The sequence below is a fragment of the Papaver somniferum genome, chromosome 2 (assembly GCF_003573695.1).
Source record: "Papaver somniferum cultivar HN1 chromosome 2, ASM357369v1, whole genome shotgun sequence".
Classification (NCBI taxonomy): Eukaryota; Viridiplantae; Streptophyta; class Magnoliopsida; order Ranunculales; family Papaveraceae; genus Papaver; species Papaver somniferum.
This window is the reverse complement of record NC_039359.1, coordinates 175,530,303-175,602,391: the sequence shown is the minus strand read 5'-3', so window position 1 is coordinate 175,602,391 and position 72,089 is coordinate 175,530,303. Positions and strand designations below refer to the sequence as shown.

General features: G+C 39.5%; 2 protein-coding genes and 1 long non-coding RNA gene across 9 annotated transcripts; all 3 read left to right on the top strand.

Moving 5' to 3' along the window:
- Window positions 1–28,048: 28,048 nt before the first annotated feature.
- Window positions 28,049–32,786, top strand: LOC113349834. Of its 3 annotated transcripts, none has more exons than XR_003360404.1 (5): window positions 28,049–28,195; window positions 28,317–28,643; window positions 29,536–29,737; window positions 30,172–30,296; window positions 32,153–32,786. It is a non-coding gene; the product is annotated as an uncharacterized LOC113349834 (long non-coding RNA). The 3 variants fall into 3 exon arrangements; XR_003360405.1 differs by having other exon boundaries at window positions 30,172–31,896; window positions 32,212–32,786; XR_003360403.1 differs by having other exon boundaries at window positions 30,172–31,896.
- Window positions 32,787–33,488: 702 nt separating this feature from the next.
- On the top strand, window positions 33,489–36,732 carry LOC113349833 (histone H3-like centromeric protein A). Of its 5 annotated transcripts, none has more exons than XR_003360401.1 (6): window positions 33,489–33,644; window positions 33,774–33,820; window positions 33,908–34,021; window positions 34,235–34,884; window positions 36,344–36,446; window positions 36,603–36,732. XR_003360401.1 is itself a non-coding variant. In XM_026593876.1 (6 exons), exons 1-4 carry the CDS (start codon window positions 33,602–33,604, stop codon window positions 34,289–34,291), a joined length of 261 nt encoding a protein of 86 aa, XP_026449661.1. In that variant the 5' UTR covers window positions 33,489–33,601; the 3' UTR covers window positions 34,292–34,305; window positions 34,531–34,884; window positions 36,344–36,598. The 5 variants fall into 5 exon arrangements, 3 of the variants coding, with proteins under 3 accessions (XP_026449661.1, XP_026449660.1, XP_026449659.1); XR_003360402.1 differs by having other exon boundaries at window positions 36,600–36,689; XM_026593876.1 differs by lacking the exon at window positions 36,603–36,732 and having other exon boundaries at window positions 34,235–34,305; window positions 34,531–34,884; window positions 36,344–36,598.
- Window positions 36,733–39,085: 2,353 nt separating this feature from the next.
- On the top strand, window positions 39,086–42,581 carry LOC113349832 (transcription factor HBI1-like). Its single transcript, XM_026593873.1, has 7 exons — window positions 39,086–40,104; window positions 40,306–40,551; window positions 40,646–40,780; window positions 41,274–41,345; window positions 41,473–41,700; window positions 41,803–41,917; window positions 42,312–42,581. Exons 1-7 carry the CDS (start codon window positions 39,469–39,471, stop codon window positions 42,347–42,349), a joined length of 1,470 nt encoding a protein of 489 aa, XP_026449658.1. The 5' UTR covers window positions 39,086–39,468; the 3' UTR covers window positions 42,350–42,581.
- Window positions 42,582–72,089: the final 29,508 nt, after the last annotated feature.

Below are 72,089 nucleotides of genomic sequence, written 5' to 3'. Positions count from 1 at the left end.
AAAACCACCATCAACATTAAGTCCCCTGCTTAGCTCGGAACAGGAGCATTGTTGCGAGGTAAGCATAAGATGGTGACAGGCGAGGACAAAAATCGAAATGACAGGTCGTGAAAAGATGGTCAAGAAGACCCGACTAACCTTTTTCGAGAGGTAAGGAGAGTTAGTGATTCTCGTGTTGGCGGCCTTGCATAGATTCTACTTGTGGTGTTGCTGTCTAGACTGTGAAGTGGTGAGATGTAGATTGTCGGCTTGGAATAGGAGCCTCAGGCGTCGGTCGGCTTGGAATGGGAGCCGCAGGAGTTGGTCGGCTTGGGATGGGAGCCGCAGGCATTGGTCGGATTGGAATGGGAGCCTCAGGCGTTGGTCGGCTTGGAATGGGAGACGCAGGCGTTGGTCGGGTTGGAATGGGAGCCGCAGGCATTGGTCGGCTTGGAATGGAGGAAACTGGCTTCGGTCAGCGGAATGGTGGAAACTGTCTTCAGTCCGCATAATGGTGTAAACTGGTTTCAGAACTTCGGCTACCAAACGATGGTGATGACGCTGGAACTTCGGTTATCAAATGGTAGTGATGGCGTCTGGCAACTTTGTCGAAATCAGGGTTTGGGATGCCGAAACCCTAATTAACGCTCCTTACTAAAATCGTTGTATAATTCTCGAACGAACTCAAATTTTGACGGTCCTCCCCTCCATCTGACCGGAAAAGAATTTCCTATCTCCTTACGCAAGAATATTTAGGTTTTGAGCTTGTTTAGGAGGTGAAAACGGCCCGACAGTGAAACTCAGGAAGAATTCAGGAGGGATGTTGCGGGCCCGGGGTAGCATAGTCGCGCCGAGTCATCTGTTCCCGTTCATGGAGCAAGATTGAAACTTTATTCTGTGCAAAACTCTAGAAACTCCGTCCGTATGAAAATAGGTATTGACCTTCTTTTGTTTTTTGTTGCTCGTTTGTATCCGCGCTTTCGTCTGCAGTGTGTTTCCGGTGGATTCCAAAATTTACCAAACTCCATTGCATTCTTGGGACGGATGGATGGAATATATTCTCGGCAACGATCATGTCAGGGTTAATCTTGGAGATTGTGGTTGCGGTGTCGGTCCATCCTCGGCTTTAGGTTGTTCAGTGCCCGAACCTTCTGATCGTGATGATTATGTGTTGTGAATGCTTGTGTGGTCGAAAACTTCTGGCGCCCCCGGATGAAATTGGGAGACGTTTTGTTGCCGATGTGTTACTATCAAGTCTTCCAGGACTTTGTTCCAAGCGACATCCTTTTAACCATCTTATGAATCTTGGACTATCGTATGGAATGAGATGTGGTAAGAAGTCCCCAGTTATACTTCGGTTTAATCAGATGGCATGGATGAATATGTGAATTTATCTTTGTAGCGTGCTCTTGAAGTCTTCGGTGTACATGTACGGCTTCGTGTTGAGAAATTCCCGCGGCTCGTGAAACTTCGACAGTGATGATGTTGAAATCAGAAATAACCTGGTTGAGGGGAGTGAAAGCGTCTCATTTTGGTAGTCCCAATGTGTATCCTATTTTCATTGCATCGCCTTGAATCCACGTCCACGTGATTTGATACAATCTTATCGTACTCTTCTAGATGTGATGCAGGGATGCTCAGGATATCGCATGGACGAAATAGTCTGGATAGCGAAGATGTAGGAATGAGAGAGTTATGTTGTTTATCATGGCTCCCTCTGTTTCTTCAAGAAAATGTTTCAGCCGCGTCTCTGGAGTTATCTCATGAGTCTTTGATGGTCGTCGATGGACTGCGAAGAGAAGTCCCCAGTCGCATTTTTCTTCAGTTTCTGAAGTTGTTTTCCTATGAGCAGGCTTGGGATCCTCCGCGGCCTCGTAAAGTGTTGAAGGCGTATTCTAGACAGAGAGGTGTTGATATTCTTGCGCTGCACCTTGAAGAGTAGATGACCTTGTTGCGGCTATGGCATTTTGGTTGACTATGTCTTCTGAGCTTTGACAGTAAAGGGATTCCGTGTATATCCTAAGTCCTCAAGTTTGGTTTACATGTTTCCATCTTTGTAGTGATTGCTTCTGTGGTGAAGCTCTAGCAGGTATCAACAAATGAGTGGCAACAATTCTTGGTAGCAGATGTAATCAGAAAAGACTACATTTTCGTGGTAACAAAGTAGGTTGGATGAAATTGTATGGGCATCCGTGGAAGTAAAAGGATTAGCTGGAGTTGTGCGGGTATCCGTGGAAGTAAAAGGATTGGCTGGATGCGTAAGCGAGCAAACTGTCCATGACTATGAAGATTGGTTGGTTGTGATCATGATCCTTGACATGGGGAGCGTGGTGGTACGACCCTTTGCAGGAAGAAGCGTCGTTGAAGCAGCTTTGTCTCTTGGAGAAGATGTTGAAACTTAATAATCCGAACGTTGAATCCTCATCTTCGGATCTTGGAGCATCTTATGGAGAGAACCCTGAAACGGAGCGGCTGTCGGAGTGATCGTTGAAGCGGAGTCGCTGCTGGAGGATGTTGAAGCGGAGCGGCTGCGTTAATCAGTGTGTTGTCAAACTGGACACCCTTCAAGCGAACAATGGTTAGGAGTCCCAGTTTCATCTATCAATCGTGCTTTCCAGGAGAGGTTGGGGTTTGGGAACGACTTATCTGGTTGGAAACAACTGCTTCCTTGATGCAGTGCGGTTGAAGGATGCAAATATGCCCTGACGTTGTGCCTTGGGGAAATAAAGAATCTCACATAAATGTTTCATCATAGACTGCACGATTTTGCGGGCGAAGTCCCTAGAAATCATGTATCCCCTGACATGGAAAAGAGTCTTTGTGAACTCAAGGGGGTTGCTGATTTTTCTTTGCTTCGATTTTGGAGAAGTCGTTCCTGATCTTTTCGTGTAATGAAATTAGATTGTTGATTCCCTTCTACTGGGTTTTCAAGAGAAACGCTAGAAGGATGCAAGCTCCTGGCGCAGGGAAGATGCAATCTGGTGTAAAGATGCAAGCTGTTAGCATTGGAAAGATGTAAGCTGCTGGCGCTGGAAAGATGCAAGCTGTTGTAAAGATGCAAGATGTTAGCGCTAGAAGGATGCAAGATGCTGGCGCTGGAAAGATGCAAGTTGTTAGCGCTGGATCGGCTTGGCGTGGACGCTGGCTTGGCATGGACGCTGGCTTGGATTCGGTATGGCGCGGACTGTCGGCTGGGCATGGCGCGGACTGTTGGCTTGGCACGGCACTGGCTTGGCGTGGTGCGGACTTGTTATTGCGAGCCCAGTTTCCTCTTTCCATACGTAGCTCAAATAGGAAATCATTTCCTTATTCAAATTCCAAAAGTGTTATGCGTATGAAATGGTTGGCTCTCCTTTTTATCTCGTATCTTTGTTCTCACGTCCTGGTGTTAGCGGTAGCGCGGTAGCAATAAAGTGTGCAAGCATATTCCAGCTATGTACTCCAGCGTTTCTCTTTCAATTTATTTTCTTGTTATCTTGTGTTGGTGCAAACCATAGCCATAGGTATGCATTCCATAAATCTGTAGAAATATTGTTCTTCTGAACTGGTGTAAACCTTAGCCGTGGGTATGCCTTTCATAAACTTGTAGAAACACTTCTTCATAAACAATTCCTCTTCGAATATCACCGTAGTAACGTTGGCTACCTCATGAATAGTGACAGGTAATTATTATTATGCAAAGTAGGCACGTACGGGTAGGTGACAGTTTTTTTTTTTGAAAGGCAAACAAAGCGCTTGGTTTATGGTCTTGATTTTCTGGATTTTTGGGTTGATAGACAAGTATTACCCTGAGGGTTTTGGATTATTATTTGGAATGAACTGTTTTAGAATATTGATGTTTTTGGCTATGAATATAAGTGGCATGAGTACCCCAGGGAAGTCATGGAATTGTGAATGTTGTGCGATAGTAGAAAGCATGAAACACGGGAAAAATATGGCTATCGGTTTTTTATCTCCCCTGTAAAAATTTGAAGTAGTAGACCATGTATTTTGTCTAGCAAGACTTACTCGATTTTTCGGATCTCCTGATGAAAAGGAATCTTCCTGGTGTAAGACCGAGTTTTGTGGGAAGCACCGCCGTGACTATGGAAAGTCCCCAGTCATCCCTTGTCGTGTCATGAATGGTAACCGGGCCGTCTGGTAACTGAGCCGTCCCCTGGGCGGGTCGTTTGGATTCTACCGTCCTGACGTCTAGGTCTAAATATGAGATCGAGGATTGAAAGTTGGCATTGTAACTGAAATAGCAATCTCTCACTGTGGTCGCCAATTGTTTGAGGGTGAAAACGGTTTCTGCTGATTTCGATAATTTCGGGTGTGTGGGTGAGAAACGAGTCTAAACCCTAAACAATGTACTTCAAGGGAGTACTTTAGATTCAAGATATCAATCTATACAATTCCGTCCTAAACCAAGAAATGGCCGTTCCATACTTGCTTCGGTCACAAAGAGGAGGAGAAGGGTTGGTTTTGGGGAGGAAAGCGAAGAGAGTATTGAGACCAGAATAGTTGATCTTAGAAGAGTAGTGGTTTTGTGACTTGCATCAGAAAGTGGGAAGTTAACAGATGGGAAAGCTAGCAAACGTTTTCTGAATGTTGTATGCTCCTGACAGAACTTGTTGTTCGGTGGAAATAGGTAAGAACTATTTATACAAGTAGAAGTGAAACGTACTCTGGTTTCGTAAGAATGGAAAAAGGATGAGTAAATGGTAGGAGGTGGTAAACGGTAACGCCTGGAATTGATGTTCCATAATAGAAAGCATTTTACCATTACTCGTTTTATTTACTAACTGCCTCATCCTTATGATACTGTCTTGTAACGGGCGTAGTGTACGTTGCACGTTGTAAACCGCCAAACCAATACCCAATGAGAATCCCCCAATTTGTGACATGTGTTGATGTTTCGAGTGTTTTCGTGGAAAAAATGTAGCATGTTGTTGTTGTTTGGCAAGTTGAGCTTGGGAGACTTGCCGGCTCGGTGGTGACCTTCGACGGTCGAGATTTTGCATCTTGAGAGGAAGGGTAGTCTTTGATTATTGCAACCCTTCGTTTGGTAGCTAGTGGCATGAAAGCAAAGCCGGCATGGCTTTAATATGGCCTAGTTTAGGCGTGGCCAAAAGCTAGGGTTTTGGCATTGTTTGGGTGCGACCAAAACTAGGGCTTGGCGTCGAGCCAAAAGGTTGCCCTGCGTTAGCTGGTAACCTTGGACGGCTAAGATCTGCGAAAATGTGGTTGTCGATTGTTGCAAGCCTTCGTTTTGGAAGCCGTGAAGGGAAGGTCGGCATAGTATGGTTTAGGCGCAGCAAGGTGGCTGGAACGGCATGCCATTGGCACATGTGGCATGCCTTGGCACGGTTTAGGCATGGCCAAACTAGGGTTTTGGCGTTGGGCCAAAGGTTACCATGCATTGGTTGGTGACCTTGGACGGCTAAGATTTGCATCTAAGATGGAAGGGTGGTCGTTGATTGTCGCACGCCTTCGTTTTGGCAGCCGTGAGGGGAAGGCCGGCATGGTATGGTTTAGGCACGACAAGGTGGCTGGCACGGCATGCCATTGGCACATGTGGCATGGTCGGCATGCCTTGGCAGGGTTCAGGCGTGGGCGTTGGGCCAAAGGTTACCATGCGTTGGTTGGTGACCTTGGACAGCTAAGATTTGCATCTAATATGGAAGGGTGTTCGTTGATTATCGCACGTCTTCGTTTTGGCAGTCGTAAAGGGAAGGCCGGCATGGCATGGTTTAGGCGCGGCAAGGTGGTTGGCACGACATGCCATTGGCATATGCGGCATGGTCGGAATGCCTTGGCGTGGTTTAGGCGTGGCCAAAACAAGGGTTTTGGCGTTGGGCCAAAGGTTACCATGCGTTGGCTGACGACCTTGGACGGCTAAGATTTGCATCTAAGATGGAAGGGTGGTCGTTGATTGTCGCACGCCTTCGTTTTGTCAGCAGTGAGGGGAAGGCCGGCATGGTATGGTTTAGGCGCGGCAAGGTGGATGGCACGGCATGCCATTGGCACATGTGGCATGGTCAGCATGACTTGGCACGATTTAGGCGTGGGCGTTGGGACAAAGGTTACCATGCATTGGTTGGTGACCTTGTACGGCTAAGATTTGCGTCTAAGATGGAAGGGTGGTCGTTGATTGTCGCATGCCTTCGTTTGGCAGCCGTAAAGGGAAGGCCGGCACGGCATGGCTTAGGTGCGGCAAGGTGGATGGCGTGGCATGCCATTGGCACATGTGGCATGGTCGGAATGCCTTGGAGTGTTTTACGAGCGGCCAAACTATGGTTTTGGCGTTGGGCCAAAGGTTACCATGCATTTTTTGGCTACCTTGGACGGCTAAGATTTGCATCTAAGATGGAAAGGTAGTCGTTGATCATCACACGCCTTCGTTTTGGTATCCGTGAATGGAAGTCCGGCATGGCATGGCTTAGGCGCGACAAGGTGAATGGAGCGGCATTCCACTGGCACATGTGGCATGGTCGGCATGCCTTGGCGTGGTTTAGGCGCGGCAAAAATAGGGTTTTGGCGTTAGGCCAAAGGTTACCATGCGTTGTTTGGCGAACTTGGACGGATAAGATTTGCATCTAATATGGAAGAGTGGTCGTTGATCATCGCACGCCTTCGTTTTGGCATCCGCATAGGGAAAGACGGCATGGTATGGCGCAGCAAGGTGGTTGGCATGCCATTGGAACATGTGGTGCAGCTGGCATGATTAGCATGCCTTGGCGCGGAGGTGCGGCTGTCATAGCATGCCATTGGCGCAGTGGTGCGGATGGAATGTTTGGCATGCCTTGGCACGGAGGTGCGGCTGGCATGGCATGCCATTGGCGCAGTGGTGCGGCTGGCATGGTTGGCATGCCTTAGCACAGAGATGTGGCTGGCATGGTATGCCATTGGCACAATGGTGTGGCTGGCATGGTTGGCATGCCTTGGCGCGGTGACGTGGCTGGCATGGTCTGCCATTCGCAAAGTGGTGTGGATGGCATGGTTGGCATGCCTTGGCGCGGTAGCATGAGAATTAGGGTTTGGCATAGATGATGTCAGTCAGTGTTAAGGGTTCTGTCGTGGAACATGACCCACGTAAAAAAAAGGGTACCACGGTAATTCTTACGTAGGCATGCTGATTGATTCAATAAATGTGCTAATGGTCATAGTGATGTCATGTCAAATGTACAATTTTATGATTTTGACCCTAAGCTAAAAACCACCATCAACAGCAGGGCAACCTTTTGGCTCTATGCCAAGCCCTAATTTTGGTCGCGCCCAAACAATGCCAAAACCCTAGATTTTGGCCACGCCTAAACTAGGCCATATTAAAGCCATGTCGGCCATGCTTTCATGCCACTGGCTACCAAACGAAGGGTTGCAATAATCAACGGCTACCCTTCCTCTCAAGATGCAAAATCTCGACCGTCGAAGGTCACCTCCGAGCCGTAAAGTCTCCCAAGCTCAACTTGCCAAACAACAGCAACATGCTACATGTTTTCCACGAAAACACTCGAGACATCAACACATGTCACAAACTGGGGTATGCTCATTGGGTATTGGTTTGGAGGTTTACAGCGTGCGGTGTACACTACGCCCGTTACAAGACAGTGTCATAAGGATTAGGCGGTTAGTAAATACAGGGAGTAATGGTAAAACGCTTTCTTTTATGGAACATCAATTCCAGGCGTTACCGGCTACCACCTCCTCCCATTTACTCATCCGTTTTCCATTTCTTACGAGACCAGAGTACGTTTCACTTCTACTTGTATAAATAGGTCTTACCTATTTCCACCGAACAACAAGTTCAGGTCAGGAGCATACAACACTCAGAAAACGTTTTCTAGCTTTCCCATCTGCTAGCTTCTCACTTTCTGATGCAAGTCACAAAGCAACTACTCTTCCAGGATCAACTATTCTGGTATCAACACTCTCTTCGCTTCCTTCCCCGAAACCAACCCTTCTCCTCCTCTTTGTGACCGAAGCAAGTCTGAAACGGCCATTTCTTAGTTTAGGCAGGATTTGTACAGATTGATCTCTTGAATCTAAAGTACTCCCTTGTAGTACATTGTTTAGGGTTTAGACTCGTTTCTCACCCACACACTCGAAATTACCGAAATCAGCAGAACCGTTTTCACCCTCAAACACCTATGCATAAAAATTGCTGCCATGGTTCCAGCTAAGTTATAATTACACTTTATTCTAATAAATTTTTAAGGGTTAGTGTTTCCATTACTAAACCTGCAACAACCAATTCCATCCTTCGCACCTTAGGTAAAAGTAACACAATAGATAGATGTTGCTGGAGATTAACAAGGGTATCACAAGAAGAGCTATGAATTACAGTGACCAGATTTACTCTCACCTCTTCAAACTTGTATATACCAACCTTGATGATGTGATATTTAACTGAATTGGGGGAAGAACTTGTTATGTGTATCGGACTGAATAGCTCCAACTGAATCTCACCTGTATGGTCATCTTTGTTCACTTTCAAATTGTCATCAGACTGCCATGAATCCATATTTATGACCTTAGTGTTCCCAAACACAACATTCTTTTGTTTTTCTACTATTCTGGCCATAGCTTCATCGTACCACTCGTTGAGCCTTTCATCAATTATGTCTTTTCCGCATAAAGTACTATCAACAACTCCTTTAACTTCTCCAGACCTGTTTTGCATTCTAACCCTCCTTAACCCAGGTTCCTGTGTTATGCTCTCACCAGCAACACATGAGTAGTCTGAACTGAATACGAATAATACCCACCAAGTCTTTAATGTGACTTCTTGCTTATTCACCTCAACACCCCCATCAAACAGCAATGAAAAATTATGAAAGATTACCATATTCCCCAACACGGTATCCTTAAGCTCCCATTCAAACTTATCAAGCACTTCGTTATACTTTTGGTCTAATAACTTGTATTTCCTATTTTCACCAACAAGTATCTTCCAGATTCCCACAGTCCTTACGAAGAATTCCTTCCAACCAACAATCCAGCCATCACACTTGTCCCCACTTTTAACAAACAAAAATATATTTGACCTTGCAATTAACAGTTCTAAACCATAACTAAGTTCTAGAATCAGCATATGAACAACATTTGCATCGTATTTTTGCATTAACTTTGATCCATGAAGAACAATCAAACCAGATGTAAGTATACTAAGAATGGATCTAAAGTTGTTTCTTGTGTAATACGCATACTTGTGATCAATTTTAGCAACCTTCCACGGTCAAATACCCTTCCAGAAATATCCCGGCTACCACTGAGACATTTTGCACTTCTCAAAATGTACACTACACTATCAGACATTTCAATAAAACCATATCTCAGCTTCACAGTAACCGCTGAGATGAGTGCATTATGCCAGCAATCAGTGTTTCGCAATCTTCACTATCTCCTTGAGATGTTTTCACAAGTACTGCAGCCGTACTGATTTCATAACTACTTCCATTCAAAATTGCACCAACATCACCAGCTCTATCGAATTTTGAAAAATTAGGTATGAACCAAGAAAAACATTCATCCCTTGCTAGAGCATTAGAAGAATTTCGAGTGACCCCTTTTAACGAGTTATAATCTCCTACATCACTATCTGTAACTCTTCTGACTTGAAGACTCACAACGTTAGTACAAGACTTATTAGTAGAATTGAAGGGTTTACCTTCTTGGTAGTCTAGAAACATGGAATTCTCATTGTATATCAAGCATGTTTATCAACACTGGATCCATAAACACTACAGAAAGCAATTATTGATGTAGATCGAAAATTGCCTTCATCTGCTGGACTAGGAGTTGAAGAATTTTGAAGAAATTGACTTACCGGACGTGAATCACCTAAATTGATATCAACTTCTTCCTTAATCATCTTCGAATGAATTAAATCATCTCCAACTAAACCGATGCCTTCAGATCCCGATTTCAATTTGCCAGCATCTTTTATCAATTGTGAATCGATTCCAGTACTATCAATTCCATCATTGAAACTTAATTTGTTGTCAAATCCCTTATTCAAGTCAGCTTGTGAATTAGAACCTGATGGTGCTTCCAGTAAATCATCATCGGATCCCACTATCTTCTTCAACAAACGTTCTTCGAAAGACTTAAATTTTTTAGCAAACATTGTCTTCAAGAAAGAGAGGAGTGCAGTTTCAAACTCATTCATGGTAGCGCAGTCTCAGAATCGACTGCTCTGATACCAATTGTAGTGATTTACACTACAAATTAGCACAGAAACAAGTCATGATCTCATTTAATCTACCACAAAACAAAACACTAAACAATGTGCTTATACCAACAGAGGGTTCACTTTGGTACAAGCCCAAACGGATTATAAGCAGTTTAACTAAGGCAAGCAAGTAGTAATCATGAGTACTATCTCATCAAATGTTTCGACACAAACAACACAAGAACAAATATGCAGACACTTCTTTAGTAGAATTAAAGAAAAATCTCAATCTAGTCATGTATAAAACCAATACTAGATCAAACTTTATAAACAAAGAAGTAGGAAAGAAACAAATGCACCTGGTAACGGAACTCGTAAGCAAACTATCAATTTGTTGTATTGAGGTGAGTAATCTCTTTGCTTAAGCTTTGATGCCCTGTATATAATGTTGTTACAGGTTTATGGCACATGTCTCCAACATTTAACAATATCTCAATGCTTTTCGCAGCACTTCGATAACACCGAACAACGAACGCGAAATTTTGCAGCGCAAACTCTCTTAGCAGACTCTCACAAGTATTTCATGAAAAAACGTACAAATTAAACTTAAGGTTTTTCTATTATCTATCACGAACAGAAAGATGGATTATATTTATAAAGAGAAAGACACCGTTTGTGAAGAGGCAGCGGTTCTGAAGAGACATAACTGTGGCCACCAGATTATGCCTTGTTGAAGGATCGTGCCCTTCGCAAACTGATCTTGACCATCTACCTGTGACTGGTCATCAATCTGTTAGCATGCCTTTTGCCCAACAGACTTAATCCTGGTAATTTCTACTTAACCCAATTTCCATTCATATATGAATTATTTCCTACAGTGCCCATTCCGGAAGGTATTCCAGTCATAGCATCGCAGGTAATTAAAACAAGTGGAGCGATGAAGACAATGGCATCCACTGATAATCATGAAGATAATATGGACAGAGTGATTGATTATTCAATCATATTTTTTCATTGAATATCATCGTTTTTCGAGTCAGAAAAGCCTTTATGTTTTTCTTGGATAGACGAGAATTCCCTTCCCTTTACCACACCTTCCCAACGCTATCTCTCCGCATATTTCTTCTCTCCATGCCCATGGTTGCACGGGAGAGATACATTACTAGTCTCGTTATCTTATCAATTATTCATGATATGCCTTATATAAGATAAGATAAGGAAGAAACATTTGTAAATGACAATAAAATAATTGATCATGCTTATGAGGTCCCATAGCTCCGGCCTCCCGCCAAGTAAGCCCTCATAATAGTATTCAGAATCGGTCTTAAATGGGTTCCGTAAAAGAAAATAATTCTAGATATCAATTATCACAAGTTTTGCAATGACCAAGGTCCGAAAAACAGGTCACAGTTTAGGTCATAGGCAATAGATGTCATTGTTATAACACGTTTTGACAGATGTGAGCACGTATTGGACCAAAAACGTGTTATTTAAGAAAGAGCATGTTTTTTATACGTTTTTTTTAATAGCGGACGTTATAACAGTTAAATAAAAAAGAGAAAAAAACAGATTTGAAATTCTTGTTTAACAATTACAACGCGTGTGAAAATGTTATAACGAGTCTAAAAAAATGTTGTTACTAAGTTTTTTCTATCTTCTTAATACTCCCTCAATCTCTAAATAGATGATCTAATCATTTTTAGATTTCGTCTCACTAATAGATGACCTATATCATTAAAAATTGGATATTTTTGTGAAAAATACTATAACCCCCTTCTATATGGGTTCAACATATAGAAGCCCCACTAAATGGATCATTCATTGTCAACTCTATACTTTTGGAAATGATATTACAAGGCCCAAAAAATCAAATTTGTTTCAGATCTGGCCCATAATTAATTATTACGAATTTTAATATTGACAAAACTATCCTTTACCATAAATAAAAGAGGAATATCAGAAGATATTTTCATTTTTCCATTTTTTTCTCTCTCATCTTTATCTCTCTCAGTTGCAAAGAAAAAAAATCTAGGGTTTTTCTGAGATTCATTTTCATCTTCTCCTTTTAGATCTTCTACTGCAACAACGATGAAGAAGTTTTAGGGTTTTCTTTCACAGTTTCGCATCTTCTCCATCGATTCTTCTGTAATCTCAGTTGTTACGAAGATCATTCACATCTGATATAGAGAGATCATATGGAAGATGAAGAAGATTTATTTGATCGATTGTTAACCGAAGAAGATCAACTACATCTGAAGATTCATCCACATAATCAAATCGACCTGCAGATAAGATTTGTCTAGATTTATTTTTCTTTCACTAATTTCATTTTTCATCTGCTCTTTTAGATCTGGAAAAAGGATGGTAAATTATCCTGGTTTTGATGTGGTTATTTAGAGATTTGAATCAATTTGATTCAATAGATTTAATTGTTGAGCATCAAATAATATACGAATTCGAATCAATCAAATATTGTTTCGATTTTGGTTTTGAATCTGAAATTAAAGCTTGTGAATCTTAAATTAAGGCTTCGTCAACTCTTCTCACTCTCTATGCAACTCAGAAGTCTTCTTCAATTAATTATTATTTCATCTCCTTTAAGTTCTCTTTAGTTGGGATTTCTTCTTCTTTTTGCTATTTCTCATGCATGTATTGATGTTTTAAACCGTAAGATTTACTTGTTGTGCAGGTTCAATATGTTGTGTTAGCAACTCAGTTGGATGAGAAAGTGTTTAATGGTGATGTTCGTGAAGGATCTGTGGTTCAAATGATCTATTACACGTGTAATACTATTTAGACTCAAAAGTAAGTTTTTATGAATTCTGGTCCAATTTTTTGTTTGATTTCAATTTTTTCAGTGTTACAAACCTTTGAAATGATGCTCGTTTCAGTTTATAAATAGTTTTAATCTGATATTTTGTTGGTTAGACAAGAAGGTTCTACTATATTATTGAGTTTATCAGCTTAAGAATCTAACAGATTTTGTTCCTGTGTGTGCCTCTTGTTTGATATATATTACTAAGTGTGTATGTTTGTGAATATCAATTTTAATGATTTGTGAACTATTAACTAGAAATGGTACAAAGTAGCTAAGTTAGTGAGAAAACATGGAGTAAACGATGCTTTAATAATTTTCCTAGTGTTTTTTGTCTGAGATTATGTTGATTAGGTTAGAAGATACCTAAACTTAACCCTAATTGAAGTAATTAACGTGATTACAAAATTTGTTGTTGATGTGTTTTACCGTCAGTGGTTGTGATCGACTCCAACCATCTAAGAATCTCATTTTTTAGGTTTTTGGCGGTATTGTGTGCATGTCTTTTGTTGTAGAAGACTAAGCATATACATGAGTGCTAGTAACGTATTAATTACTAAGGAATATCCTGCACATGCTACAAAACCTGAAGGTATAGTTGAGCCATAATTTGTCCAGATGAGAGTGGAACTTGTAAGCAAGCAAAATTAATGTGAAAACATATCTTGTACCACTTTCGGAAATGCTGGGGTTTTCAACTTTTAGTTAAGTTTCATCTTTTTAATGCTATAAGTTTTTATCATTCACAGATATAGTTGAGCCATATTTTCTCATCATTTTAACTCAAATTTCATTTCATTTTCTCTATAAGTGATCTTGATAACTTGACTTTCATCTTTCAGTATCTTTGTTCAGGTTTGTATCCTTAACTGATCTTTTTTGGATGTGTAACTAATTAGATGTGTAACTTCTAGGTACACAAGTTAAATGGATGTGTAGCTGCTAGTTACACATGCTAATTAGATGTGTAACTTCTAGATACACATGCTGAGGATATAAAGTCTACGTGTTAAGGATGGACTTCAAAGGATATAAAGTAGGAAAGGCTATTATGTATCGATTTTTTGTTCATTTTTGGCTTGCTTCTGTACTTCAAAGGAATCATTTATTCTTATGAATATATTGTTCTTGAACTTCACTACATAATCTAAAAGTTTCAAAAGAAAGCTGGTCTCCCCTGCATCAGCAAGAGTAATTACAACTTTGAGAAACTTTTCTTGTGCCTCGCGAGGAAGCTTGCAAGGTACTGTTACTTGTATTCTCCCTTTGCCATTTTCTTGCGGAAATCAATATTAAGATTTGTAATGGTTTGCCTGTCCTTGAATTCTAGGTGATGTTTTGGTGATTTTGGATGGTGCTCAGATAAGTTGTTGTTTGAGACAGGAGATGCACATGAGGTAGCAAACGAATTTTCCGTCAGGAATTACTTTTTTTAGCTCTATTAATTGAATTATTGTTACTTGTAAAAGTGGTTCTTTACCCCTAGCTTATTTTTTTTTATGAATATTATATTGTTACTTCACTACGGTATCTAGAAGTTACAATGTAAAGCTGGTCCGCAAGAGTAGTTACAACTTTAAAAAACCTTAGTTGTGTCTCGTAAGGAAGCTTGCTAGGTATTGTTACTTGTATTCCTCTTTTTGTTGCTTTCTTACTCAAAATAAGTAGAGGTGTCAGTTTAAGTGGCGGTGGTGGAATTGCAGAGTGTTGCAACTTGGCAAGCTAAATGGATGTGTAGCTACTAGTTACATATGCTAATTAGATGTGTAACTTATAGATACACATGCTAAATGGATGTGTAGCTGCTAGTTACACATGATAATTATATGTGAAACTTCTAGGTACATATGCTAATTGGATAGGATATAAAGTCTATGTTTTATTGTATGGATGCTGATGTTGTGCTACAGTGTAGTCAAATTTTATTTAACTCCAATTAAAACGTGAACAGATAAGTGCATACAGTTGAAATTCTGATCTTGTAAATTTAATGATGTTTTTTTTTCTTGGTTTTAAATGATTTTGGTAGATTGTGTATGCGTGTGCTGATATACAAGCACCAAAACAACTTAAATTTGCTGAAAAAATCTGTGAGAACCTTTCAGACTATTGGTAAATCGCTTTCTCGTAATCTTTTCTAGTATGTACTTTTCCAAATTAGTTCAGGTGATTTTACGCGTATTGATTGGACTGTCTCATGGAAGATTGTAGTAATGGCAGATTATTTTAACTCATGGCAGATTGTTGATTGGATAATAGCTCAATTTCGAGTTTATTCCACTGGTTAAAGGGGATTCTGCTGAGCGCCAGGTAACTTCATCTTTTTCTATGTCATCTTGCTATTATTGTATGTTAAGTTCATTTATTAGGTTAGATTAGACTACTGAGTGGATATAATGTACGTGTTCAGGCCATGAAAAGTATGTATACAGTGCTGGAATTCGTTATTAAAGGAAAGCTCTTTTACAAAACAATAAGTCTTGATTAAATTTATCCATCCATCTATCATTACCAGCCATATGCATGTGTAACTCCTAGTTACACTAGTAATATGCATGTGTAACTGAAAGTTACACAAGTCGGATGCATGTGTATCTCCTTATTACACATGTTATATGCATGTGTAACTCTCAGTTACACAAGTCAGCTGGTATAAGATTACACAATGGTATGTATATATGATTCTTGGTTCATTAGTGGTCAAACTATATGGTTTGAGTTTACTGTTCTTATGTTTATATAAATGTTTCAATGGGATTGGATTTCTCATTATGATGAGCTCTATTTAGGTGTCCCTTTAATATGGGTCTGTATTTTAAGCATGAGTTTGATTTCCATGAACTATTAGTGTCATTTGATCCAATTCATTAAGTAGACCCCGCAGATTGGAGTCCATAGCGGCTTTTATAGGCATACCTGCTGATCTAATTGAAACTCATCTCTATGATTTTGGAGCCGCTGCTGGTGCTGTGGTGGTCTTTTGAATCTCAATTTGCATATAATATTATGTTTTTGTTTCTTGTAGGGAATGAGATGTGGATGATCTGCAGATAAAGTGAAAATATAGGGCTTGGAATCAAGTAAGTTAGTTATTAAGATTAATTTTAACTTTTAATTCGAGATGATAATAGTACTTAATATAGGATTATTACATTCAGTTTGTTATTAAGATTGATTCAATTATCTAATGGGTTTGTTTTTTATATATTTTATGGATGTGCGGATACTAGTTATACATGTTAATTCTTATAGATACTATTTTATTAGACTGATCAGATACATGTGTAACTCTTTATTACACAAGTTAGATACATGTGTAACTAGTAGTTACACATGCTAATTAGATATGGAAGTATTTTGTTCATCCAATCTAATCCCATGGATGTTTATTTTGCTGCATGTATGGAAGTATTTTGTAATGAAGAAGACAAGAAGGGAAGGAACAATCTCGATTAGAGTATTTCGTGGCTCATTTCGTTTTACATATCTAGTGTTCTAACTCGTTTGTTGTATTCAATAACAGCCAATTAATAGATAAACATAGATATTATTGTAAAACAATATTAAAGCAATACATGTATTTTTTGTATATTTTTTTTATGATGTGTAACTTGTGATATGTGTAGATGATTGATTTTCGACAAGGGTTAAAATCGTAAAACCATAATTATACATGCTCCTGATCCAGCAATCAGATGGGTATTGAGGCTCATGTCTCTCATTGAAGCATGAAAGCTCATGCCATAAAATCTCTGAATGAGAATGTTGTCTCTCAGAGTATATGAAGATGTGTAGTCTCTCAGCTGAGGCAACGACGCATCTCATGAAGACTGCGCAATTTCAGTAATTATTTCTATATAGAATCGAAAGATTGGACGGCTCCTAGACAACATGCCTGCTAGTATAGAGCAATAACGTCTTCAGGATGCAACAAGGTTTTCTCTGACTATATAAGAGAAATATGACGTTTCAACAAGATCATATCTCTCAATTCTCAGATAATTAATGCTCCTAGATAGCATGCCATCTAGTATAGAGCCATCAATTAATTATCTCTAATCGCTAACTGAATATTCAGCAGTATTCTACAATTCTTCGTAATATTTCGTCACTTCAATTCATGGTTCTTCCCAGCAGAATTCCACGGGTTAGTGATAAATATTCAACGTACGAGCATCTGAGCAGCTATCGAGTAAGCCCCAATTAAATGGTGTAAGTGTACTCAGCGGTAATGCACAAACGAGCACCTGAATGCACGAACGAGCATTCCAAAACACGAAGGAACGATGAACCTATGCAAAATAGGAAGAAAATAGTAAATAATAAAATATTGATCAAGGCGTCAGTGGACTGGACCCACCGACCGGCAGGTCATGCCATGGCCAGTCCCACGCCCAAATTTTATCATATTTTATTATTTTCCTTGATCTCATGAAAATCTCTTCATTTGAGCAAATATCCTTCGTTTCATGAAAAAACTCCTTGAATTCATGAAATTTTCTTCAACTCACGAAAAATAAAAAAAATTTAGGGAAACTCGTAGGACCGAGCCCTAGCCGTCCGGTCATGCTCTAGCCGGTCGCACATGCCCCTTATTTTATTATTATTATTATTATTATTATTATCATTTTATTATTTCCTCATCCCATGAAGATTCCTTGATTTCATGATATTTCTCTCAACTCATGAAAAATAATATAAAATTAAAGAAAACTCACGGGACCGGATTCATTGGCCGGCTGGCCATGCCCTAGTCGTGACCGGTCCCACACGCCCGTGTCTTATTATTTTAATATTATTTGTTTTCTCATCTCATGAAAACTCCTTGATTTCAACAAAATTCCTTGGTTTCAACAAACTCTTTGGTTTCATGATATTTTCATAAAATAATGAAAAATATTTTAAAATTAAGAAAAGTGTCTTGGGACGGGCTCTTTGGCCGGCCGGCCATGCCTTGGCCGTAGCCGGTCCCACACTTAATATTTCCTTCATTTTATTATTATTTATTCCTTCATCTCATGGAGTTTTCTCGGTTTCAGCAAAAAAACCTAATTTCTTCATATTTTCTCGAAATATTGCTCAAACGCACATCAGAAAATATCAAAATTCTCATGACTGAGACACGGACACTTTGATGACATGAGTATGTTACCTTGACCGGACAAGGTTGGCTCTTTGGCTTGCAAGAAGCCGGTCTCACATATTTTCACAATTTGACCTAATTTGCTCAATTGCTCATATTAGGTCCAAACCTCTTCCAAACAACTTGGAACTTCATGGAATGATTGTCATTCGATCCCGTGACCAACCAGGGCCGGTTCCATGACCCCTTGGTCGGTCCCTCACCTCTTCATAATTAATTAGGATTTATCACATAAGGTTCAGACGAACATTATTTGAATAATGATTAAACCAGCATTTAATTATCCTTTCACCAACTGGTCTTCAAGAGACTTTGGTATTTTGCTCACTTGAGCATTTGGGCGCTACATAGTTGATTCATCATCCCATGTAGTCGGTCCCTCCTTCATTTCATGAATGATTTTCAATAAATCATCAATTTATCATCAATTCAGCAGTTGATCAAAATTAGGGTTTCGAATCCAGAACTCTGCAAAAAATATAATTCTGAGCAGATTCAAACACTAATAATTTTACGTTGATCCCGTGATCAACACTTTAATAATTATGCTCGGCTCAGATGTCAGAATCTTAAATCAACATTTTCTCAGACGAGCAATATTTTTTTCAAATGAGCAACATCTGCTCACACCAAAGAATATTGGTTCAATTATTAATATTCAACAATCCATCAGATGAGCAATATTTGCTCAGATCAAGGGATATTGGTTCAACTATCAGTATTCGATGACCCATAACAATATTTGTTCATGCTAAAGAATATTGATTCAACTATTAATATTCAATAATTCATCAAATGAGCAACATTTGCTCAGATGAGCAATATTTGCTCAGATCAAGGAATATTGGTTCAACTATCAATATTCAGCAATTCATGAAATGAACAATATTTGTTCACTTTGGCTATCAATATTTGTTCGACGATGATTTCTTCGTCTCAGCAGACATGATCAATTCATGAGTCTCAGAACATTTGAAAATCACGTTCGATTCAGCAACGCAAAGACTCATCGTCTCATAAAGTCAATAACTGACTAACTCACGTCTGTTTTGCAGACTTCACAATCACACGAGACATCAGTCGTATCACATGGGGGGATATTAACTAGGGTTTTGGTCTGGCGGTCTACGGCACGTGTGTTCATACACATGATGATAATGTGAGCAAGTCGTGCAATCAGCTGGAGGAGTTAGAAAAGCAGTAGGTGGAAAGTTAACCAAGTCTCTGCACGATGAGCAACTGGTTTCAACACGATTTTCCACTTCATGGGATCATAGTATTTTCAATAAAGGCCTCTGAATCCTGATTGAGACAGACAAGAATTTCTCGACAAGTTCACACAGACAATCTTTCGTCTACACGAACTCATCGTCTGAGCAATCACTCTCAACTGAGTAAATTCAATCATTCAGAACTTTCTTACACAGAATACACAACACGCCTACAATCTTTGATCACTATTGATCTCACACATTTCTCAGCTTCCCTCCTACAGATCGACCCATCATCTCTTGTGATTGAATTGACTTTGGAACGACCATTGTATTGGTTTAGGCCGGAGTCTTACAGATTGATATCTCGAACTTAAAACACTCCCTTCTTGCAGTGCATCTGTGTGAGGTTGAGCATTTGCTCGGTTCAAGGAGTCTCCTCCGCACGGTCATCTCTTCAATTCCGTAAAAACCAACAAATCGTTTTTCCCCATCTACAATATGCATGTGCAACTTGTGAATACACATGTCATATGCATGCATAAATTCTTATTACACATGCCATATGGATGAGTAACTTCTATATATGCATGTGTAATTTTGGGATACATATGCCACATACATGTTTAACTTCTCGTTACACACTTTTGAATACACAACATGAATGTGTAATTTTTACACATGTGTAACTTGTGGATACACTTGCAATATGCATGTGGCCGGAGGTGGTGGTTGGTAGTGGTCGACAGTGGTGGTGGTGGAGGTGGTGGTGAGCGGTTGTCGGTCGGTGGTGGTGGTCGAAGGTGGTGGTGGTTGGCGGCGGTGGTGGGCGACGGGTGGTGGTGGTCGGAGGTGGTTGGTGACAATGGTGGTCGGAAGTAGTTGGAATATCATTACACTATATTTTAATAATTTTGGGCCTAAATTTAAATTTTATTTAATTATGGGTTTGACAATATGCATAAGGGTATCAAGGTCTTTTAATAATTTGGGGCCTAGATTTAAACTTCTTTTAATTAAGGGCCTCATATTATGGGTAACCCATGAGTGGGGCCTTAGACTAAAAATCCCATTTTTAAAACTACCGTTTTAATTAATTATGGTCACTGTAAAAAATATGTATAATTTGATAGTCCCACTAATACCCAGTACCCCCATGGCTCTGACTATGATGAGGAAAGGAACCGCCGAGAAAATAAAAAATGTATGAGTAGTCTGAAAAAAATGTGGTGGTCATAGTTGGTTCACGTAACTTTTTAAATGATGGACACTAGTTTAATAATTTTATGTTTTATAAATTTGAAGTTTTTAATCGTGTAATTTTCCTATGTTAGTTTTAATTCTAAGTTTTAAGATTTCATTCTAGAGAAAAAAAAACTCAAAAACAAATTGTAAAAATGTTATTTACACGATTATAACGTGCGTGATAACGTCAAACAGTTCTAAAATACGCACGTTAAAATGTCATTAAAAAGAAAAAAACATTCAAACTAATTTTTAGAAAACCGGTCATAAGAAAACCAAAAAACGGTCCTACAAAACTACCGTTATTTCCTATTTATCCGCATTATAAAAATCCTCACGGCCACGGTGTATGGGTGTGACCGTTTTAATGGACATTATTTTTGGAAAAAGTTCTAAACTTATCATAACCTAAATATATGTACGACAAATTGTACCCAATATACGTGTCCACTTAGGGGCTAGGGAGTTTTGGTTTCCTAACTACTGAAATTATGTGTTATTATTTTCTAATGGGTTGTATTAACTTGTGCACCCATGCAAAAGTTAAGAAGGGTATTGGTGGTATTTTTGTTTTCGTAACATTTTTATGGAATTACGTAATTTCTCGATAAAATGTTTACTTTCGACAACTAAAATCAACTTCCATGCATATTATTTGACATGTTTACTTTCGACAACTAAAATCCACTTCCATGCATATTATTTGACATGTTTCCCTTCTTCCTCTGATCAATTTCATCTGTTCCTCTTCATTTACTTTCTCTCGGTAGTTCCTTAAAATAGAAATAAAACATGGATACCAACAACTATGGTCCAACGCTTATTAGTTGAATTTGGTTTTCTTCATCATTATTAGATCTCTAAAAAGTGGGATCATATTTAGGCAAATTCGCTATATGAGAATTTTTTGCTATTTAATGATAGTGTATCGTGATAGATTCATGATTTTAATAAAATCCCTAAATTATAAATTTCATGTGTTTGTTTCAGAATGGTATGATGATCAAGATTTTGTATATATTTATTACAAAATCTTACAATGATGTACCCATCGAGATATGATTGATCACTAGAATTCATGTGAATCTTTAAATAATTTTTTAGAACAATATAAATTTGGAATATATACACATCTAGGCCTGTTCTGGATCCTCGTTTTCAAATCTAAGCGTCTTTTTTTTTTATTTCTTACAAATATAAGCATATCGAACGGATTCCATCCAAAACCGTTATCTCAGTCTATAGTCAATATATCGAGTTGACTGGTCAATTTCTCGTTGGCTTAGATGAGATATTGATGTATAGATTACTTTAATATCCTCTCATGAAAACCAACACGTGTTTATCTCAATGAAGTTGGACGACTCAGATGTCAGAGCAATATATGGATCGGCTAAGCTATTCGAATCGGATATTAGTATTCCAGTTCGGTCAACGAATTTGAAAGAGAAAAAAAAGCTTTTTTTTTCTTTTCTTTTTGTTCTTCCTCTCTTTTCTTGTTCTTCGTCTGCGATTGATTTGAGAATGAAAAATGAATATTTTGATATCAAACTAAGAGGGGTTAGATCAAGGAAGGGTTGTAGGTGGTAAAATTTTCATGTAGTTGATTCAAATTAAGAAGAAGAAGTGAATTAGAAAAGGCAAAAATTAGGATTTCTATGAATTAAATGGGTATTTCGATTTACGCTGGATAAAAAGAAATCAAAGGAGCGGTGTGATTGATCTGAAGATTTTGGCTAATGTTTTGATGCCCGAATTAGAGAAGAGAGGATTTGGAATTAAATTAGGGTTTCACTGAAAAGATTTAGAGGAAGGAATTGATGATAGTTCTGAGTTTTTTTTCGCATGGGAAATCGAGAAAAGAGTTCGATATAAATTGAGAAGCAATGGAGATTAAGTCGTGGTTATGTTATAATGAAGATGTTGTTTTGATGGGAATTAGATGAATGTGTTAGGAAAAGTGTCTGAACTGTTGTAGGTGAAAGGAGATGGAGAAATGGTAATTGTGATGGGGAGCTCTTGCTGCCCATTGTTTTGTTGTTTCTGCAAGAAGATACTCTGTTAATGGGTTAGAAAGGAAAAGATATTGTGGTGTTGGTGCTATTAATTTTAGGAAATGGGTTTTGATGTGCTAAATCGAGTTGGTGTTTGCTGTGGACGGAAATGGGTTTAATTTGATGTTAAATAAATTGAGTTGCAATCAATTGGATGAAGGCTTGATTAGTTTAATTTATGGTGTAAATCTGAAATTGGCTTTTACATGGATTGATTTTGAATTGAAGGAGATGGGGCTCAAATGAGTAAGATGGTTTTGGTGGCTGTCTACAGATGTTAGTCGTGAACTGATGACGGATCGATTAGTTTTGACCTAATCGTGATCTTGATTGAATGCGAATTGATGGATGATGATACAGAGAATGGTGATTTGAAACATCAACAAGGAGGCAGTTGAGGAATAATTATGGAGGGTCAGAATATAAGAAGCTGGTACTCTAGCAAGAGTTAGAAGATAAGAAGCTGGGTTTCGCTGATGGAGCTAACTGGTGGTGCTGCGAATACCCAGCCAACACTAATAGTTTTTGGGGTTTTCTGGTGCTTAAATTTTAGTTGCAGTCAGTGGTTTTAATGGACATATTGGCCGTTGGTAGAGGTGTGTTTTACACAATTTTTGTTCGGCAACAATAAACTGGAAGTTGGGAATTTCTCATGTGGCAGTGGTGGCTATAGTGATGGTTGGACAACAAATATGGAAGTTGGATCATTGGATGAGCTGTCCAGTTGGTGGTGAATATGGTTAGAACAGTTGCTACTGGTGGTGGGGTTCCAGTCGAAAGAGGCGAAGCTGATTGCTTCCAATAATATCAACGAGCTTATTCAAGGAAGAAGAACAGGTTCTTAGTGCTACTTTCACAAAATGGATTAGGTGTTATGGTCGATATGTTTGGAAGGGTGCTACTGATATTTGTGCTTGATGGAGGGATACATAAGCTGATATGTATGTTGGCTGTATTGGAGAGGTGTTCACGTTCAGTTAGGAGAAGATTGGAGTTGAAGGAAGATTTGAAGAATGGTGGAATTATAAGATGGATTATGGAACTCTAAATGATGACATGTACAAATTTTTCCAATGAAAAGATTCCCACGTAAGCAGTCCACATGGCATATCCGAGCCCACGTGTACAGTGTTCATGCTGATTTAACTCAGTTAAATCAGTGATATAACATTAAATCAGTGATTCGGAGGACTATTAGGTCTTTTAGGTACACCTAACGGGACTAACTTTCCATCCAATGTTTTTGGTCAAATAAGGCCGAATTTTGTAAGAAATGAAAAAAGAGGCTTAGTTTTGTAAACCATAAAAAAACAGACCTAGATTTGTAAAAATCCCTATAAATTTTTATTGGTTTTGGTGGAACAAATAAACTAGAAATGATAATTATTTCGAGCTAAAAAGATGCAGATTGCAATCACCTGTTTTGATTATGTCGATATTCATAGTCAATAGTAGAAGGAAGACAAAGGATCTAACTCTGTTTTGATTTGGTTATTTATATAGATAATATTACTTTATTTAAAGGGTTTAAAATACGGGTAAAATAGTAAAATGACCGGATATTATTATATTTTCTTATCTCTCCTGTTTGTTTATTATTGTTTACTACTTTCTATGATAATGATTGAGTGTTATCTTGTGCATGGATGCATAAAATAACAAAACCTTTTTTTAATTAAAGATTGGATAGGTGGTAAGCAATCCTAACTCTGTTATGGATTTTGGTGGAAGATCATATCGGGAAGTTGAATTATATTAATTGGTGAAACAGTTATTTACTTTTGCGTGTTCCTTAAAAGAAAATTCCAGGATTATGTCTTGGAATGTTTTAAATATGTAGCTTGATTCCAACATACTATTGAACCCTGTATCCAAAAGTGCCATATTACCGAGTGTAGGTATAGATTGAGGATATATACTGTTTTCCTGTTCAAAATATTTGTTGAAATAAATCTTTTTTTGTTGTTGATAAATCTCATAAATGAATATTGCATGAACTTTAATAATATCAAGATCAGAGATCGAAATAAAATTAAAAAGTACTAACAAAGAATAATTCGTGAAGAGAAGTAACGAACTACCAACAAGAGTACCAAGCAATCCGAAGATTGAAAGAATGGTTTTGCGATTATAATCCAACCATTTTGATAGGATCTTTTCTTCTTAAAAAGAGATCTTTTCATAATAATGCCCAAAGTCTTGAATCTTGATCACCACACTTGAACTTCCACCAAAAGTCTCCACTGAAATGACAAAAAAATGCTATAAAAGCGCATAAAAAAGATCTCCATAAAGGAGAAGACATAAACAAAAAAGGCAAAACACTCCCAGGAACACCACAAAAATCTCCATAAAATCTCCTAAAAACAATGGAGATTGAAACAAAAACTTAAAAAAATCTAACATAAAGTACTAGGCTACTAGCTGTCTAGGAAAACAAGAAAAATAAAAGAAACCTGCTCAGATCGCCAAAATGGATTAGATCTAAGTGATTTTTTATTTTTATTTTTTTTTGAAGAAAAAAGGGGCTCGAATATACCTAGAACTTTAATAATAAAAGACAACCTCATTATCATTGAGGTTTGAGTGAATACAAGGTTGAGGATAACTAGAAAGCTACCAATCAGTTACATTTTCATGCATTTCAAACTGGCACAGATTCTGCGCTATATTGTTTACATTTTTCGGAACTGCAACAAAGCTAATATCTTCAAAACTTAAGGAAATATTCTTAATTTTTAGGATCAGAGAATGAATACTCCATGGAATGTCGTTATTATCTCCCAATATTGTTGTAGTCACGTTAACAACATCGCCTTCAATAATGACTTTGTTAATGTTCAATCTTCTAACCAAATCTAAACCCAAGAGAACAACTTTCGATTCTGCTATGAGAGCAGAAGTGGAATCAAACGTAATAGTCCCGCTTCCAACATGATTACCCATAAGATCCCTAGCCACTGCTCCTGCCACACCTTGATTAGGGATTAAAGCCGCATCGACATTGATCTTAAAAAAAGGAGGCAAAGGAGGATTCCAAACTTGCAAACAACCTGTTGAGATAAACTGGTCATCTAAATCATGGTTGTCAGGATAGCATTGTATAAAATCCTGTGACGCATTCTTCAGCACTTTCCCAACAGAGAAAGGAGCATTCTCAAACACAACCTTGTTTCGCTTTTCCAAATATTCCATAATATGCAGATCCACAGTGAAAATTGTTTCTTATCCAACTTCTCCATCCATTGAATAAAGATAACTTTTACATCATCATCACCAGCAACTAACGAAAAATCAGTAGAACCATTGCTTAAAACTGTCTTAGCCCATGGACAATTAAAGAGAAGATGACCAAGATATTCCACTTCCTGATTGCATATAACACAAGTTTGATCCACAAAAGCATTAAACCTGCCAATGGTTTGTTTGACCGCTAAACCATTATGAATGACTTTCCAACCAAAGAGCACGATTTTAGGAATAATGGCTTTTCCAAAGGACCAATATTTCTTCCATGGAAATTCACTAACAGTCGATGATGAGGGGAATCCATTGATAAAAGTTTATAATAAGATTTGGCAGAAAACTTCCCAGATATACTTGGAGTCCAAATTAATTTATTTTCGTCAATATCTCCAGGAATGAATATTTTACCAAAGTTACCATATTTTCCGGCAAAATATCTTCCAGCAGATTCTCCTTCCAACTGAAGTTATCGTGATCAATTAAATCCAAAACATATTGGATATTATTTGGTGGAAAATCCGGTGCAGCAAGTAAATGCTCTAGTTGGTTTGGTACCCAAGGATCCTGCCATATATGAATATTATTGCCATTGGAAATCTTCTAGAAAATCTTGTTGACTAAAAAAGGACGAACTTCCATTAAGCTATTCTATATTGAAGAGCTCTCTTTGTTTTCATCCACTGTCCATAATGAATCATTTTTGATGTATTTAGCATCCAGTAATTGAACCCATGGCGCATCTTTCTCTTCAAGAAATCTCCAAGCCAATTTACAGACCAAATCTTTGTTAACATTTTCAATGTTTCTGATACCAAAACCACCATCAGTTTGAGACATGCACACTTTGCCCCAGTTAATCAGATGCTTTTTCCTATTCTCGCCTAAATGCCCCCACCAAAAATCACACATAATCTTATCAATTGTTTAAACGTACTTTTAGGTTGAATGCAAATCCCCATGAAGAAAACCGGAATTGAAGCTAAGACTGATTTCGTAAGAACCATTCTTCCAGTCTGATTCACAAAATAAATTCTCCAATTAGAATATTTTGAACCAAACTTCTCTGTCAAGAAATCAAAGCTGGATATTTTGTAATCTGATTCGGTAAACTTTAATGGTGGTGAGGGTTTTTTCCGACTTTGAGAAGGAGATAAAGAGGAGAGAATTTGTTGTAATAATTTATATTGGTAGATCTAAGGTACAACTCATTATATTTTTGTCATCCGATATAAAATGCAAAGGAAGTGAATAAATGATGAACCTACCAAAGGAAGTACGGATAAGTTGTTCACATATAGGGCTGTCAACGAATATCCGCCGGATATTTAGAAATCCGTATCCGATAGGTTAAGTGCTATCGGATATTCGATATCCGATAATCTCCTATAGGATATCAAAAATCAGGTATCGATTCCGATAGGCTAATCTATCAAATATCGAATATTTATTTGATAATATCCGGTTTTGATAAAAAAATGTTAAAACCTGTAAAACATGTTCATAATTGAAATTTAAGTTCAATTTCTCAAACATATCGTATCGGATATCGGATATTTTTCCTTACTCTTCTACTCGGCTCTAATATGGTTAGGACAAATTACAAATAAGTCCATGTTCTATCAGATATCAGATATTAACAATTGGGATGAAGCCTAATCCGGTTCCGATATACTAAGGAAGAAATATCCGATAAAATATCTGACCCGATATCCAATAAAACAGATAAAACCCTGTAGAATTTTGAATACTCGGAAATGGATTCCGGACAGATATCGATGGGCCTATTCACATAGACACATCTTCCTCCTTAAAGGCCTTGACAAATAAAGTTCTCACATTAAACGGTGATGAAACCTTCGCTTCCTATTGGCCTAGAAAGGCATTTTCTAATGCAGAAGCTATGGTGAGGACACTTAACATAACTCCATTGGTTGTAATCATTAAAATTTGGTTATAATTTGGAAACATCAAATATTCAACTGTCCGTTAGTAACAATTTTGAAAAAAAAGTAGGTAGACAATACTTATTTAGAATTTAAACTTGAATTATTTAGTTACATCATGTTTACCCCTATACTTAATTGTACTCTAGTAAAGGTGGATAAAACTCACGTCTAAACCGTTAAATAAATTTAAAAAAAAAAAGTGAAACTCTTAAAAAGGAAATCGTTGACCAAAAGAAAAGAAATCGGTTGGAATCAGGAATTCGTGCCAAAAAAAAGAATTGGCCTTTCTTTATATATATATATGCACGAAGTGTTTGATTTCTCTAACTATCGCTGATTAATACATAAATCTCTGTTATTGTTTTACAGCTTTCTCTTTGATTCATCAAAACATCATCCGGAGGTACATACCTAAACCCATTATTTTTTGGTGCAAGCATGATCAGGAAACGTTGATCACCTTTAGGTTTTATTAGCCCATAGTTCAAATAGTTTTCATCGATTTGTTTTATTTAATTTTGCAGGTACAAGGTAATCAAAATTCTTGTTTTTTTGTAAACCCTAACCCCATTCACCATTGGTAACCCCTATCCTTATTCTTCTTCTCTCTTTTCAGAACCCTTATCTAATTAACTAACTCTATTTTTTTTTTAATATATCTGATTGACATACGTCGGAATCTATATGAGGACTCTGTTGTTCAGATTGTTCTATGTCGTTTTATCCAGATGCACGCTTGCCAGAAGAATCAGTGTATCACAATGTGGAAACAACACGGGGAAGAAACGTAATATTTGATATACCCGGAAGTTCTAACATAGGGTGCGGTGCTGCAACCAGCGACAACCCAGGTATCTATTAGAATTATGGGTTTCTTCGGATACAACAAGTTAACTACTCATTGATGGAATTTGGCTGGATTAAGTATTTAAGTTCTTTGTTATTGGATTAGGTATTAACGAGTTTGATTATTTTTATAAACCATGGCATACCTAATGATACCATTGGATTCGAATAGGGATTGTAACAATCAAAAGACTCTGATAGAAGATCCGATACAATGGGATGAGGGTCATATTTGGATTGCGATCTTTCTTGCTGTAATATAAAAATGAATCTGTTCATTTAATTATAGGGATTTTGTTTGTATAAGATTTTGTACATTTGATAAATTTAAATGCTGGCTAAAAAAGTTGGCCAGTTTTTGTCATCTCTTTGATTTGAAAGTTTTTGGTTAGAAATTTTTATACATTCGTTTTAAATTTGTAGGATGAGGAAACTTGGTCTTCGTCTCAGCTTAGAGGCAGATCCTTCGAGACTACATTTACGATGATTTCAAAGGCTTTTGTATATAGCCTGGTTGGATTGTATAGATCGATCGATTTATCTATAGCTATATTGCAAACTTTTCGTTACTTTGGATTTCATTATTTATTTGTTTGATGCAAAATGCACAGTTGTGGGTAACAAATATATTGGATTTTCTCTCCTCCACTAATCAACCAAGATATGCATATGCATTCATTAATTAAATCTTTCATCAATTCTTAAGTATTTCCGTGCAAATTGGATGTTGCTGAGTTTTGTTCATTTCTTTTTCATCGATATTCTTAGTCATTATAGGTTAGTTTGCCTACTGAATGACTAATGGAACAACAAATGAGAAAGCTAGCGTTAAATTGATCCTATTCATTTCCTTGCAAATTGGATATTGCTCAGTTCTTTCTTAACTTTCTTAAGCAGGGAGCGCAAGCTTATTATATCTGCCTTTTTTGATCAAGATCCGAAAAAACTTCAGTCAGTCGATCAATTGCATTAATTCATTAGAAAAAAATTATCAGTTATAGCTCCTACTACTAATGGAAGTGGAAAACAGCACGGAGCAGGGCAAATTTATTTACATTTTCCATTTGTGATCAAGATCCGCAACAGCTTAGTCAGTCAGGTATCATCACTGAAAATTCCAAATTGTTTGCACCTCTTGGTTTGACTGCCCACTGTGTCTGCAAATTCTTTTACGTGTTTAAACTTTAAATTATTTTTGCTTATAAAAGATCAGGGTCAGAGAGAAATAGAAAATAGTTGGACAAAGAAAATGTTAGAAATATGTGCTTAATCATAAAATGTTACTAATTTGTTCTGTGAATATGCAATGTCGGACCTTTTTTTTTTTTTTTTGATATTCAAACTTGGTTTCGTCATTTCATTGCCTCTAATGGGAGTTACTGTAACGATCATTCCTCAGATGCACCTGTAGGGTCACTACAGCAATGCGCATGTTGCACCTACTAGAATCTGTGAATGTTTTTCTTTATTCATCACATCACTTTTAAGGTACATGTCTCAGGATTAATTCACTTTCATTTTTGCAATGTCCAGGTGCCTCAGTCTTTGTTGGCTGATTATTGCACATATGTTGTAGCTTAGTGGATGGTTCATTAACAAAGCAAGTAATGCCGGAGCACCTGATGGAATGCTAGGTGAAATTCGAGGGGAAATTCCAGGTAAGAGATGCTTTGAGAAATCTCTAGGACTTCATTTGTGTCTTCAATAATTACTTTATTTGTCCATATTCTTTTGTGAATAATACATCTTGGGATAATGCATTGTTGATAAAAAGTTAAAGTGCATTGTTGAATCTGAACCATCGTAACAGAATTCAGATGAAGTTGTGTACAGTCCCGTTCAACGCGTTCATAATAAATATTTATGTATAATCTGTTTGCTGTTTATTTATGCTTATTATCCATTTTCTTCTGCGTAGAATATAAATTAACAGATACATTAATATATATTGAGTTGGAATTTCTTTTAGTCGAGATCTTATCTTCCCCTGTTAAATTGCGTTGATAGTCATTCTTTTAGTCTCTCTACAGGCAGATTTGGATTCCATATTCCCAAATCTACAAAAAACACCCGAAATCAATTTTTTCATGCGTGTTTTCTGAAATTTTTTATTAGACCCCCTAGAAATTTGAAAGTTAGCCAAGAGTTTGTTTTTTGCCCACCTAGACCTTGAACCCTGCTTCCTTCGATACCAGATTTAAGCGTGGATGTACCCCTTATGGAAATGATTGTTAATTTGTTATCAGCATCTTTGTGAAAACAACTTATCAGGTATAATTTCAAGCTTAGGCAATTTTTCTCTATCCGCGTTTGTATATCTTCTGTCGAACATGATCTATTTAACTACTTCATAGTAACTGTATTCTGATTCCAGTAGTTGGGGTCCCATTTTGTTTTGGAAGTTGCTTAGTGAAGGTAGCATCTAATCTAACTTGCATTTCCGTGTGGGGTAAGTATACGTGGCTGGATTGCATCTGAAATTTAGTATTTCCGTTCATCAATTTTGTAACTACATGAGAATGGGAAGTCTATTCTTGAGGTATAATTTTGAGTTGGTACATACCTATTTAGGAATTTCTTAGGCATTTATCAGTAACTACCGTAGCTTTCCATTTTGAACATTACATCTCAAATACTAGCTCAGGTAACAATCTTTTCTTTAATTTCTTTTTATTTCTTCTATATTGAGTACTTGCTATCTTAGCTCAAATGGAAGAGCACATGTTTTTCAACCATGTATATGTGCGGTTCGACTCCCACAGATGGTATTCTTATTTGAGTAGGCTAAAACCTTACAGGATTCCGGTGACAATATTAAAAGGGGCGTCATATGTATCATTTTTGGTCATGACTCATTGGACTAATTAGAGTTGCACCTGCAACAAAGGAACACTTAGAATTTTGCCATTAGCAAAGATAGATTTGTTGCTTCCGACGTCCGCCTCGCCAAACCAAATCAAGGTTTAATGCACCACACCTTTTAGAAATGACAACAAAGAGTCTGGAATCAAGGTTTAGTGTATCGCGACGGGGCGGTGTGTAGCACGGGTTACATGCCAGTTTTGGTAAAAGAAAACTGTATAAAATTTATGAGAAGAGAAATATGCCCGGAGCATCATTGAGCTTAATGAAACTTTTTGCATTTTGGAGGTACCACCTATGGTAAGGAAGAAGGGAGATTTCAGGAAAACAGAAAGGGAATAGTTTTTAAGCCAAAGTAAGCTCTAAAGATTCTTTGTTGCCATGCATTTTGGCCGGGTAAAACTTCTCTTCTGTTTTTTTCTCTGTTGTTGGTGCTATGATATGCAACGGTTAGGAAACATCATTTTAAAGATATGCATCCACTGAAACTGACTAGAGTGTTTCATCTTTGCTTTTTCAAATGTTGATAGAATCGATGTTGTTTTTTTATTCTGAGGTTCATTGTTTTTACTTGAGTTGACAATTTGAACAACACATTTCATTCATTTGTTTAGTACTCTTTGAATTGTTGTTTGTTGTTGGGTTGCTCCAGATAGAACTTACTCCACCAACTAAAGTGGCGATCCATTAAAATCTTTTCAATTTTACTAGACTGCTGAGGTTCCATGGGGTTTCTGCGACATCAAGCACGGGGGTTTGACCAAGGTAGAAAGCTAATGACATCAATGGACATCAAGCATGGGGATCCCATCAAATCTGCCGCCTTTAGCTTCGACGACATGAATTTGGTGACACCAAATAAAAAACGCATCGGAGTGGGGGCAGGGGGAGGCAAGGCGAAGCCGAGTCACACCAAATAAAAAATCCTAAATGATGGGCGAGGCGAAGCAAAGCCACACCAAATAAAAAACGCATCGGAACATATTTAACCTATAAAATATATGTTCATCATCGGGACGAGGCGAAGCAACATTACACCAAACCAAAAATATGGGTAATAGAAAAAATAAATAATGGTGGTTAATTTTCGGATCCGCCCGGCACATAGCACGGACACAAAATCTAGTGGATGCTAATAAGGAATACCAGTTTGCTTTGGGACGTTGGTACGCCCCCTAATGAATGGTATCCCTATTATTAATCTTGCGTAGACAGAGAGATTTCAGTGGCCCATTAGATATTCGGTGGATATACTATATAATGTTAATGATATTCGATGTTTTACCTTTTTTTGTTTTTTTTTCCTTTTTGTTATCCTTACTGGATTTGTTCCCACAAATTAATCCAGATTATGTCCCTGTAGTCTGTACCACTTTCCTCAAGCCCCAGCTCCTTTTGTTTCAATGACCTAAAGCTTTCATCAACAGTTCTACTTGCACCCTATCTTCAATTAGTCCTACCGTAATGTCGTTTTCCCATAAAATGGACATTAGAAATCAAAGAAAATTGGTTGCTAATAATAATTTAGTTGTTGCAGATTTTATTTTTTTGGAATCAAATTAAAGGCTGGGTTAGGTATTATGTAAAAACTTTGTACAATGGAAACGCAAGAGTGACATAAATACGGAGTAGAGCGAATGTGGTACATTTGAACCTAGTTTGCATCCGGTGTGAAGAAAAAAAAATGATAAATTCGCACCACTTGTAAACCTTGCGAAGTATGTCTTTGCTTCAAGCCTTCAACCTGCATTGGCAAGCGTAGGAGTGGATGGTAACTAAAAATCACTGGGAATAGCCATATTTGAACATACTAAATGTAGAGAGCAAAGGTCAAACAAATTAACTATTCCATGGAAAGGTGCAGTCAGGGTCGAATTCAGTAAAAAGGTGCAACCATGTCGGGTCTACCAGGTGAATTAACTCGAACCCGTTTTTGTCTGACCTACCCTCCCTGGTCGGGTTAGTTCATTATCCCTGGTTAGGTTAGGTGCTCTGGTTAGCTGGTGGGATATTGAAACCCAACTGTTCTTCATCAAATCTCTCCCTCTCTTTGTCTCGATTTCCTCCTCCTTCTTTGATCAGTTTTGTTGTTGTAGACGCCATGGCGAGAAAGAAACATTTCTCCCAAAGGTACCCATCTGGAGGTAAATCTCTCTGTCTTTTTCTCTCTAACTCTCTCTTTAAAGATTGATTTTGGTATTTGATTGATGAAGAATTTTGTTTTCAGAACTCCTGATTTTATATTCTTTCACATTTTCACATCTTTATTACAGGTCGTCCACCACCACCAGCAGCAGCAGCAAGTTCTAGTTCTGATGCGGTACTCTATCTCTGAATCTTTCTCTATATTTCTAAGATTCAATTTTCCTTTTAGGGTCTTTTTTTTATTTTTTTGTTGTTGTTCCAGGCGGCTAAGAAGAGGTCATATAGACGTAAACCAGGAACCAAAGCACTTCATGAGATACGAAAATTGCAAAAGAGTATTGATCTGTTATTGCCTAGAGCTCCATTTGTTAGAATTGTAAGTATAAATTTTCGATTTTTACTTTAATTGCTTTCAAAGTGTTTGTTTAAATGATTGAATGAAAGATTTGGTTTGCTTTTGAGTAAAATGAATCAGACCTAGAATGTGATCTACCCTGTTGGTTTTTTACTGGGTTAGCTAGTTCATGTGTTTTGATTTCATTACATGGGTGTGTGTGCTTAAAAGTTTTATGTTGTTCATTTGTCTTAGGTGAAAGAGATCACGAACAATTTTAGTAAAGAAGTTAATCGCTGGCAGAAGCTTTAACGGCACTTCAGGAGGTACTTTGGCATATTGAATTATTCAAGTTATTCATTTATGGTGGTGTATGTGCAATTTCATTGCATCAAATGTGATACAAAATTGTATCTGTTGTTGCTATGATAGGATGTTTTATAGAAATCCTGTTTCTTCTTTCCTGTTTCTCTAGCAACTCCAAGGTGTTCTGGATCAAATTTGATGGATGTAAGATTGTTTAACTTAGAACAATTTTTCAATTGATCTAGTAATACTACCCCGTTATTGTTCTTCATACCGCTATAAGTATCTGCAACCGAAGTGGAGGGGAATCCGTATACGAAGGGTGAGTTAAAAATTTCTTGCTGGATGGATTGGTAAGATCACTGTTATCTGTTGTTGCTAAAGTCCTTGTGAGGTAGATGCAATTTGTCTCAAATTCAAACTAATTTGTTCTCTCATGCTGGATTCTTACTGGAGAATGGCACAGTGCAGTCATTAGGTCCAAATATGTTCATGTATTTCTCAACCAGGATATGAGCAATGTGCTTTTGATCAATGGGGACACTGTTAGCCAAGTATTGAGCAATGTGCTTTTGATCCACTCTGCCCTCAACGAGAAAGTAAGTTTCAAACTTTAAGTAATCGTTCATGCAGTGAACTCCTCAATTTTGGTTCGATTTTTCTTGATCTCAGTAATTTAAATGCTTCAGCAATTGATGAATGTTGTACCCAATTTATTATATACGACATTCTGTGTTTCTACCCAATTTATTTTGTACGACATTCTTAGATTCGTACCCAAATTATTTTATACAACATTCTTAGTTTGGTACCCAATTTATTTTATACGGTATTCTTAGTTTCGTACCAGATTAATTTTGTACGACTTTCTTTGTTATTTACCCAATTTTATTTCTGCAACCGCCCGAAGACCAGATCTTTCAGTAAAAATCACACAAGTAGCTAGGCGATTCTCCAGTACTACAAACTTTACCAGCAACCGGTCGTATATTTTCAGGATACCATATCATATTATTCACTTGCACATGCTTAAATAATGGGGAAGGTCTATTACATATTCTTTTACTTTTATTCGCATGCTAAGACTATTGAGCTAAAAAGCACCATTTTTCCGCTATTAAAGATTGCGCTTGGGGTGTATACGTAGTCCAACTTAAGTTTTAATATCACATTTCGCATATCTATTGTCTGTTTATGTTCCACTTTCATATTCTCATTTTACATAGTTACTTATGGATAACAGCAGAAGCTGTATCGCTAGGTCATTCTGTTAAGATGCAAATGTGCTGATTCAAAATGTGAATTTCGTATACCTTTCCCAAAAACAATAATATTGATTTCCCTATATGTCTATCTGTCTACGCGCATGGGTTTAAAGAATTTTTTTTGATGGCATTTGAATCATCAGCATCCAAGTTCAACTTTTCTTTCTGGGATGTACCTTAAATGAATTACATGTAAACACTAGTAATAACTATTTAGTCTAGTGGAACACCACTTTGTAGGCTAAAGTTCTTCATTTGTATTGCTCATATTGTTAACGAGCTTTAGGGCCTTGCTGTGAACCATGCTATCTTATATGTTTACTTCATTGCTCAGTAATAATTAGAGGTATTTAGGGTGGACAGATGAGACCATAACGTATATCTCTTTGTATCATATAAAAATAGCTCGTAGCTTTAAGTATATCCATTTTGATGTTATCTTCAGGGTGACCTGATTAGTGGTTTAAGAGAATGAAATCCATGCATGTAGACTGCTATTTGAAAAGCAAATTCATATCTGCAAATTGAAAAGACAGAGCAGTTACACACCACTTGTTAAATGGAGGTCGTTTTTCCAGAAATTTTCCATGATCTATCGAAGAAGATAATAAACACCATATATGCGATCTCGACTCAAGGATCGAGAAGTGGTTCAGAAACTGAAAGTTTCTAATTTATGTTAAAACAAATGGGATTTGACTTTGTGGGGGACCTTGAATGTGCATGTAGCTCTCATTTAGAAACATGAATGACTAAACTGTGTCTGGCATTTACTTCTTCTATCTCTCTACAGACTAAAGTTGTTCCAGGCGCCTCCTATTCCTTGAACAACAATGCTAAAAACAGCAAATCACTTTCTCAAGTGGAAGATGTTGATGCTAAAGCTGATGTGCAAGGTATCCAAAGCGACAAAGGAAAGAAGCCTACCTTTGAAAAAATTAACCTGCAAGAGTTTTCTAAAGATTAATTCTGAACTCGTGTAGATTAATGAATACTGTGGTAAAAATGTGCTCCTACAATGAATCTGATTACGATTTTTTTTCTTTTAGCAGTAAATCATGGCAAGTTAAATCGAAGAAACACGAGACGAATCCGGCTATGGCAGTTATTCAAGCATTTATCAGTAGGGCTGTTCATGGTCGGTTTTGGTTCGGTTTCTAGCCAAACCAAAACCGAAACCAATATTATTGGTTTCTAAAAATTTAAACCAAACCAATCCATTAACCACTGGTTCGGTTTCCAAATGGCTCCAGTTGGTTACGGTTTGTCCCAGTGGTTTTTGGTTAACCAATAATTATGTCAACCCAGAAAAAAAATACACAAATTTACAGATAAAAAAATCGTAGTTGCCGATAGTATTGATTTACACAAATATACAGACAAAAAAAATAAATCAAGAATAGTTAAAGCTTACTCTAATTCTAGAGATCAAAAGAAGATATATAATATATCTTAATTTAGTTATTGACAAATAAAAAAGAAAGAAGACGGGAAGAAAAAAGTCGAGTAGCAGCAGCTGTTGTTGGGGGTGGAGAAGGGAGGCGGCTGAGAGAAGGAGAAAGAGAAAGAGGGAGAGTATCATAATGAAATATTAGATTTAGGGTTTCTATTTATCCTCTAAATCAATGGGTAGAATCTAATACTTTTAAATCGACGGTAGAAACTAAGTTTAAAAATTAATCGGTTCCCCAATGGTTTTTGGTTCGGTTTTCAGGTCAAATCAAAACCAAACCAGTAATGTCGGTTTTTCAACTTTTTTTACCAAACCAATCCAAATCTAAATGGTTTGGTTCGGTTTCTTGTTTATTGGTCTGGTTCGGTCGGTTTCCAACAGTTAACCGATACCATGTTCAACCCTATTTATCAGCGCATTCATAAAGTTCTGGATGGACTAGCAGCTTTTGAGAGTGAAACAAGCTATTAGAATGTAGGTCTGTAGCAGGAAAAAACATGAAACAGGTTCCAATATGGCAGCTACCAAAGCATTTATCAGTGTGTTTATAAAATTCTAGATGGATTAGCAGTTTTGTCTTTTGAGAGTGAAATAAGCTAATAAGATTTTAGGTCTAGTGTTCATGCATGTATCTCTGGCAGATTGAGATTCTTGTTTATTGTATTCTCCGGTAGTGACTGTCATCTTATTTCACTATTTGGTGCCTGGCGGAATAAAGGCAAACACTTATTATACTGGGCTCTTTTATAAGTTGCTTGGGACTAATTCACCAACATCCCAGACGTCATGTGGTTGAGTCAGTGCTTAAGATAAGAGTTATTAACCTGAAAAATAGATCTGAGTGCTACTGTAATTTAGGAACTTACTTTCTTATGATGGATGGACAAGGCCGCTTGAATGAACTAACATATTCAATGGGGAAAGGCTGAATGAACTATCAAGTATCAATCCAGAAAAAAAAACATCCATTTCTATCCGGGTGCCATCTCTGCTTGAATGGAACATCCATCTCTATAAAACCCAACCAGCTAACCAGAGCACCTAAACTAACCAGGGATAATGAACTAAGAGCATCCACAGTGGGCGAGTATAACCAAAAATTTGGGATGAGATCGTGACGCAGTGGGACGGAGTAAAGATCAAATCCCAGCCAAAGATCAAATTCCAGACCATATTTGGTCGCGACCAAATACCAAATCCTAATATAGTCGGGCGTAAATTTAAAGTACGCTTGTTGCTGGGCGTAAATTTAAAGTACGCTTGTTAACGGGCGGAGATTTAAATTACGCCCGATGAAAATTCAAATTAAAAAAATAAAATAAAAAATGAGGCGTAAACTTAAAGTACGCCTGTTGACAGGCGTAAACTTAAAGTGTGCCTGGTGATTGATTGGGCGGACATTTGAGATGCGCCCGATGAAATTTTTTTGGGGCGGAGATTTAAATTACGCGCGACCAAATTTTAATCGGGACCGTTACGTGACAACACGGACTAAACCCAAAATTTGATCTTTTTTTTGATCTTTGATCTTTGGTTTTGATCGCACCACTGCAGTTGCTCTAACCCGACCAGGGAGGGTAGGTCAGATAAAAACGGGTTCGAGTTAATTCACCTGGTAGACCCGAGTCCAACTCGTACATGGTCACACCTTTTTACTGAATTCGACACTGACTGCACCTTTCCATGAAATAGTTAATTTGTTTGACCTTTGCTCAAATATAGAAATGGAGGCCTTCGGAAGAAGAAAAAAAAAATAGAGTGATAAAAGGAAACCCATAATTCCCGGAGAATCTTCGGCTTAATTATGTAAGCAGTTTCCAGTTTTCATTTTTGTCTTAAAACTTCCAACAAAAAACCTAAAGTCTAAGAAAAACTACCCAATCAATCCCAACTCCTTCACCATGTCACCATGCTGACATGTCAGAATCACTCCATCTCTTTGCAGACACGTGTATCTCCCCCCACGTGAATGTATACGTAGAGTGGGCACCTCCTTCCACCACTTCCTTTTAGAACCCTAACTTTCTTTTCGTAAAACCCCCTCCCTCCTCTTCAACCCCGTTTCTTTTCGACACTCCCACGTGTCCTTATGTCTGTAGGTCCTACTGCCCACAGCCCTTCCTGAACCGATAGATACTTCTCTCCTCCTCTAATTATCCTTCCATCCTCCCTCACTATTTATTCCGGCTATTTGTGTCTGATACCGGCCATTCGGTGTCAGATAAACAAATTTTCAATCATTTTCTTTCCTTTATATAAACTCAGGTTCTTCTTCTCCCTTTTTGATCAGAAGAAAGATACAATAATACTTGGTTCATTTTGCAAAGGAAGAAGTAGACACGCGTTTGGCATGAAAGTTTGCATACGTGCCTTAACTTTAACACCCATTGCGTAATTCGGTAACTGAACCGCCTCTTCTTATTACTTTCTGTTTCTGATTCTTCTTCTGATTTTTCTGGGCGAGGATGAATAGGGTTCTAACACAAGAGATGCTACACTGTATGCAAGCTTCATCTACTTCTGGAAATCATAATAATAATTACCGTTTTAATAATGGAACTGACTTAACCGTACTTGAAAGACAAAGAGCTAGACAAAATTGGCAGCAACAACAGCATCAGCAACAGGAAACTGAAGCTCCTCAAACGTATCTCAGTAATGATGCCCATTTTGCTAATCTGTTCCAATTACCATTAACCACTTCAAATTTTGATCATCATCAAGGTTTCATGAATGATTCTATGATGAGAGAGTTTGTTAATCGCTCAATGAAAACTGATCCAAGTTTAGAAAATGGGTGGAGTACTGATTTTGGTAAATACCCAGTGCCCAAGACTGGATTTGGTGAAGAAATTATCACTACAGGATTTTCAAGTACTTCCAACGGATTTGTTAGTAATAATAATAATTCTGGTAATGAGATGTCAAATATCTCCATTTCTAGAACTACTAGTTGTCCTCCAATTGTGGGTGATACTGTTTTACCTGCGACTATAGTTGCAGCAGCTGCGGAAGAAAAAAGTAAAGAAATCTGTTCACCGGGTAAAATGTCTTCCATTGTCGGAAGGAAGAGGAAAGCTGATAAGGCACACAACTCAAAGGTCTGTTATTATTTATTTTTTTCAACGTCTCGAGACGTATATATGTTCACTTATTTTCTTGTATAATTTTCGTCCTCGAAATTTGAATCAGTCTCTTAAGTCTCCATCAATCTCAACTCTCTGTTGGGTCTTTTCTTTACTTGTACTTGTCTGTAATAATATCATGATGAGAAGTTTTTGTTGTTGTCGTTGATTACTCAGGTTAATGGTGTAGCGGAGGAACTAAAAGACAAGAGAATCAAAGTAGACATGGCTGAGGAAGTAGAATCCAAGATCACCCATGAACAACCCCAACAACATAAGAACAACAATATCAATAATAAAGAAAATTCTCCGGATACATCTAAAGATAATAATTCAAAGATTTCTGAAGTTCAAAAACCGGATTACATCCATGTTCGAGCTCGGCGTGGTCAAGCTACCGATAGCCATAGCTTAGCCGAAAGAGTAAGTTAATCAACCACTACGTAGATGATTCTGTAATGTTTATAGGAGTATTGATTTCGTTAAGATATGAAATTTGATGAAGTTTTTTGTGTAGGTGAGAAGGGAAAAGATTAGTGAAAGGATGAAATATTTGCAAGATCTGGTCCCTGGTTGCAATAAGATTACAGGCAAAGCAGGGATGCTTGACGAAATTATTAATTATGTTCAGTCTCTTCAACGACAAGTTGAGGTATATTTTTTTGCTTTCATTTTTATCATCTAGATCCCAAGGATTAGGTAATGTAGGTTTCAAAATTCAGCGGGTCCTCGATCGATTGTGAAAATATGACTTAGACCCAAAGCCATATTATATTATATTTTGGTTATGGGGTCGAATGAATCTGACCAAAAAAGTTAAACCAATGATCTGTATTTACATCGGAAATGATAGGTGCCCTGCGGATTTCCTCCCGAAAAATTCCGCAGCACACACTAAATGTTGGGACCAAAAACCCACCCCATATAATTCTTCCGTGGACTCTAGGCTGTGTGAATCGGGATTTCTCTGGAGGAAATCCCCGGTATGTGTAGCATTCCCTTATTACATTAATAATTATCTCTCTCAGCAAGTTGAAGTTTTAGAGCAGCTTAACTAAAGGTTGTTAATGTCCAAAGTGATGGTTGTATTTCTCTGTCAATATCATCAACTAATTATGTTTCCTTTTTGTTTTCATCTGCACCAGTTTCTGTCCATGAAACTTGCTACAGTCAAACCAAGACTGGATGTGAACATTGATAACTTCTTCGCTAAAGATGTAAGACCACAGGCATTGTTACTAGTAAAAATATCAAGTCCGTCACTATTATCAACTGGTGAAAAACTGTTTAGATATCTTAAAGCAATTCTTATTGATAAAATTTACAATTGGATGTTACACACAGATGTTTCCTTCCTCCGGTGTTTTTTCAAATATGGGAATGTTAAATGCAGACATGGTCAATTCCTCAACTTACCTTCAGTCGTTTAATCCAACAATGCAAGAAATGATTTCATCCTGTGGTTTGGATATGGTGATAAATCCCCCCGAAATGGCAGCAGCGCTACGGAGAACAATAAGCGCCCCACCCTTACCGTTGTCCGACGCATTCTTGGACACGTCTTGCTTCACTGTAATTTCTCTGATTTTTTTTCTTCTCAAATACATGTATTCATACTTACGATTTGTACGTACATAAAATTTCTTACTTTTGGATTCCTGTTGTGCCTTATAGCAAGATCAACCTACTTCTACAACTTGGGAAACAGATCTGCAAAACATTTACAGTATTGTGGAGTTTCCTCAAGGAAGAGCTCATCCATCTGTTTTTCCACATCAATCATATACAGGTAACAATATTAATTAAAGAATAATTATGAAAGTTATTACTTGATGTTTCTTTACTTTTAACGTTTCATTATCATTAGTTATCCGATAATTATGATTAAAGAACTGTACCAGGATATCTTTGATTGCCCCATATTTAAAACAAATACAACCAATACTTCGGCTTAAAGTTTGAACTTCATTTTTATTTTTATTCATCTTGCTAAAGATATTGGACACATTGGTGATCAGCCTAAAACCATAAAAGTAACTGAACATAGTTAAGTAATCTTTCCCTGGGGCGTAAGATCACTAGTTGTAGTTCCTCTGGACCACTGGGTCTCAAGTTTCACAAAATGAGATTCATCCGTCAATTTACATCTAATATTTGCTCTACACTTGCATGCAATTTTGCAGGAAGTATGGAGGGAAATAATCTAAAGATGGAGATGTGATTTGGTGAATTCATCAATTTGATGATCATTTGAATGAAGTTCCATCGAGGAGTGCCCATAGAGAGCTAAAAAATCAACGCTAGATCGGATTCCTAATTCTTTTTCATCCTTTTCTTAATATTTTTATGCATATTTTGGTATATATCTTTGTATATATAGTTTTGCCAAGTATTTATATCTAATACTCAAATAACATAACTAATAGTAATATTGATGTCTTGTTATTCAACGTATAAACTCAATCATGCATCCTTGTCTATGCGTTATTCCCATCACGACAGTGTGCCTGAAGCAATAAGCCTAATGTTTAGAGCAGCCAATAAACAGAACCTGAAGTTGGGATCAAAATATAAGATTGTTTCCTTGTGGTGAGAAATTTGTTTGTTTGTTTATTATCTTTTTTTTTTCTTTTTGTATGTCGTAGTTTGAGCAATCCTTAGGCTAAGTGTTATGGGCTAGATTGAGCTGCAAGATTAGCAAAAAAGTGTTGCACTTCAAAAAAAAAAGTGTTGTCTATTTGTTAACACTAGTTCTCTCTCCTACCATTTGCTCGCACTTGAACTAGTAGCGAGATAGTTACGCTGTTCCGCTCAGCGCAAAAAGAAATTGCTTTTCGCTATTCCATTCAGCGCTAAATGGAATATTGTACGATTGATGAGCAAAATTGAATTCATCACATGCAATAGTTGAAACAGTAAGATAAGATGGTTCCATTTAGACTATAGAACGGATGGTTAAAGATCCTGGCTAAATTGGGGCCTATGCCACTTAATTGGGGTCTATAGATTACTTCATCTACCCAATTCACAATGACAAGGGGTGTCTAATATTTATATAAACTACCAAAATTACCCTCAAAAAAATATTAATATTACTAAATTATCCCCATCAATCCTTAATAAACATAACTAACAAAAATCAGTTTTTATTTCTAATATAAAAACCGATTCATCTCCTCCACTCCCTCTTTTTCCATTTTTTTGAAACCAAAAATAGTCGGTGATCGAACGATTCAAAAACGATTAATCGTTTTCTTTCTTCCATAAAATGTCGAAACCAACAAGAACTAAGTATGCTACTAACATGAATCATTCTAGTGCCGACAATCCTGGACTTGTTCAAGCAATTCGAAATAAAATGACGGAAGTGCAACAACCAGCCGAAGCCGATCGTGCCGCACAAGAGGAGGAAATGGGTCGAATCAGGTACTTTTCTATCAACCCAATCCTCTAAATAACTAGGTTTTAGTAACATGCAATAGGTTAGAATTCGAGAATTTTGAAATCAAAAAAATTCAGTGTTCACAGATTCGAATTACGTTAATCACGAAGTAACCCGATCCTTATTAGAAATGGATTATGTTCATAAACTTATTGTCCGATTATTCTGCATGTGAAAAGGAATCGGGGAACGTTAGTGTACAAATAGCCCGATTGTTGTAGCTAATCTTCCTGGATCTTATTTTGTTGGAATCGGATTACATATGTCTCAACAAAAACTGATTTCGTTCAGAAACCGATTGTTTAGTTCAGAAACGGACTTTATATGTATATCGAGTAAACCGATTTCGTGAATCGGATTACATTAGCACTTGCAAAAATCCGATTGTTATTTTTATATGTTTGGAATCGGATTTCATATGTATATCGAGTAAACCGATTATATACCCTGACTTCAAAAATGCATTCTATTCCATTGTTTTTTGTCGCTTAAATCCGTATTCTACAGGCAAAAAAATGAAGTCGAAAAGAAATATAAGAAGAGACCATGCTACTCCTAATCCTTTGGGACCTCGTCGAAAAGACAGTAAAAATTTGAATGCTTCCCACCGAAACCCAAGGGGCACGGGGAGTAAAGCCAAAGGGATCATCATCAATGACCCACCACCACAAGCGGAACCAACACACGAAGAATCTGATTCCGAAACACCTACTGAACAATAAGGTGATGACAAACAAGTTGAAGAAGAAGAATGTGATGAGGGAGTTAATGAGGAACAAAGTGGTGGCAAGGAAGGTGGTGAAGAAGAAAGTGATGAAGAATAACATGACAAGGAAGGTGGTGAAGAAGAAAGTGATGATAATGAAGGTGATAAAGAGATAAGAGAAGTCGTTCAAGAACAAGAAGTTGAACAACAAGACCAAGAAGGAGACCCTAAAGGAAAAGGTAAGAAGAAAGAAGTTCCAAAGAAGAAGAAAGGTGACCACATGACCGACGAGCTGAAGATGTTTGCTCGCGGCCCTGATGATCCACCTTTAGGGATACCAGGTGATGGAGGAAATGTATTATGGAGTTACAAAGGCAGTTGGGCCGGCGTCGTCTACAATACCATAGTAAGTACCTAAACCTTGTGCCATGTAATGTAAACATTATTATCCGTGTAGTGTTTTGATTGTTGTCCATCGTGGTTGTTTGGTTTTATAGGATCACGAGCATGTTGTTCGTCTTATGAAGACAAGAACGTCAGTGAGTAAGATGAGGCAATGGCCACTTATAGCTGATGAATCAACCAGTGGAGAAGTTCCGTAAGTGGTCGATCTAGTCAATTCTACGGGGTTGCTTTCTGCGGTCAACAATTTGGGCCACCTTGGTTACGACAGACCTCTTTGTTCCGCCTTTGCCGAGAGATACTACGGGGAAACTCATACTTTACATCTTCCGTTTGGAGAAATGACGATAACTCCAAATGATGCGAAGTTCATTACCGGGCTAAGCATAGAAGGTAAAGGCGTAAAGCACAAAGAGTATGTGCAAGAGCTTGACTGGGACAAGATTTATGCGTGGACCAAGGAAGTGTTCCAATGGGATGAGGAGAAGACCAAGAAGGAGATGCTAGTAGGCAAGGCAAAGCAGAGGATATTCCATCTATCGAGGCTGAGGAGCAACTTATGGGAACAAAGAAGCTTCGTACTGAGGGAAAAGAGGTGACGCCGCAGCTTATCATCGCCACATCCAATGCGTATGTCCTCTATATCCTTGGAGCTGTTATCTTCCCTGACGTTTCCGGTGCCCGTGTGAACGCCAACTTTATTCAGCTGTTGAAACCATTTGGCAAGATACAGGACTACTCTTGGGGCACTGCCATCCTTGCACACTCTTTGACGAAGTTGAGAAAGGCTTCTAGGGCTCAAAGGAACCAACTCGGAGGGAATATGGCTTTTCTGCAGGCGTGGATATATTTGCACTTCCCAATATTTGCTAAAAAGGCTTTTGAGAATAAGGATTGGTACGGAGAGCACTATGGAAACAAGTACACCTACAGAAGTAAGCCGAAGAAACAAAGAATGGATTATCTGAATTTGAGACGCCAGTTAGACAACTTGACGATGAAGGATGTTGTCTTTGATCCTTACAAAGAGGCTTTGGATAAAGGAAAAGGAAAGAAGGTTGGGTGCCCAAAGCAAGGTGAATATCATGGGCCTTTGTTTCACCCAAGAAGATATGTAATGTACAACCTGTCGAGAGTCGCAAGACAATGCGGTTACATACAAATAATCCCAAAGGCGCACAAGGATTTCAACTTCAATGAGAAAAAAATCAAAGCACATGACAGTGATATTTTCATTGTTCACCGGCCTTTCCCATCATGTGATTATTGGGATAACAGAGCATTTCACAAATATCCTTTGGTTGGTCCATCTCGAACAGATGACGAGGCAATTCCGGGTTACATGCCGTGGTACCCCAATGTTTCGCATACTCGAGTGATACGAGTAGATGAGAGGCCCATGATAGAGGACAAAGATACGACTCTCGAATACTTGGTGCGTATTGTAACTCAATTACGATTTTGTTAACGGTTTTAGCATTATATATTGAATGTTTGTTATTTTAAATTGAAACAGAGAAGACGAGTCGGACACTTGATAACCCAAGCAAAGCTAGAAATCAGGGAAGGGAAAAATGTGAAGGCCAATGAAAATCTGATTGATGAATTGAACGGTCTCGAAGATATAGAAGCTGGTGCAAAGTTTGGGGAGGAGGATGATGATGATGATGATGATGATGATGAGGAGGAGGAGGAGGATCAAAAGAAGAAGAGGAAGAGAGCCTCTCCAAAAAAAAGATGTCTGAAGGTGCATCGAGCAGCGCCCAACCTGGTAAACGAGGACGTGGTAGTGGCGGTGGACGTGGTCGTGGTGGGGATGTTCATGAATGAATGGTTATATTCATGTTTATGACTTTAAGTACGGATAATTATGGATTCAAAACTTATGTCTTGTCTTAAACTTATTGTCAAATTATGTTTGGCTACACTCTTATTCTATGAGTGACTTAATCTAGTTTCTAGTTTATGAATGACTTAATGTGTGTGGAAAAATGGAGGATCCTGACATTATTTCTGTCAGAATCGGTTTACATATAAAAATATGTAACCCGATTCTGAACGTTTCCTAAATGTTCAGTTTCGTAGTCGGGTTACATCTACCTATATGTAATCCGATTTCTAAGAAGAAAAGTTCTGCAACTGTTAGAATCGGTTTACATGTATAAATATGTATTCCGAATTTGGTGAAGAAAAGTTTTGTAACTTTGAGAATCGGTTTGCATGTGCATTACAAAAGCCCCATTGTTTGGGTTGAATTCAAAAAAAAAATAGCCGTTGAGACTTCATCTATATAAGGACAACCTCTTTGAGCCACTCCCATATCACAGACTTAGCCTAGAAAATGGAATGGGAACCCTTTGAAGATTTGTGTCTCGTTAAATCCTTTGCTAATACGTTCCGGGAACGTCCGAATGAATTCTATTCAATGTTTTGGAAGAGAGTTAAAGAGTTCTTTTAAGGGCGTACCGTGAATCCCAATAACCGAAAATGGAGAGACTTGGATTTTCGATTCAACTACATAAAAGACGCAATGCGAGAGTACGTAATAGTTAGAAATATGGTGTACCACTATCATCCACGAGCTCCTCTTAGGAAAAAAGTGAGTAATGCTATCATTTTTATACCCATGTCAACTACACTAGTTCGCATACTAACATATAAGAATTCATTGAATTTCAGCTGGAACGTTTCAACGGGTTATGGAGAATTCGTAATGGGGAAAGAAAGTTCATTCACCACAAAGAATATACGACGTTGTACCGACGTGCTCGGAGGTTTATTGATGAGCATTTGATGTGTCAAATTTTAGAATTCCCATATTGAGTCCTATATATATGTAGTGGGCTAATTTCCTAAACTATGTAATGAATATTTTGTTTCTGAAAGTAAGGCATTACCGGTTTACATGTGCATTACAAAAGCCCCAAAACCAAATCAGCTTCCTAGGGTACAAATCACACTGTCACCTGCCCAAGAGAAGTGAATAGCTGGGCTGCCTTAGCGCAAGTAACACACATCTTCAGATATCACGTGCTGATTTGAGAAATGTATGGGATGATATTCCCGTATTTGATAAGAGGGAGGTCGATGAGTGGTTACTGGCAATTTTAGCCATCCAGGTAGGTAACAAGTCTTTTCACTTTGAAATGTATTGTGTGGTTCAACTGTTTAGGTTCATACTTGATCAACTAGCAGTCACACTCCATGGCATAGCCTTTCTTCATCCATACTTCTAGAAGGTTGTATAGAATAAATTGGAGACTCCTTCAAGAAGATTGTACAAAATAAATAGGGTAAGATGGTCTCTCTGTCGTATAAATTAAACCAGGTAATTCATCCTAACTATCATATAAATAAATAAATAAATAGGGTAAGATGGCTTGGTTGCCGTATAAATTAAACCAGGTAATTCATCCTAACTGTCATATAATTTAAAATGGGTAACAAAAGTAGTTGATACTCAAGAAGAAACCATTTCCATGCTATTCTCAAGATTCCCAGGGGCTGGACTTGTCTCTTCTTTATTATCATCTACGAGAGAATGACCTGAGACGTTCTCAGAGGATGCTCCCACTGCATCTGTCAAAACACTTCCAACTTGGTTACCGTCTAGAGAAGCCTCACCTTCCTTAATTGCTGCCCAAATTGACGGAGGGTAAAGAGACAAGAAAGAGACCTTCTTTGCACATGCAACACAAATGAATTCCTCGTATAAGGGTTCTCCTTCCTCATCTCTAGGTACCTGTACAATGAACAAAGACAATGCAAATGTAATTTTCATTCAAGATGAAAAAAAACTAAAAAAGCGAATATGAAAGTAACCATATAGATAAAACTATATGGTTATAGAAGTCCGCCAGCAACTGAAAATCAACTAATTGATTTCTATAATAAAACCCTAATTAATAAAGTCTGCCACAGGAATACTAGTGGAAACCCAAATTAGGGTTCGATTAGAAAATAAGTATCTTCATCGATAGGAAACTATACACACGCTTAATAGAAACATAATCACAAGTGAAGTAATTTTGGATCACCTGGAGCATTCCCGTCCATCTCTGCTACTATTTTCATCCACCGGAAAAAAATTAAGGCAAAGAGTAAAGTGAGAGGGAGAAGAACATGGTAGATCAGGGAGAGATCGAACTATAAAGAAGAGTATTCACTCTACCCATTTCAGCGGATTCTGATGCGCGGGTATGGATTGTTTACTCTACCCATTTCAGCTGTGGTTGAGTTAACTATTTCGAGGGCTAAAACGTATTTTGAGTGCCAACCAGCTTGACCGATTTCACTCATTCTGTCAATATTAATTGACTGATATCTTGTCCCTCCATAAGGTTTGACTCAAACCTTTGTATTTCTTGGAGGATTGCTCTCGTAGTTTGATAGCCTGGTTAATTTTGGACCTATGTCAATTATTTGAGGCCTATCATTAGAAGACAAAATAGGATCAAATCGAAAAAAACTTAAACTTCATTAATGGTTAATTTATCCCATATTAATTATGTTAATTCGATCAATTAATCAACGTTTATTTTTGTTAACTTAGAAATCAACTAATGATTACTGATCACTAAAACATGAAAAATTTAAAAAAATAGTTAAAAACATCAACTTAGAATCAGTGGGTGTTCATGCACTCATAGACCATTCTGGATTGATGTTCTGCATTTACGAACAACACATGGAATCAGTGGATATTTCTTAATAAATAGACCGCTTGGTGGAATCGGTGTTTGTTTATGTCGATAATGAACTTTCAAAACCATACAAAAATTGTTTTTGTTTTAATCGGTGAATGCTAGTATACACATAATCCAATTTTAACCTAAAAAACACACAGAAAAAAAATGTCATTTTTGCTCACCAAAATCGTCTTACAGGATCTTCCACATAAACCTATTGTATGTTGAAACTAGAATTACTGGTTGGATAGACTCGGTCTATAAGAATGTCCGCATCGCCCGGTTCTTGGCTAAAAAAACACCGGAAAAATGGAATTTTTACTTTGAAGAATCGGATTATAGGATTTTCCATATCCACCGCAACTGCTAGCCTATCAAAATTCTAGAAATTTTGAGTCAGAGTCGATCTATCTTGATTTCTTTATGAACCGATTCTGAGAGCCTGGAAAAATTATGTCATGTGAAAGGCTATAATCCGTCTTTATGAAGGTACACATAGACCAATTGTAGCTTAAAAACAGCCGAGTTCCTGCATTTTTTGCTCAAATTGTAATTTTTTTGTCGGTTTTAGGTAAACACAACAATTTCAAAACCAACCAAATTCATTTAATATAAACTGACAAACACTTATCATGTCTTAATTCGACCAAAAAACATAACTTAAGGACATAAGTTTTGATATCCATAGTTAAATACATAAGTTTAGAAAACAAGAATCCATTCATTCTCCAACTTCATATCCATGAACATCCCCACAATGACCGCGACCACGGTCATCTCAGCCTCGCTTACCAGGTCGCTCTTCATTAGTGTCAGTCTTGTCGGTGCTTGATACCCGGACCACTCCCTGTCACTTTTTTCTTCTTATTTTCTTCCTTACCCTCGTCTCTTCTTCTTCCACAAACTTTGTGCCAGCATTTTTATCTTCCAGACTGTCCAATTCTTCAATATTTTTCACTTCCTTGGCTAATCCAAACTCCTATTTGTTTACTTTGTTTTCATCCGAAACAACAAACATATAACATATCATGCAAAAACCACTAGCATAACCATAAGGGAATACCAATACGCACTGAAAGATCGAGAGCTCTATCTCAGTCCTTTATGAAGGACCTCTCGTCTCTTCGGATCACACGAGTATGCGAAACATTGAGGTACCAAGGCATGTAATCCGGAGATGCCTCATCATCTGTTTTCGGAGGCTTAACCAGACCAATGATGTTGTACCCTCTACCTTCCCAATCACCAAATGCTAGTAAATTTTTGTGAACAAACCCAAGATCGTTATTAAGAGACTTACATCTCCTCGTATCCAATTTAAACTTAGACTGGTTAGACCTTAGGATACCTATCTTGTACACCGTCATATTGTTTCACTACTCTTTCCGAGTTATACAATACATATCCTTTGGTGGTGATAAAGAGGTCCAATGTGACATTGTTCCTCGCACCCAACCATCAATCTTTCAATAAATGCTAACTTGTAAGGATGAAAGACAACATCCTTGGTTGATAAGTTGTCTAACTAATGCCCAAACTCCAGAAAATCCTTAGCTTGGATCTTCGCCCTACCTTTGAAGGAGTAACGGTCTTCATAACAAGTAGTGCCCACATGTTGTTCACATGGGCCCTTTTATCAAGATATGGGAAGTGCAAGTATATCCACACCCACCTCAGCAATAAGATTATATTTTAAAAATGAAAAAGGTAACATAAACATAATACAATAACTTCACTACTTGGATTACCTGTAGAACAACCATATTCCCTCCAATTTGGTTCCTGTTAGCCCTAGAACACTTTCTCATCTCGTTCAAAAAGTGTGCAAGGAACGCAGATCCCCAAAAATAGTCGCATACCTTGTGTAGTGTCTTCAAAAGATGTATATAATTGCCGTTCACACTAGCACCGGAAATGTCGGTAAAGATAAAAACTTCCAAGATGTAGAGGACATATGTGTTACGTTCCGGAGTCAACTTTCCTTCTTTGTTTCGTAAAATTGATCCCTCAAGCTCAACAGATGGAAGATTCTTTGTTTCAACATACCCACTAGCATCTTTGACTTAGTCTTATCCTCATCCAAACCGAACACCATTTTAGTGAAATTGTAAATCTTCGTATATTCAATCTCATTCACGGAATTGGGCACCCCTCACGGATTTACCTCCTACGCTTAGACCAATAATCAACTGCACATTATTTTGAGTTATTGTCATTTTGGCAATTGGAAGATGAAAAGTATATGATTCCCCGTAAGATCTCTTAGAGAAAGTAGGAACAAGAGGTTTGTCATATTTAACCACTGAATTTTCGAAAGCAACTAACAACCCCGTAGCATCTACTAGATTGAAGACTTCTTTATCCAGTTTTCGTAAGCCTGTATTAGCATGTGACGTTCCTGGATAAAGAGACGCACAACATCGGCGTGATCCTAAAATACATACCGCGCGTCAGACAGTAATAGAAATATTTAATGAATAATAGGTAATAACTTAAATAAAATTTTGAGACATAACATAATATTGAGATAGTTACTATGATTACGCAGATGACAGCAAACCAACTTTGTTTGTACCCCCATAACAACTTGATGTAGTTTCGAAAGTGGTAAATGAGTTATTCGCTTCTCAGACTTGTGAACGATGATTTTTGGACTCAAATATTAATAACTAAACTAGAAAATCCAATACAAAGTTGGTATCAAGATTAGAAAAAACACTGAGACTTAGGATTCTACCGTTAAAGAATTAAAGTGGTTCAATCTAATCAATATTCATGCAATTATTTACATTTAAAGTGATTTTGATATGTTGCAAAAGTTGATTTTCAAAGTAACAATTGTAAATTGAAAGCATAGAACATCAACAAGCCTAGGATAGGTATGTTATATCAAACGAAATCACAATTGCTAATAAAAATCCTTAAATCAATTTTTAATCAAAGTAAATAATCATAAAAGAAATTGTAAAGATTAATTAAAATAGAAATGTACCACTTTTGTTGGAACAATGTCTTCCTCCGTCGTCTCAGTAAAGGGGTTTAGCTCCTCATATTAATTACACGCTCAACATAATGATTTATAGCTAAAAAGTTGATTAAAAGAGAGAAAAAGTGCTAACACAGAAGTTCGCAACGGATATAAGTGTTGCAAACTCACTGTTACAAAGAACAACAACACAATATATGCATCGCAGAAGCAACAGTTTTTGAAAGAAAAGACAACAGTTTGCAAACGACTGTTCTGCTTGGTTTTTGGTCTTCATGTTCTTTCTCTAGCACCAACAGGAAAAATTACACAACTTGTGATTTCTTCCTATGTGCTCCAATAAACTTCCCTAAAATTTGCGTGATCCCTTCTGTGATTCCCCTAAGCCTTTATATACATCATAGGACGATTAAATCTTCATGAAATCTCTGTTTATCTTCTTTTTTTCTTTGGCAGAAAGCTACAGGATTTTCTTCCCAAATCTTGTTTACGCATCATCCAAGTCAAATCAAACATTCAAGAATCTCTCAAAGATAATATTGACCCTAACAAATAATATTCCTACCTTATTTCCACATACTTTCCATAAATAAAACCCTGGAAAAACCCAAGACTTTGTTTTTCTTTTACCCGATTATCCAGGCCAAGTTTTACGAATCAAACACATGTACAAGCATTGAATAGCCCAATCAAGTCCATCCAAGATAAAAATCCGCGATTGAATATCTCCCAAACAACCCCAAAAATCCAACCCTAGTCTGTTGTAATTTTCCCGCCAAAATCCTAAATTCAAATTTGGGAAGAAGATTGGTCTTCCCTATCCTCGGCTGGAGTCCCTTTAGCACTTGTCGTGGGGTGCCTTTAATAATTTTGTGTGTGCCTTTATCACTTTTCGAGTCAACTTCTCCAAGAATGTTTATTTCCCAAAACACCTACACAATAAAACACCATAATAAGTACAAAAATGAGCAGTATCGATATATATCATCGAGACAAATCAGATACAAAAATGTATCTATAAAATAGCCGAAACTTATTGTTTGATATTCCTCGAGCAAATCTAATCTAAATAATAAAATCCTAACTTACTGGTCCAAGCATCGCGATTTTGCTTAGCGTGTGCGACAAGCCTTTGAACCCGTAGGACGATTATGTCTCGAGAGGGTTTACAAGAGTTGTACCCACAAAACCTTTACTCCAAACCTAGATACATGTGAAGAATCTAGGAACGAAACTACAAAATCCTTAGTTGGCATACTCGCATTGACTACATGAGGAATTACCCTGATGTGAATCCATTTGGTATACACGATTTTGCACTCAAGCATACTAAAATTCATATATAAGTGACAGAGCTCTACTCAGATAATCGCACTATGGACATCAATATCCAAAATCAAAGAAATCACATGAATATATTAAGAAGATGGATATAGACATGGATGGTTTGTGAATGGACGTCAATGCCAAGATGAACCCTAATGGATTGAGATACTGGTCTGAATCCTAACTCTAGTATCAATACAACTGGCATATATAAGGGTCCCAACGGCAGATAATCCTAATTGATCAACTCAATTGGTATATACAAGGGTCCCATCGGTCGATTTATTTATTAAACGATAATAATATATATTTTTGTATATTACGATTGGTATTGGTCTGTTTTTTTTAGTAACTCAATCACTCAACTTCATCCTAGCGGCGACATCAACATATAAAGTTTACAAAAATATAAACAGAACGTGATATGACAACTCGGAGATACGGTGACAACCACCATATTATTTATAACACCTAAGCTTTGTCCTTTTATGAATAAACTCTTAGTTTGGGTCCCTCAACTCCTACAAACAAGATGTTTCCATCCGCTTAGATTGGTTAGTGTTATCCAGAATTGATACAAGTTTCCAGGATCTAGAGTTTATTTATTGCAACTAAAAAATAAATAAAAGTTTCTTCCCCAACCCCAAATTTAAATCTAACATTGTTCTCAATGTTTTTAATGAAATAACAATACCAAAAGTATAAGTTTCATGAGGAATCAGTAAAGAGAGAAGTCAGAAAGATAGTACCTGGGTGAAGTGTTAGAGCACTGCTCGGTCGAACTCGCAAGCGTTACTATCTCAAGCTTGTTTGTCAAGTTTAGGTGATCAAAACTATAAGTCTTAATTTTTAATCTACTTATATCTATGTCTCGTATTAGGATAGAATGTGTAGTTGAGCTTTAGACTTCACGACGTTCATCGATTGAAGACGAAAATCTACTGAGGAAAGCTTGGAGGAACTTCATCAACAAAAGGTATGTGGATACTAAAACTTATCTATCACTAAGAAGTCTATTCTATTATATCTCCTATTGAGACTAAGTCGTATAGCTATATAGACTTTCACATCATACACATTTGATATTTCGAGCTGAGTTTAACTCGCTTATATCTTTATCGAAATATGTGTTGGAAGAATTTTGGTTTGGCTACGTTCATCATTATTCTTGACGAGTTTAGTTGGAAAACAATTTATTTGTTAGAAAATAAATAATAAGTCAAAAGATGATCATGTAAAAATTACCTTGAAACATCTTACATGATTTGTGAGAGACAGTCATTTGATGTCGACTCGGAATGTTTCGTATTGATTCTTCGATCACTTGAAAATTACTTATAAGCTAATAGTTTGTCTGAGACAACTATTGTCGTCTTCTAAGAATGTTTCAATGATTGAAATGGGAGTTTAGAAAAATTAACCATTGTCTGGATATAGCACAGTATGCATACCAGTATGCAAACTGTTGTGGTATGATTCAGGTCCGGAAACCAAGTTTGCATACAAGTATGCGAACGGTTTTAACTGATAAAGTCCGGGAACCAAGTTTACGTACCATTTTACTAACGGTTCAACCTGATTTAGGTCCGGAACGATAGTATGCATACCGGTTTGCGAACTGTCGGACAAGACCAAAATCCGGAACTTAAGTTTGCGTACCCGTAGCAAACTGAGTTGGTTTAAGTTCTAAAATCGGTTAAGTATGATTTATTACTCATGAACAAACATATTAATAAATTAAGGACTGCAATCTTTGCAAACCGTGGCTAAATGTTCATGAATTGATTCTCTTGAATAAAATCCGATTTTGTTTCAATTGTGTATTGTATACTTCTATGAAAATATAAACAATTGAACAACTTTATGAGTAACACAATGAGATTCATTTGATTATCATTTGATCTAGAAGTGTTACATGAATGTGGTTAATACAAAAGTGTTCATATGGCTAACTTCGGTTAACTATTGTTGAGCCAACTCAATATACACGTTTAGGTACGGTTACCCATATCTAAATGAAGGTATATTTTATTTGTGTGTAACAAGATAAGACCATCTAACGGTGGAGAGATATTTATTTGGTTTTAAGCAAACTTATCTTGAATCTTAAATCAGGATTTCATCTAACGGTGAATATTGATTGCTTTGTTTCTAAGCTATCAAACCTTGATTTGAAGACTATATAAGGGAGAACTCTAGCAACTTGAAAACCTAATCTCCACACCTCATGTGTGATATTAGTTGCGTACTAGAGTCGACTCTCCTTTACCCTAGGGTTTTCCTAAAACCATTATAAGTTAACGACTTAAAGACTTCATTGGGATTCTGAAGCGATACCCAACCGTTTTCTCTGTAGTTGTGTGTTCTGATCTTACTTGTTCTATCGTATTGAGTACTATCTTCTCTAAAATTGGCTCGAGATTTATCTCTGATAGGTAATATATAAAAATTAATCGTAAATCTCTTCGTCTCATTCTTTGTGATTCCACAATAACTTCTTCTACTACCATATAGTTAAGTTATTGTGAGGTGATGGATATTTTGGTTCATGTTCACCTTGATTTATCAAAAGACAGAACAAAAACTTCGTAGGTATTTCTATGGGAGACATATTTATCTATCAGAATATACTTTTCTGTGGAAGACGGATTTGTTTATAAAGTCTTCGACTTTGGGTCGTAGCAACTCTTAGTTGTGGGTGAGATCAGCTAAGGGAGTCAAGTGCATAGAGTCCTGCTGGTATTCAGAGGCGTAAGGAACACGACTGTACCTTAATCGGTGTGAGACTTGGTTAGGTCTCAAATACATTCCATTTCGAAGTTAACTTGTAGTAGGCTAGTATTTATAGCGGCTTAATACAGTGTGGTGTTCAAATCTGGACTAGGTCCCAGGGTTTTTCTGTATTTGCGGTTCCTCGTTAACAAAACTTCTGGTGTCTGTGTTATTTCTTTTCGGCATTATATTTTTTTATATAATTGAAAATCACAAGTTGTACGTAGTTCAATTAATTGGTAAATCCAACCTTTGGTTGTTGATTGAAATTGATTGACACTTGAACGTTGGTCTTTAGTACCGTTCAAGTTATTTTTCATATCAATCAGGATCACAGATCTTTATCTGTTCGATTGCAGATTGTATTGAGAAATTGAGATATAACTCTTGGATATATTTTCTTTATTGAGTCTGACTGTCTAGTTGATTCTCTTGGAATTATATTGGAGTTAGTCCATACAGATTGCCGAACGAAATATTGGGTGTGGTTGTTTGACCCCCGCTTTTTCAGTTGGTGTCAGAGCAGGCAAACACAATAAACCTAATAACTTTGTGTTTGCTTGATCCTAAGGACTGTTCCTATGGGAAATCTCTTTGCAAAACTTGTTATGTGCATCTGTAACGCTATTGATGGTGGTTTTTAACTTAGGGTTAAAATCGTAAAACCTTAGTCAAACAGTGACGTCACACTTGAGTAATAATTTCGCCACTAGCATATTTATTGAACCATTCAACATGTCTGCGTAAAATTACCGGGGTACCTTTTTTCTATACACTATGTTCCACGACAGAACCCTCAAGTGTCGAATGGCATCGTATCCGCACATGTCAGCCGCGCATGCTAACCAAGTGTGCCGACGGCATGCCAACCATGGCAGCATCACCTCCGTGCCAGTGGAATACCACGCCAGCCACGTATCTGCGCCAAAGGCATGCCAACCATGTCAGCCGCACCTCCGCACCAAAGCCATGCCAGCCATTCCTCCATGCCGCTGGCTGCCAAACGAAGGGTTGCAACAATCAACGGTCACCCTTCCTTCTGAGATGCAAACCTCAGCCGTCCAAGTTCTCCACCAAACGCGTGGCAACTTTTGGCCCAACGCTAAGCCCTAATTTTGGCCGCGACTAAACTATGCCAAAACCCTAATTTTGGCCTCGCCTAAGACTATGCCAAAATCCTAGCTTGGCCGTGCCTAAACCATGCCAAAGCCATGCCGGCCATGCCACCATGCCGCTGGCTTCCAAACGAAGGGTTGCAACAATCAACAACCGCCCTTCCTTCTGAGATGCAAATCTCAGCCGTCCAAGTTCGCCACCAAACGCGTGGAAAATTTTGGCCCAACGCTAAGCCCTAATTTTGGCGCGCCTAAACTATGCCAAAACCATAATTTTGGCCGCGCCTAAGACTATGCCAAAATTCTAGCTTGGTCGCGCCTAAACCATGCCAAATCCATGCCGACCATGCCACCATGTCGCTGGCTGCAAAACGGAAGGTAACCACGATCAACGGCTACCCTTCCTCCTGAGATGCATATCTCAGCCATACAAACTTGCCACCAAACGACTTGTGGCAACCTCGCCAATTCTTTGGTCACGGTGCCAAACCCTAATTTGGCCACGCCAAAGCTATGTCGGCCATGCAACCATGCCGCTGGATGCCAAACAGAAGGTAGACACGATCAACGGCTACCCTTCCTCCTGAGATACAGATCTCAGCCGTACACAAGATTACCATCAAACGACTTGTGGAAACCTCTTTGCTATGATGCCAATTATTTGGTCACGGTGCCAAACCTCAATTTGGCCACGCCAAGGCTATGACGGCCATGCCACCATGCCGCTGGATGCCAAACGGAAGGTAGCCACGATCAACGACTACCCTTCCTTCTGAGATGCAGATCTCAGCCATACAAGCTTTCTACCAAACGACTTGTGGCAACCTCTTGGCTACAATTCCAATTCTTTGGTGACAATGCCAAACCCTAATTTGGCCACGCCAAAGCTATGTCGGCCATGCAACCATGCCGCTGGATGCCAAACGGAAGGTAGCCACGATCAACGGATACCCTTCCTCCCGAGATGCAGATCTCCGCCGCACAAGCTTGCCACCAAACGACTTGTGGCAACCTCATTGGCTACACTGCCGCTTCTTGGCCACGACACACACTTGGCTACGATGCCAATTCTTTGGTCACGACACCAAACCCTAATTGGCCACGCCAAAAGCATGCGCAAGCCATGCCAACACCATGGCCACGCCACTGGCTACCAACGTAAGATAACCACAATCAAGGACTAACCTTCCTCTCAAGATGCAAAATATCGACCGTCGAAGGTCACCACCGAGCCGGCAAGCCTCCCAATCTCAACTTTCCAAACAATAGCAACATGCTACACAAAACACTCGAGACATCAAAACATGTCACAAACTGGGGGATGCTCATCAGGGTATTGGTCTGGCGGTTTACAGCGTGCGGCGTGCACTACGCCTGTTACAAGAAAGTGTCATAAGAGTGAGGCGGTTAGTAAATACAAGAAGTAATGGTGAAATTTTTCCTTCATTATGGAAACATCAATTCCAGGCGTTACCCGTTACCGCTTTCTTCCATTTACTCAACCGTTTCCACTTCTTACGAGACCAGGGTACGTTTCGTTGCGACTTGTATAAATAGTTCTCACCTATTTTAACCAAATGACATGTTTTGGTTAGGAGAGTACAACACTCAGAAATCACTTGTTAGCTTTCCCATCTCTTAGCTTTCCACTTTCTGATACAAGTCGTCAAAAAACTACTCTTCCCGAATCAACTATTCTGGTCTCAACACTCTCTTCGCTTCCCTCCCTAGACCAACCCTTCTCCTTCACTTTGTGAACGAAGCAAGTCTAGAATGGCCATTTCTTCGTTTAGGACGGATTTGTACAGATTGATCTCTCGAATCAAAGTACTCCTTTGCGGTACATTGTTTAGGGTTTAGACTCGTTTCTCACCCACACACTCGAAATTACCAAAATCAGCAGAAACTGTTTTCATCCTCAAACAATTAGCGACCACAGTGGGAGGTCAATCTCCCGGTTGCAATATCGATTTCTAATTTCCAGTTTCATCTTTCAATTCCGATCTCAAGATGGTAGAAGCAAACAATCTGCTCGGGAATCAATATCTAAGTTATCAGTTATCACACGACGAGGATTGACTGGGGACTTATCGCGGTCAGGAAGACGTCACCCATAAAACTACGACGGACATGCCTATGGCTAGGGTTTGCACCAAGATGGAAGAACAAGCTAAAGGAGGAACACTTAAATACATATATGGAATATGCTCGTTGTATTGCTACTGTTTTGCTGCTAGCTCCAAGACGAGGGAATAAAACTGATGATACGGGATAAATAAGACGGGTAGCGCCTTTTATGGGCACGATGTTTTTGGAGCTCGAATGGAGGAAGGTTTCCTATTTTTGGTTACACATGGGAAGAGGAAACCGGGCCCGCTAGCAACGCTCCATGGCGCCAACATGCCGTGTCCAAGCTAGCGCCAAGAGACCGCCAGCGCCATTTCCACGCCCCAGCCAGCACCATCTCCGCATCCTAGCCAGCGCCATCTCCGCGTCCCCTCAACTTCTATCCAGCGCCAGCAGCCTGCATGTTTCCAGCGCCAGTAGCTTGCATCCTTCCAGCACTAACAACTTGCATCCTTTCCAGCGCCAGCAGATTGCATCCTTTCCAGCGCCAGCAGATTGCATCCTTTCAGCGCCAACAACTTGAATCCTTCAACCGCTAACAACTTGCATCTTTCCAGCGCCAGCAGCTTGCATCCTTCCAGCGCTAACATCTTGCATCTTTCCAGAGCCAGCAGCTTGCATCATTTCCAGCGCTAACAGCTTGCACCCTTCCAGCGCCATCTTTTCGCTCCACATCCATCCAAAGTACAACGCCATATTCTCCGCTCCATAACCATCCAAAGCAGCGCCATCCTCACCCTTCGAAACATCACCATGGCTCCAGCACTCCGTGATCAAAACCGCGCCATCTCTGCACGATACACCTACGATCACAAGAACCAGAGCCGCTTCCACCACCCCCAACGTTTCTTCAAGTATGACAGCTCCAACCGTCACCAGAGCCGCCGCTACTCCACCATCAGGACGAGAGACTAGAGGAGCCAGAAGAAACCGACCTCTTTTTACCACTGTTGATTTGATGGAAAGAAAAAAGGTTCTCGTAAGGCTCAGACAAACATGGCTATAACTCAGAAAGATATACCTATTTTCCTCAAGACACTGACGGAACGACCACCATAAGAGTCACGTCAACCCAAAAGGGGGCTGACAAGGAATACTTTCAACATCGGCGCAGGCACTTCAGCACGACGTGCGTTTATAGATGAAGAGGCTCGCTTTTGCTCTTGGATGCCCAGTAGAAGGGAATCAACAATCCAATTTCATCACACTTAAATATCAGGAACGACTTCTCCAAAATCAAGCAAAGGAAATCAGCAACCCTCCTGAGTTCACAAAGACCCTCTCCCCGTCAGGAGCTGCATGATTTCTGGGGACTTCGCCCACAAAATCGTGCAGTCTATGATGGAACATTTATGTGAGATTCTATATTTCTCCAAGGTGCAACATCAAGACATATTTGCATCCCTCAACCGCACTGCATCAGGAAAGCAGCTATTTCCAGCCAGGGAAGTCGTTCCGAAACCCCAACCTCTCTTGGAAATCAAGATTGATAGATGGAACTGGGGACTCCTAACCACTGTTCACTTGAAGGATGTCAAGTTTTACAGCACGCTGATTGACGCAGCCGCTCCGCTTTAGCGTTCTCTCCATAAGATGCTCCAGGATCCGAAGTCGAAGCTTCAGCGTTTGGCTCCTTAAGTTTCAACGTCCTCTCCAAGAGCCGAAGCCGCTTCAACGCCACTCCTTCCTACAAAGGGTCGTTCCACCACGCTCCCCATGTCAAGGATCATGATCGCAGCCAGAGAATCTTCATAGTCATGGCCACCTTTTGATCCATCCCACCAAAACTCATGATCATGGACTGTTTGCTCGCTTATGCATCCAGCCAATCCTTTTACTTCCATGGATGCCCATATAATTCCAGCCAATCTACTTTGTTCCCACGATAATGTAGTCTCTTCTGATTACATATGCTACCAAGAACTGTTGTCGCTCATTTTCTGATACCATCTAGAGCTTCATCGCAGAAGCAATCACTACAAAGGTAACCCGTACTCCTCCATATTTTAGTTTCATGTGGAAGAAGTAACAAAATCACCAGAAGCAACACACGATGGTGACGTCTTTATCATGGTCAACCCACTGACCATACAATATGGAAACATGTAAACCATACTTGGGAACTGAGGATCTACACGGAAATCCCTTCACTGTCAAAGCTCAGAAGACACAGTCAACCGAAGGCCATAGCCACAACAAGGTCATCTACTCTTCAAGGGTGTGGCGCAAGAATATCATCACCTCTCTGTATAGAAGACGCCTCCAACACTTTACGAGGCCGTGGTGGATCCCAAGACTGCTCAGAGGAAAACAACTTCAGAAACTAAAGAAAAATGTGATTGGGGACTGCTCAACGCAGTCCATTCCGACGACCATCAAAGACTCATGAGATAACTCCAGAGACGCGGCTGAAACATTTTCTTGAAGAAAAAGAGGGAGCAAAGATGAACAACATAACTCTCTCATTCCTACCTCTTCGCTATCCAGAATATTTTTTCCATGTGATATCATGGGCATCCCAGCGTCACATCCAGAAGAGTACAATAAGCTTGTATCAAAACCCGTGGATATGGATTCAAGGCGATGGAATGAAATTAGGATATACATGGGGACTACCAGCATGGGACGCTTTCACTCCCCTCAACCTGGTTATTTCTGATTTCAACATCATCACTGCCGAAGTATTACGAGTCGTAGGAATTTCTCAACATGAAGCCATACATATGCATCGAAGACTCCAAAAGCACGTCACAAAGATACATTCACATATTCGACCATGCCATCGGATCTAACAGAAATATAACTGGGGACTGACTGCTCACCGCATCCCATTCCACACGATAGTCCAAGATTCAGAAGTTGGTTCGAAGGATGTCTCTTGGAACAATGTCCTTGAAGATTTGATAGCAGCACATCAGCAACAGAATGTCTCCCAACTCATCTATTTCATCCTATGGCTTCAGAAGATTTCTACCATACAATCATCCACAACATATCATCATCGCGGTCAGAAGGTCCAGACACTGAACAACCTAAAGTCAAGGATGGACCGACAACGCAACCAAAATCCCCAAGATTAGCCCTGACATGATCGTTACTGAGCATATATTTCATCCATCCATCCAGAAAATGAAATGGAGTTTGGTAAATTTTGGAATCCACTAGAGAGACACTGCAGGCGAAAGCACGGATCCAGACGAGCAACAGAAAACAGAAGAGGGTCGATACCTCTTTTCATGCGGACGGAGTTTCTAGAGTTTGAACAGAATAAAGATTCCTTCTTGCTCCATGAACGGGAATAGATGACTGGGCGCGACTATGCCACCTCGGGCCCGCAACATCCCTCCTGAATTCTTCCTGAGTTTTACTGTCCGGATTTTTTCACCTCCTAAACAAGCTCGAAACCTAAATATACTCGCGTAGGGAGATAGAAAATTCTTTTCTGATCGAAATGGAGAGGAGGACCGTCAAAATCCGAGTTCTTACGAGAATTCTACAACGATTTTAGTAAGAGGTGCTAATTTAGGGTTTCAGCATGCCAAACCCTAATTTTAGACAAAGTTTCCAGGCGCCATCACCACCGTTTGATAGCCGAAGTTCCAGCATCATCACCACCGTTTGGTAACCGAAATTCCGAAACCAATTTACACCATTCCGCTGACTGAAGACAGTTTCCACCATTCCACGGACTGAAGCCAGTTTTCACCTGGACCGAGGACAGTTTCCATCATTCCAAGCCAGGTCGACGCCAGCGGATCCATTCCAAGCCGACCAACACCGACAGCTCCATTTCACGCCAAGTCTATGCTAGCGGATCCCTTTCAAGCTGACGCCAACATTCTGCATCTCAGCCAGCAACCATCTCTACCACTGCACGGCCTAGCCAGCAGCACCACGAGCCGAATTTACGCAAAGCCACCAACGCAAGAGTCATGGATTCTCTTTACCTCCCGAAAAAAGGTTGGCCGGATCTTCCTGACCAGCTTTTCATGACTTGCTGTTTCGATTTTATCCTTGTCTGTCACCATCTCATGCTTACCTCGCAACAATTCCCCTGTTCCGAGCTAAGCAGAGGACTTAATGTTGATGGTGGTTTTCAGCTTAGGGTTAAAATCGTAAAACCTTAGTCAAACAGTGACGTCACACTTGAGTAATAATGTCGCCACTAGCATATTTATTGAACCATTCAACATGTATGCATAAAAAATTATTGGGGTACCTTTTTTCTATGCATTATGTTCCACGACAGAACCTTCAAGTGTCGACTGGCATTGTCTCCACGCATGCCAGCCGCGCATGCTAACCAAGTGTGCCGACGGCATGCCAGCCACACCTCTGTGCCAATGGCATACCATGCCAGCCACGTCCTGCGCCAAAGGCATGCCAACCATGCCAGTCGCACCACCGTGCCAATGGCATACCATGCCAGCCACGTCTCTGCGCCGAAGGCATGCCAACCATGCCATCCGCACCACCGTGCTAATGGTATACCATGCCAGCCACGTCTCTGCGCCGAAGGCATGCCAACCATGCCAGTCGCACCACCGTTCCAATGGCATAGTGTTGATGGTGGATTTCCGACAAAGGCTAAAATCGTAAAACCATAATTATAGTACTCCTGATCCAACAATCAGATGAGTATTGAGACCTATGTCTCTCGTCGAAAGCATGAAAGCGCGTGCCACAAGAATCTCTTACTAAGAATTTTATCTCTCAGAGTATATGTGGATGTGCAGTCTCTCAACTGAGGCAACGACATATCTCATAAATACTGAGCAATTTCAGTAATTAATTCTATATAGAATCGAATGATTGGACGACTCCTAGAAAGCTTGCCTGCTAGTATAGAGCAACAACGTCTTCAGGATACAACAATGTTTTCCCTGACTATATAAAAAGAATATGACGTTTCAACAAGCTCATATTTCTCAATTCTCAGATAATTAATGCTCCTAGGCAGCATGCATGCTAGTATAGAGCCATCAATTAATTATCTTTAATCGTTAACTGAATATTCAGCAATATTATACGATTCTTCATAATATTTCCTCACTTCAATTCATGGTTTTTCCCAGCTGTTTGAGGGTGAAAACGGTTTCTGCTGATTTCGGTAATTTCGCTTGAGTGGGTGAAAAACGAGTCTAAACCCTAAAAAATGTACTGCAAGGTAGTACTTTAGATTCGAGAGATCAATCTGTACAAATCCGGCCTAAACCAAGAAATGTTCGTTCCAGACTTGCTTCGGTCACAAAAAGGAGGGGAAGGGTTGGTTTTGGGGAGGGAAGCGAAGAGAGTGTTGATACCAGAATAGTTGGTTCTTGAAGAGTAGTTTTTTGACTTGTATCAGAAAGCGTAAGCTAACAGATGGGAAATCTAACAAATGGGAAAGCTAACAAATGTTTTCTGAGTGTATGCTCCTGACCAAAGCTTGTTTTTTGGTGGAAATAGGTAAGACCTATTTATACAAGTCGAAGTGAAACGTACTCTGGTCTCGTAAGAAATGGAAAACGGATGAGTAAATGGGAGGAGGTGGTAACCGGTAACGCCTGGAATTGATTTTCCATAATGAAGGAAAGTATTTCACCATTACTCCCTGTATTTACTAGCCGCCTCATCCTTATAACACTGTCTTGTAATGGCGTAGTGTACGACGCACGCTGTAAACCGCCAAACCAATACCTAGTGAGCATCCCCCAGTTTGTGATATGTGTTGATGTCTCGAGTGTTTTTGTGGAAAAAATGTAGCATGTTGCTTCTGTTTGGCAAGTTGATCTTGGGAGACTTGCCGGCTCGGTAGTGACCTTTGACGGTCGAGATTTTGCATATTGAGAGGAAGGGTAGCCGTTGATTATTGCAACCCTTCGCTTGGTAGCCAGCGGTATGAAAGCATGGCCCGCATGGCTTTGATAGATTAGGCGCGGACAAGCCAGGACTTCGGCATAGCGGTGCGACTGGCATGGTTAGCATTCCTTGGCGTGGAGGTGTGGCTGGCGTGGCACTCCATTGGCACATGTGGCATGCCTTGGCGTGGTTTAGGCGCGGCCAAAACTAGGGTTTTGGCGATGGGCCAAAGGGTACCATGCGTTGGTTGGTAACCTTGGACGGCTAAGATCTGTGTCTCAGATGGAAGGGTGGCCGTTGATTGTTGCAACCCTTCGTTTTGGCAGCCGTAAAGGAAATGCCGGCATGGAATGATTTAGGCGCGACAAGGTGGCTGGCACGGCATGCCATTGGCACGTGTGGCATGGTTGGCATGCCTTGGCGCGGTTAGGCGCGGCCAAAACTTGGGTTTTGGCGTTGGGACAAAGGTTACCATGCGTTGGTTGGTTACCTTGGACGGCTAAGATCTGCGTCTCAGATGGAAAGGTGGCCGTTTATTATTGCAACCCTTCGTTTTGGCAGCAGTAAAGGAAATGCCGGCATGGAATATTTCAGGCGCGGCAAGGTGGATGGCACGGCATGCCATTGGCACATGTGGCATGGTCGGCATGCCTTGGCGCGGTTTAGGCGCGGCCAAAACTAGAGTTTTGGCGTTGGGACAAAGGTTACCATGCATTGGTTGGTGACCTTGGACGGTTAAGATTTGCGTCTCAGATGGAAGGGTGGCCGTTTTTTGTTGCTACCCTTTGTTTTGACATCCAGCAGCATGTAGCGGGACCGACATGGCTTTGGCATGTGAACGTGGATGGCATGGTTTGTCATTGGCACGGTGTCGCGGCTGGCATGGTGGGCATGCCTTGGCGCGGAGATGCGGCTGGCACGACATGCCATTAGCGCATGTGGTACGGCTGGCATGGTTGGAATGCCTTGGCGCGGAGACGTGGCTGGCATGGTTGGAATGCATTGGCGCAGAGACGTGGCTGGCATGGTTGGCATGCCTCGGCGCAGATACGTGGCTGGCATGGTTTTCCATTGGCACGGTGGTGCGGCTGGCATGGTTGGCATTCCTTGGCGCGGAGACGTGGCTGGCATGGTTTGCCATTGGAACGGTAACATGAGAATTAGGGTTTGGTACAAATGATGTCGGTCAATGCTAAGGGTTCTGCCGTGGAACATGACACATGTATATAAAAAAAAGTTACCCTGGTAATTCTTACGCAAGCATGCTGATTGATTCAATAAATGTGCTAATGGTCATAGTTACATCATGTCAGATGTACAATTTTACGATTTTAACCCAAAGCTAAAAACCACCATCAAAATTAAGTCCCCTGCTTAGCTCAGAACAGGAGCATTGTTGCGTGGTAAGCATAAGATGGTGACAGGCGAGGACAAAAATCGAAGCGACAAGTCGTGAAAAGATGGTCAAGAAGGTCCGACTAACTTTTTTCGAGAGGTAAGGAGAGTTCATGATTCTCGTGTTTGGTGGCCTTGCATAGATTCTATTGGTGGTGTAGACCGTGAAGTGGTGAGATGAAGATCGTCGGCTTAGTCTGGTCATGCGTCATCTTGGTTGGGTTAGGGAACACTGAGACGCTGGCTTGGAGAGTTTTTGGCGTTGGTGCATTTTGGAAGGGGGCCGCAGGCATTGCGTTGGCTTGGACTTGGTACAGCGCGAGTGTGGGAATGGGCTTGGTCGATGGCTTGACGTGGCAAGGCATGGTGCGGCATGGTGGGGCAAGGCATGACGCGGTTTGGCGAGGAAAGCATAGCGCGGACGGCTTGACACGGTGCTGGCTTGTCTTCGCGGGCCCGATTGCCTCTTTTCCTTACTTGACTCAAATAGGAAGTTCTTTCCTTATATAAACTCCGAAAGTGTTATGCCCATAGAAAGGGAGCGTTACTCCTTCTCCTCATGTCACCTTGTAGGTTTTGTTTTCAATTCTCGGTGCTGGCGGCAGAGAAGTAACAACGCGGGAAAGTGTGTCTTAAACATGTACTTCCACGTTTTTCTCACAAAACCCTAATTTATCTCGCATGGCCAGGCATTTCCTTATATTTGCTGGTAGAAAATGGTTCCATTAGAATATGATGTCACGCTTCAGTTCGCGGCTTGTAGAAGGCTTTCCTTTTCGGGACCTCATCGCTCTGCTGGATATAAGAGATGATCTTGAATCCTTCATTCGCACAGTTCGTCTTGAAATCGTGTCTATCCTCTCTACAGGTATCGTCTCGTGTTTTCTCCTGGTTTCCCATTTTTTCCTCTTTCTTATGCAGGTTGCTGGTGTAGACAGGGTGAAAACTTAACCCTCTTCTCTGGTTTTGTAGCGCATAATGGGATCTTCCAGTGGCAGACGTACCTCCAACTCTTCGGGGAGAAACTTTGGAATCGGAGAAATCCAGTTTTCTTCTCATGGGGAGGCATTGAATAGAATTGAATCTCTGTTCCGTGAAGCTGGCGAAATTATTCGGGACATACCTTTGGAGGAAGAACAGGAAGGCGGCGAAGCATCCCAGTGCATTGAGAGGCTTTGGTGCAACAAAACTTCTTCACGACCCACTGCTAGGGCGGGACAGTTTGATTCTCAGTTGAAACGGCTGAAGATCGAGTTTGTGAAACTTTTAGGGGAATATCAACGTAGCTCCCCTGTCCAGGACGGTGTCATAACCCTTGATTCTGATGTAAATGAATCGGGAAATTCTCCTCGAAAGGTCGTTGAGAAGACTTCCGAGGAAGATGATGATGTTGCGGTTGGTGAAACTGAAACAACTTTCGGAGTAGACGAGGAAACTTTTATCGGTGACATTGGGGGAGTCATGATGGCATATGCTGGGTCGGTTATTGAGGCGGATGTCGGTAAAGAGACGGATGTTGTTGCTGCTGAGACGATTTCCGGGTGGGATGTCGAGGTTGCTATTGCTGATGTGGCTTTCAGATGGAATCTTTACTACCCGAGAGATTGTTGGGGAAAGTGTTTGAAAGAGCTCTGACCGAGGCGTTGGAAATTCACGCATTAGCTTTCGATGACTAGCTTCTCCTTTTTTACTGTTTCTATTTGTTGCTTAGTCGTCCCGATGCTTTTCAGACTCATTTTTGCCTTCCTTGTATTCGTGGCGAAGTTAGGATTTCTCCAATTAGCATCCCGCTTGCGGTTTCCATCTTTGAATAAAACTTCTCATTTGAAAGACCCAAATCTTCCATTAGAATGGGTTGTTTGACTTTCCATGTCTGTATATTTTTTCCTTCATAGCTTTGGATAATTGAATAAGGTATTTCTGGTTGTGATATGATGGTTAATGGTTTCTCAATGGTTTGGGATTTATTTGGTATATTTTTTTTCCTGAGATTTGGAAAACTCATTTGGAAGGAAAGGTATGCTTTTAAACAAAAAACGAAACCCTAATGAAGAATGCAAGCGGTGCATTCGTCTCGGGGGGGATACAAATATCGAGCGGAAAGATAAATTACTGAAGAAAATACTAAAGGGAGAGTGCTGGAAGAGAAAGTAGTACAACGTTTTTAGGGATTGAAAGGCTTGAGCCACCGCGAGTGAACTATCACACCCCCCATCTTTTCTGTGTTGATGAGCTTGCAATAACCCCCCAGAAGGACGTCCGTCACCAGATATGGCTCGTCTTCTTTTTCCTTGGGTAAATCGGTCCGAACAGCTATCTTCACCGTCATCTTTCCGACTTGAAACGAGGTCGCTTTGACCACCATATCTCCGATTTGAAATGAGTTCGGGTGTTGTGTAACCGCTTGAATCTTGGTCTCGTCGGTTTCGATTGCAGCTTCTAAATTTTTAGCAAAGCATTTGAATGGCCCAGCGCCCCACTCACATCTCTTGACAGCGTCCGCGCCGGTAATCACACTGAGTCCCCATGACGGGATAAGAGAAGAAATGACTGGTTGTAGAGAAGATCGTTCGGCCAAACTTACTTGCGTTTGGAATCTATGAGTTAGCGCTAATGGGTTTTCTTCAGGTGACGGAGTTCCATTGGTAAATCATTGATACGACAGCAGGTGGGACGGCTTGTTGGAGATTCTTTCGGGCGTTGACATCGGAAGAGAGGATGTTCCCAGTTTCGCCTTGTTGTCGAGTACCCACAAGTGCCCCAATATCATGTCGTAACCTAGTTCTTTGACAATGTGGAACTTTCTATGCGTTATAACATCTCCCATCTTGATCTCGAGGTTAATATAGCCGTACGCGTTCAAGGCTTCCCCTTCCGGGTTCTTAATCACGGATGAGGAATGGGTGGCTTCTTGTTTTGAAAATCCCGCAGCTTTCAGAGTCTTGGTAACAATGTTGAAGTCAGAGGCCGCTTTGATTAGTGTGTTGCTGAATTCAATACCTCTTAAATATGACGTGGTCAGCAGTCCCCAGTTATCCTTTTCAGTTCCGCTTCTTGAGAGAGCTTGGGCTCTTGGCGCGACTTCCGTAGAAGGAAAAAGCCGTTTGCCCGACACGACACGATTGAGATCCGTGAAGATATCTTGACGCTGCATCTTGGAAAGGAAGAGAATTTCACATACATGATGCATCATGGATTGTACAGTCTCTTGCACGAAGTCCCCAGAGACTCCATAATTTCTCACCGGCAGTGGATCTCGATGTACTACCTCGTTCCCCAGCTGAAGTTCCCCTGCTTCTATATTTTCTTTGAAGATATGCTTTAGTCTATTGCAATCACTGGTTGGGTGATGAAAAAATCTGTGGTAGTGGCAGTATTTGGGGTTTTCCATCTCGGCCTCGGTCGGTGGGTGTCTGGGAGATGGTAGTCTGATAACATCATCTTGAATACATGCTTCTAAAAGTTCGATCATCTCCTCAATGGGAAATGGAAAATCCAGAGCATTTCCTTCAGCTTCGTGATGACGCATGGGAGATTTAGCGGCGGCCTTCCATGGCGGAGTTGCTCGTCCTGCTGGTGCTTCGCGTTTAGGCTGCTGGTCTGCAGCTGGGGCCTTCCTTTTTCCTCCCTCGTTTACCATGCTCACAGAGGAGGGACCGACGTTGTACTGCTTGTTGATGAGACGTCTATTCCCGCGATTTTCGCGCACGTCTTCGGCTCTGGTTGGTCTAGATCTTTCTAATAATGCTGGTGATGTCGTTGCTGATCGCTTGGCAGCTTCATGGAGTTCAGAGAATATCTAGAAACGCAGGTTTTCTAGCAAGGCGCGGTAAATGGGAGCCATACCGTTAATGCATGAATTCACCGACTGTTGCTCGGTCACGTTTGGGTCATGACAGTCTAGTGCTTGAACTCTGAATATCTTGACAAAATCATTTGGATTTCGTTGTCCCGTTGGTACATCCTTCCTAGATCCGAGAAGGTAACTTGTTCAGACACAAAGAAGTACTTCTTGTAAAATGCGGTAACCATGTCACTCCATTTGGGGATGCTGTTTGGGGTGATGCTGTTGTACCATGTGTATGCTCTTCCGGTAAGCGATTTAGAAAACTCCCTCATACGAAGAACGTGATTGTATTCGTGTTCGCCTAAGGACTCCTAGAATCGAGATATATGCTCACGTGCATTTCCGGTGGTGTCGTACAAGGTGAATTGAGGAGAGGAGTATCCTCTTGGAAGAAGAATTATTTGTATTTCAGGTGGGTAAGGGGGTTGATGCTAATGCATGTCTATTTCATCACTCTTGATTCGATTCCGAAGAAGTTGCTCCAGATCCTCTCGTGTGTCAAAATTGGACGGCTGATTTCTTCCCAATGGGGTTCTGGCATGAATATGTTCGTCCGCGGAGATGTGTTTTGCCGAGGTGCTGGCGTCAGGGGTGTTGGAGGTGTTTCTCATCGGCTCTGGAGGGCGTGAGGTAGCCTCTCTGTCAGGGCTTTGAGAAAGACGAGTACTTCTTTCTGCATCGAGACCATGTCCGCATGGGCTCTAGCGAGAGCCTCATGTCATTCCATCAAATCAACGATGGTGATATAGGGTCGGCTTCCTCTGGTTCCTCCGGTTTCTTGTCCCGTTGTTGAGGTAATTGGAGTCTTAGTGGCGGTTGGATGCGCCATGCTCTACGAAGCATTAGGAGCGATAGCGACAGCTCTGGCCCTGGTGACTGGCGGCATAACGCCTGAAGAAGCGCTTTTGGTGCTTCCAGGATTAGCAAGTTGCGCAGGAACATTAGAGGCGGCAGCGGCTCTGGCCCTGGTGATTGGTGGTGTTACACCTGAAAGAGTGCTTTCGGTGCTGTTGGGGTCAGTAAGTGGTGTAGTGATGCCGCTGGAAGTAGCGTTAACGCCAAGGACAGATTCTGCGTTGGTGTTCTCGAGTTTGCAGCTGATCCGGATCTGAGTTCCACTATGTTGAAGTTGGAAGCGAAAGGTGATATCGGGAATTGGAAATCGATATTGCAACCGAGAGATTGATCTCCCACTGTGGTCTCCAATTGTTTGATGGTGAAAACGGTTTCTGCTGATTTCGGTAATTTCGCGTGAGTGGATGAGAAACGAGTCTAAACCCTAAACAATGTACTGCAAGGGAGTACTTTAGATTC

Coding starts and splice junctions, on each gene's coding strand:
- LOC113349833 (XM_026593876.1), top strand. CDS start 33,602: ATGGCGAGAAAGAAACATTTCTCCCAAAGGTACCCATCTGGAG. Junction 33,645..33,773: donor CCAAAGGTACCCATCTGGAG/GTAAATCTCTCT, acceptor TCTTTATTACAG/GTCGTCCACCACCACCAGCA. Junction 33,821..33,907: donor CAAGTTCTAGTTCTGATGCG/GTACTCTATCTC, acceptor TTGTTGTTCCAG/GCGGCTAAGAAGAGGTCATA.
- LOC113349832 (XM_026593873.1), top strand. CDS start 39,469: ATGAATAGGGTTCTAACACAAGAGATGCTACACTGTATGCAAGCTTCA. Junction 40,105..40,305: donor ATAAGGCACACAACTCAAAG/GTCTGTTATTAT, acceptor TTGATTACTCAG/GTTAATGGTGTAGCGGAGGA. Junction 40,552..40,645: donor GCCATAGCTTAGCCGAAAGA/GTAAGTTAATCA, acceptor TTTTTTGTGTAG/GTGAGAAGGGAAAAGATTAG.